Here is a 72089-nt window from a genome sequence, read left to right as displayed (position 1 = left end):
CTGCGCCTCATACATAGATTATGATAGACTTTCTTCTTTCTGTTGTGCAAAATCTGATTGGCTAAAGTTGTCTTGCCATGGGTGTGTGTGTGTGTGGTGTGTGTGTGTGTTTTAGAGGGGGCAAAGGTTTTCTGTTTCTCTCTGATGGAGAGATATTTATTTATTTGTTTATTTATTTGTTTACTTATTTGTTTTGAGACAGAGTCCCACTCTGTCACCCAGGCTGGAGTCCAGTGGTGCCATCTTGGCTTACTGCAATGTCCCAAGTTCAAGCGATTCTCCTGCCTCAACTTCCTGAGTAGCTGGGATTACAAGCACACACCACCACACCCGGCTATTTTTGTATTTTTAGTAGAGATAGGGTTTCACCATGTTGGCCAGTTTGGTCTCAAACTCCTGACCTCAAGTGATCTCCCAACTTGGCCTCCCAAAGTGCTGAGATTACAGGCATGAGTCACTGTACCTGGCTGGGACATGAATTTTTTTAAAATAACTTTCTGTATTTCTACTTCTTCATTGGAAAGTCATCTATAGTTATGTAAGTTTTCAAATACCACACCCAGCTAATTTTTGTGTTTTTAGTAGAGACATTTTAGGGTGAAATTTAGTTTCACCCCACGTTGGACAGGTTGGTCTCGAACTCCTGACCTCAGGTGACCCATCTGCTTCTGCCTCCAAAAGTGCTGGCATTTCAGAGGTGAGCCAGGGCGCCCAGCCAGAAATGGTTTTTCTATGTCTGAATAATTTTTAAAACTCAAAAGAACAGCAGTATTTTGTAATGCATGAAAACTGTGTGGCACTCAAGTTTCAATGTCCGTAAATAAAGTACAGTTGGCACGCAGACACTGGTTCCGTGTTGCCGCAGAATCCATGCGGTTTGCAAAGATAAACACCTTTACTGTCTGACCTTATGCAGAAAAGCCTATCTACTCCTACCTTAAGCATGTAGAATACTTAAACAACACTGTCTAGCACACGTTAGGATGGTGGAAATCGTAGCAATTATTTTACGCCTTCATTTCATTGGAGAAGATGTCCTAAATTTAACCATTTAACCTAATTACTCACTTTTTTTGAGAAACATCTTTTTTTTTATTAAGGTGAAATTCACAAATCATAGAAATAACCTGTTTTATTTCTTTTTCTTTTTTGACACTGAGTCTCTCTCTGTCACCCAGGCTGGAGTACAGTAGTATGATCTCACCTCACTGCAACCTCCACTTCCTGGGTTCTAGCAATTCTGATGCCTCAGCCTGCCAAGTAGTTGGGATTACAGGCACGCACCACCACACCTGGCTAATTTTTATACCTTTATTAGAGATGGGGTTTCACCATGTTGGCCAGGCTGGTCTCGAACTCCTGACCTCAGTGATTTACCTACCTCGGCCTCCCACAGTGCCTGGATTACAGGAGAAGTCACCATTTGAAAGTGAACAATTCAGGGCACTTCCTGCTGTCCGCGGCGTTGTGTGACCGCCGCTTCCTGCTGTCCACGGTGTTGTGTGACCGCCACTTCCGCCTAGATCCAAGACGTTTTCACTGCCCCCAAAGAAGCCCCCTTAGCAGTCGTTTCCTATATTGGCTTCCTGGGGCTCTGATAAGAACTTGCTTCAGGACAGGTGAGGTGGCTCACACCTGTAATCCCAGCACTGGGAGGCTGAAGTGGGTGGATCACCTGAGGTCAGGAGTTTGAGACCAGCCTGGCCACACGGTAAAACCCCATCTCTACTAAAAATACAAAAATTAGCTGGGCATGACGGTACATGCCTGTAATCCCAGCTTCTTGGGAGGCTGAGGCAGGAGAATCGCTTGAATCTGGGAGGCAGAGGTTGCAGTGAGCTGAGATCATGCCCCTGCACTGCAGCCTGGGCGACAGTAAGTCTGTGTCAAAAAAAAAAAAAAAAAAAAGGTGCTGGGCACGGTGGCTCACGCCTGTCATATCAGCACTTTGGGAGGCCAAGGCGTGTGGATCACCTGAGGTCGGGAGTTCAAGACCAGCCTGGCCAACATGGAGAAACATCATCTCTACTAAAAATACAAAATTAGCCTGGCGTGGTGGTGCGTGCCTGTACTCCCAGCTACTGGGGAGGCTGAGGCAGGAGAATCGCTTGAACCTGGGAGGCAGAAGTGGTGGTGAGCTGAGATTGTGCCACTGCACTCCAGCCTGGGCAACAGAGTGAGACCCGATCTCAACACAAAAAACAAAACAAAACAAAAAACCCAGTAATGGTGAAAACTACAATTACTTCTGCACCAACGTAATACATCCACAGTGATCTTATTTCTGAACAAAGTCACATTCTGAAGTACTAAAGGATAGAGCTTCAATACAGGAAGTCTGGGGGGACATAATGCAACCCATGATATACCCATTCCCACATCTCTCCAGCCCCTGGCAACCGGCGATGTGCTTTCTGTCTCTGCAGATTTGCCTGTTCCGGACATTTCCAAGAAATGGAATCCTATACAATGCATCCTTCTGTGTCTGGCTTCTTCCACTCGGCATCCAGTTTTTGAGGTCCATCCACTTTGCAGCGGGTGTCACAGCTTTTGTCCTCTTTAGGGTCAGGGGACTTTGAAAGAAGTATCTAAATGCATCAACTGCTTCGTGGACTCTGCACTCAGGGCTTAGGATTGGACATGCTAACTGCCTTAGAGCATTTCCTCCGTATGCACACGTGCACTCGCGCGTGCACACACACACACACACACACACACCCACACACCTGTGTGCACAGGAACTTAATCCACCCAAGTAACTTACCTTTATAAAAATGTTGCTGTCCAGGCACAGTGGATCACCACCTGTCATCCCAGCACTTTGGGAGGCTGAGGCAGGTGGATCACTTGAGGTCAAGAGTTGGAGACCAGCCTGGCCAACATGGTGAAACCCCCTCTTTACTAAAAATACAAAAATTAACCGGGCATGGTGGCACGCACCAGTTTATTCAGGTGGCTGAGGCATGCTTGAAGGAGAATCACTTGAACCTGGGAGGCAATTAACATAATTTAACCCACAAATCAATTTAACATAACAGGTTTATGAAAGGTTTGTTTCATGTGTCAGTGGGAGCACGTGGCTATGGACTCATTTTTTTTTTTTTTTTTTTTAAGCAAGGTCTCACTGTTGCCCAGGCTGGAGTGCAGTGGAGCAACTGTTGCTCACCGAAGCCTCCAACTCATGGGTTCAAGAGATCCTCCCACCTCAGCCTACTGAGTAGCTGGGACCACAGGATCCTATCTCAATGCTCCAGTATTTCATGGAGCAACCACGGGCCCCAGCTTACAGAACAAGAATCTGTTTACAGCTTCTTGTGACCCTAAAAGCACAGCGGCTTCAAACACCTCATCCTACCTGGGTCAGGCTGGCTCATCAGGCAGTGACTGAAGCCGCCAGCCCAGCCCTAAGCTCTTGAGCCCCCTGTCATGCCTTCCTCCCCCCTTCCCCCCAACCCCGCCCCCCGCCAGCTGTCAGAGGAGCCCTGGTCTTAAGATTCCAGAAGTCTGGCGTCCCTCTTGTGGACCCAGAGGGCCAAGAACCCAAGTAACCCATTTATGCCTGAGGTTGCAATTTTTTGAATTTTTGCAATCAGACCTTGGCAATGACCTTGAGCAGTAGGATATAAATAACTCCCACATGCTTAGAGTTCCAATAATGGAACACTAGGCATCAATAGGAGTTTCAGTCGTTTCTCTTCCTGTATCTTATACTTTCCACAGCTCATTTGGCTACGGAATAAACTGAGGTACAAACAGAACAAAGCTTGGACTCAGCTTTCTTTACACATTGCCTACTATCTATTGCAACTTGGTTTTGGAATACGGGCTATTCGTAAAAATGGAATGGATGGATGTCCGTGAGTGTTGATGCAAATTCATGCCCTACTCTGATGGCCAAGAAAGCACCAGATCTCTTTGTTAATTGCGCTGTTGCATTCCAATTGCAACAGCATTGAGGTCCATTCCATAGACAAGTGGAAATTGTTGGAAATCGTTCTCCAAGCCCTGCATAGACAAGTGATAGATTAGTGGAGACAATATGACTTCCAGGGCACAGAGTCTGTTAGGAGCCATCCCTCAGAGGCTGTGAGGTTGACGTTAGCTAATTTGCCTTTTCTCTATGTCACTGAGGAATAGGGCAAAGGTTGGCTGCTCAGTAGTCTGGATAATTCATCATAGCTGGTGTATTTTTCAGCTGGGGCTGCTGTCACCAAGTGCCACGGACTGGGTGGATGAAGCAACAGATGCTTATCTTTTCGCAGTTCTGGAGGCTGGAAGTCTGAGATCAAGGCACTTGCGGCTTTGATTCCTGGTGAGGGCTCTCTTGCCGGCTTGCGAATGGCCTCCTTTGCTGTGTCCTCACATGGTGGAGAAAGAGCTTTCGTGTCTCTTGTGTTTCTTTCTTTTTTTTTTTTTTTTTTTTTTTTTGAGACGGAGTTTCGCTCTTGTTACCCAGGCTGGAGTGCAATGGCGCGATCTCGGCTCACCGCAACCTCCGCCTCCTGGGTTCAGGCAATTCTCCTGCCTCAGCCTCCTGAGTAGTTGGGATTACAGGCACGTGCCACCATGCCCAGCTAATTTTTTTTGTATTTTTAGTAGAGACAGGGTTTCACCATGTTGGCCAGGATGGTCTCGATCTCTTGACCTCGTGATCCACCCACCTCCGCCTCCCAAAGTGCTGGGATTACAGGCTTGAGCCACCGCGCCCGGCCACGTGTTTCTTATAAGAACCCTAATCTCATCACGAGGACTCTACCCTCATGACCTTATCTGATGCTAATGACCTGCCAAGGGTTACATCTCCAAGTACCGTCCCACTGGGGTTTCGAGTTTCAGCAGATGAATTTGGGGAGATAGGGGTTGACGTCGTTCATGGAGTTGGCCCTGGGCTCTTCTTCCTAAGTGTCCTCATTACTCTCCACCTTCCTCTGCCCACGCACTTCGATCCTCCCAGCCTGCTCCCTTTACCCTATCCATCCTGTGTGATCACCGCCCTCTGCAGAAACCTCTTCTAAAACAAAGCTGAGTTCAGAACCTCTCAGGTACCCTAAGACCTCAGTGTGCCTCCGTCACATCCTATAATAACACACTGCAATTGTCTGCTTTCACTGTTTGTCTTTGTTTCTCTCCTATAAACCTATCTTTTTCTTCTTTGTTGCATACCTGACACCTAGCACGTGTGTGAGTCAGAAGAGACGTGCGTTGCTTGTGTCTTCATTGCCACACTATCCACGGTAGCAAAGACCTGAAATCAACCTACATGTCCATCCGTGGTGGAGTGGAGGAAGGAAATGTGGGACGTATGCAGCACGGAATTCTATGGAACCATAAAAAAGAATGAAGTCATATCTTTTGCAGCAATGTGGATGGAACTGGAGACCATTATCCTGTGTGAACTCATACGGCAGTGGAGGAGCAAATACAGCATGTTCTCACTTACAAGTGGGAGCTAAACGCTGGGCACTCACGGACATAAGGATGGTAACAGCAGACACGGGGAACTCCAAAAGGAGCGAGGAAGAAGAAAAGGAAGCATGGGTTGGAGGACGACTGTTGAGTACTATGCTCACTATCTGGGTGTCATATATCCATGTCGACAAGCCTACATATGTACCCTCATAGCTAAAATAAAACTTGAAATTGAGGCTGGGTGTGGTGACTCATGCCTGTAATCCTAGCACAAGAAAGGTGGATCACCTGAGGTCAGGGGTTCGAGACAAGCCTGGTCAGCATGGCAAAACGCTGTCTCTCCTAAAAATACCAAAAAAAAAAAAAAAAAAAAAAATGGCTGGGCACGGTGGCTCACACCTGTAATCCCAGCACTTTGGGAAGCCAAGGTGGGTGGATTGCTTGAGGTCAGGAGTTTGAAACCAGCCTGACCAATGTGATGAAATCCTGTGTCTACTAAAAGCACAGAAACCAGCTGGGCATGGTGGTGGGCACCTGTGGTCCCAGCTACTTGGGAGGCTGAGGCAGGAGAATTGGTTGAAAGGGATGGGGAGTGAAGGCTGCAGGAAAAAAAGGTGAAATTAACAACAAAAAAGAGAGGTATGCATCGGATCTTTGTTGAATGAATGTGTGAACTAATTAGATACTGCACACTCAGAAAGCAAAAACGTACAATTCACAAATCTAGGACTCTCAACCACATCCAACGAGGCTTAAATGATAGACACAAGAAGCCACGTGTCATCTGCTTTTCCTGAACAATGTCTCTGCTGAAATATTAGTTCTGCCAGCTACAAAGACCACTGAGGTCTGAGGATGCTGAGTGCCTCTTGGAAGTCACTGAATTTGTTAGGTATAAAAGCCAAGACTTCAGCTGAGCTCTGTGCACCAATGTGTGCGTTCATCTACACTGGGTATCTCTGTGCCATCACGTCCTGCAAGAGCAGGACTGCAGGCGGGCAGTGTCTTCCCTGGTTTCTGGGTTGGTGGCTTTGAACTCGCTGCAGCACCCACGCCCTCAGCGAGCAGAGTTGCCAAGCAGGTGTGCCAGCTTCCAGAAGCCCAAGATGCCCATTGGCGCTTGGTAACCACCCCAGTTTCCCCATCCTCGGTGCTGCTGCAGATTGGTTGGGGCGGTCGGGGTAGGCTGGTCCCAAGGCATGACTGAGCATGCACACGCTGGTCCCACAGGTTTTCAGCTGTGGAGTTTGGGAGCTGGGAGCTGGGAGCTCATTTGTTTCTGGCAGTTCAGTTCATATTTTCCACTTGAAGCCATCGCCTCCCTTCCTTCCAGGCTGAGAAACCAGAAGTCGACGGGAGGAGAGTGGAGAGGCTGGATCTCACAGCCCGCTTGGTCGGGGATTCCGCTGAGGATTTTGCATCCTGAATCGAAGCATGGAACCCTGGCGAGGACTCCACGGCCTCACGGTCCTGTGTTTCCTAATGCACGCCCGAGGTAAGAGGCTTCTGGCTTCGAGGGAGATCCCCACGTGGGATTAGAAAGGAGATTAAGAGAGATGGGTGGCTGAGAGGGGAGGGGGAAGACTGGCTGCTCCAATTTGGGATTTGGGAATTAGATCCACGAAGGCAGGTTGCTAGCTGATAGCACTTAGATATTCACCGTATTTTCTCAAACTGTGTGTCCCAAGCGTTTTAAAAAATGGCCTATTTAGTTCCATGAATTAAGCACAACTGGACGTGTGGGGAATGTAAATCATTTCCTTCTGATTGTAAAAATGAGTCCTGACCATTTCCATATGGCAAAAAGAGAGTTGAAATGACTTTACCCCATGGGACAGATTACTAGAGATTCCTTTGCCGGAAAGATTGCATTTGTTCAGATGTTTAAACCTTTTCATAAACACTGTCATTCCTTCTTGCAAATTAAAACCACCTGAAATGTTTACATCAAAAACTTCAACATGAACCTGCAGGCTGGCTGTCCCACACCCCAAGATCAGAGTTTTTAATGCCTTGTGAGAAACTCTAATGAACTCATAAAGTATAGGATTTGAATAACGACTGAGTACGTTTCTCTGGTCATTGTAATGTGGCGATTCCAGAGGATAGAACACTCAGGCGAATCTCAAGAGTGAGACACCATCATTCTCAGCAAACTGACACAAGAACAGAAAACCAAAAACCTCATGTTCTCACTCATAGGTGGGTGTGAACAATGAGAACACATGGGCACATCACACACCGGGGCCTGTCGGGGGTTGGGGAAATAGGGAAGGGCTAGTGGGGGGTGGGGAGATTGGGGAGGGGTAACAGGAGAAATACCTAATGTAGGTGGCGGGCAAATGGAGGCAGCAAACCACCAGGCAGGTGTGTACCTGTGTAACAATCCTGCAAGATCTGCACATGGACCCCAGAACTTAAAGTATAATAAAAAATGTTGTTTTTTTTTAAAAATTTACCTCTGGAAAAGAAAGAACAAGAGAGCCAATAAAAACTTTAGGGATTTGTTAAAAAAAAAAAAAAAAAAAAGAGAGAGAGAGAGAGAAAGAGAGAGAGAGAGAGAGAGGTATTTCTGTTAGGAATTAAAAGACATTCAGATGCTCCTGAGGCAGCACTTCCTGTTTATCCAAATCCGTTGAAGGATTTGGATGTCAGGAAGGTAGGAGTCTGTTGTTTATGGGCGGAGGCACTGCCGGGATCAATACATCCTCGTGTACATCGTCAGTGATCTGCATGAATAATTTTTTTATCATTCCTTGCTGTCTTGAGATCTCAGCTAGTAACTGGGCAACACAGCCATGCATTCATTAGTTTCTGTTTACAAGGAGACATTGAACAGTGAACCCAGCTTCCCAGAAAAGCACTTCCAAGAGCGTACTGTATTATCATTCACAGTAAGAGCCAAAGGTTAACCGTAGACCCTTGGGGAAGTCAACTTCTACAAAGTGTAGCATACATACAGCTCCCACCTTACGATGGCTCGACTGATAATGGTTCAATTTGAGATGTTTCGACTTTACAATAGTGCGAAACTGGTAGGCAGTCAGCAGAAACTGAAACTGTACTCTCAGTACCCATACAACTTTTTTTTGGTCAGACGGAATGTCACTCTGTTACCCAGGCTGGAGTGCAGTGGCACAATGTCAGTTCACTGCAACCTCGGCCTCCTGGGTTCAGGCGATTCTCCTGTCTCAGCCTCCCGAGGAGCTGGGATTACAGATACCGCCACCACACCCAGCTAATTTTTGTGTTTTTAGTAGAGACAGGGTTTCACCATGTTGGCCAGGCTGGTCGGGAACTCTTGACCTCAGGTAATCCACCCGCCTCAGCCTCCTAAAGTGCTCAGATTATAGATGTGAGCCACCACGCCCAGCCCATACAGCTATTCTCTTTTTCAGTTTCAGTATAAAATTCACTAAATTACATGAGAGATGCAACACCTCATTATAAAATAGAGTTTGTGCTAGATGATTTGTCCAACTCTTGGCTAATGGAAGTGTTCTGAGCACGTTCAAGGCAGGTGAGGCTAAGGTGTGGTGTTTGGAGGGCACTCGTATTAAATGCAGTTATGACGTAAGTTGTTTTCTTTTCTTCAATGTGTTTTAATTTTTTTGAGGGAGGGTCTCCACGCATCACGCAGACTGGAGTGTGGTGGCTCCATCGTAGCTGACTGCAGCCTTCACCCCAGGGGTTCAAACAAACCTCCCACCTCAGCCTCCAGAGTAGCTGGTACTATAGGCGTTTGCCACCACGTCTGACCAGATTTTTAAAATTTTTTGTAGAGACAGGATCTCACTAGCCTGACCAGATTTTAAAATTTTTTTTGTAGAGACAGGATCTCACTATCTTGTCCAGGCTGGTTTTGAACTTCTGAGCTCAAGCGATTCTCCTGCCTTTGCCTCCTCAAATCTTGAGATTACAAATATCAGCCACCACACCCTATCCTGTGCTGAATTCTTTGAATGACAGCAGCATTTCTCACACATGATGCGTGTTTATTAACTTAGTTGATTGTCCCTCAGCGCCCGATGACGGGAGTGCCGTGCTTGATGTCACTTTACAGATGGTGTATTAGTGAGCGTCCTCTAGAGGGACAGAACTAATGGAATCCATATATATACAGAGAGAGGGGGTTTTATTAAGTATTACCTCACGTGATCACAAGGTCCCACGATAGGCCGTCTGCAGGCTGAGGAGCAAGGAGAGCCAGGCCAGGTTCCAAACTGGTTAAGAACTTGGAGTCTGATGTTCAAGGGCTCATCCAGCACAGGAGAAAGATGTAGGCCAAGAGACTAGGCCAGTCTCTCTTTTGACATTTTCCTGCCTGCTTATATTGTAGCCACGCTGACAACTGATTAGATGTTGCCCACCCAGATTGCGCGTGGGTCCGCCCCTTCCAGTCCGCCATCCTAAACGTTAATCTCCTTTGGCACACACAGGATCAAGACTTCGCATCCTTCATTCCAATCCAGTTGACATTCAATATTAACCATCACAGATGGGTAAACTGAGGCACTGAGGATTTGGACGGGGGCAGCTGGCAGCCGAATCCGAGCTGTCTTGCATGTCTCTCTGGGAAGACCCCCGTGAGCATCCTATCCTGCTCTATCCCAAGCCTCGTCTTCTGAAAATCCGAATCATTCCTTCTCCAAGAGTTACAGGAAAGGGGTCCAGATCCAGACCACAAGGCAGGGTTCCTGGAACTTGCCCAAGAAAGAATTCAGGGTGAATTGTAAAGTGAGAACAACTTTGTTAGGAAAGTGAAGGAATAGATGGCTACTCCACAGCCAGAGCGGCCCCCAGGGCTGCTGGTGGACTGTTTCTATGGCTATTCATGATATGCCAAGCAAGGCATGCATGATTCATGCAGAATTCCTGACGTTGCCATGGTGTTTGCCACTGCCACGGCGTTGATGGGACTGTAACCGCGAGGACAACCAGAGGTCACTCGTCACTCTTGCTTTCGGTGGGTTTGGGGCAGCTTCTTCGCTACAACCTGTTTTATCAGCAAAGTCTTTAGGACCCGTGTCTTGTGCAGACCGTCAATCTCATCCTTCACCATCTGGGAATGCAGCCCGGTAGGTCTCAGCCTTATATGACTCAGCCCCTATTCAAGGTGGAGTCGCTCTGGTTCCAGTGCCTCTGACACAAGGAACGCCCCATAGGGAGGTTGCAGGAGGGACAGGATAGGAAGTGAGGTCTGGATCAGGGCACTTCTGTGTAAATGAGATGATGTGCACGCAGCAGCTGGGTGTGCTCTAGGTAATGAATTACATGCATAGATGACCCTGTTACATCTCCAGCCATCGCCAGCTAGAGACGGGGCACATTTGCAAGACTCCAGAAACATTCTGCAAGGCTGGTGGGAGGATTGCTACGAAGCACTTAAGGAAACAGAGTATTGAGAGTATTGATCAGGGTAAATAGTTAATGCGTGTGGGGCTTAATACCTAGATAATGAGTTGGCAGGTGCAGCTAACCGCCATGGCACGTGTCTACCTATGTAACAAGCCTTCACAGCCTGCACGTGTGTCCCGGAACTTAGTATAAAACAAAGAAAACAGAGTATTGTTAGTGGTTAATATACTGCAAAAAAATTATGATTACTAAATTAGCAATACAAAACAAGGTAATGACAATATGGCATATTTCTAATAAATAGAGGTTGACATTCTGGCAGCCCACATTTCCGTTGCCTTTAATTGGTATCTGCTGTCAAATCCAGAGGGGTATGAAGGAAAGTGACACACAGTCTGGTCTTCTAACAGCTGAGAAAACCAGAAGTCGAAATCCCAAAGGGCAGTGTATGAAATGTTATTCATTGAGGAGACAAAAAGAAAATTGTAGGGTTTGATAGAACAAATAGGTACTAGCGTTTGACGGATTCATAGGGTGACTTTCGTTTACAATAATCTATTGTATATTTCAAAACTGAACAATGAGAGTGGTTCTAATACGGAGAAAAGGCAAACGTTTAAGGTGGATGGATATCCCAGCTATGCTGATTTGATCTTTAGGAATTATATAAATGTATTAAACTATTACATGTACCCTGAAGCTATGTACATCTGTTACTCATCAATTAAAAAATAAATTAAAAGAAAGGGATATATGTCCAAGACAGCATCTTCCAAGTCTATTGTACATTATGATCAGATGTGAAGCCGGGGAGTTCCTTGATTCCCCTCACAGGATGTGTGGCACGAATTGGTTCATCTGTTCAACCACTGCCCACTGAAACCTCTTACGGGAGGCAGAGCTTTCAGGTGGGCAGATGCATCAGCTGGGCGAGTATTTTGAAATAGAACCAAGAAGATACATTTATATCTAACTCAGAGAGTATTTTTGAAATAGAACCAGTAAGATACATTTATATCTAACTCTGTATATACCTATATCTCTATTGGTCTTTCATCTGTCTCAGAAATCTACCTATCTGTTTATCATCTATCCATCTATCTCGTCATCTATCTGTCTGTTATCCATCTATTTATTCATCTATCTTTATCTCCAATACCTATCTTCAATATCTATCTCTGAGGCAGACAGATCGCTTGGGCCTAGGAGTTCGAGGCTGCGGTGAGCTGATTACATCACTACACTGCAGCCTCAGAGCAGAGCTAGACCTTGCCAGAAGGAGGAGGAGGAGAAGGAAGAGGAGGAGGAGAAGGAGAGAGAATTGCTTGAACCCAGGAGGTGGAGGTTGCAACGAGCTGAGATTGCACCATTGCACTCCAGCCTGGGCAATTGAGCGAGACTCTGCCTAAAGAAAAAACAAAATTCAGGGAGAGTATTGTTGAGGGCGTGGGCCAGGCACATGAAGTCGCTGAGATGAAACTGCCCAGATACCCATACCCTGGCTGTGTCCACTGAGCTAGGCCGTCGATGGCATGCCCACTTCGGCTGACTGCGTCCGGTGGGCACGTTTAAGTCTGTCGTGAGCGGAATCGGACCCTCCTTATTTTTACAAATGGAAGCCCGTAGGACCTCCGATCGTGACTGTGTTTGCAGACAGGGTCTTTAAAGAGGCGACTTAGGTAAAATGAGGTCACCAGGTGGGGCCCTGATCCAGCTGCACTATGGACCTTATGAAAAAACAACATGAGGACAGACATGCAGACAGGGACGCCCTCGTGGGGACTCAGGGAGAAGACGGCATCCACAAACCAAGGACAGAGGCCTCAGGAGGAGCCAGCTGGCCCACACCTTGATGTCGCCCTTCCAGCCTCCAGGCTTGTGGGAGAATCAGTGTCTGCTGTTTAAGCTGCCTGGCCTGTGGGACTTTGCTGCGGCACCCCAGCGGACACACACATTCCTATTCCAGTGAATGAGTTATCTCTGTTAAGGGCTGAGCTGTGCACCTCCGAAATTTACATATTGAAGGCCTAATCCCCAGGAGCTCGGAACGTGACTGTGTTTAGAGAGAGGGTCTCTAGACGGGCGAGAAGGGTACAATGAGGTCTTTAGAAAAAGAGGTGAAGACACAGACACACACTGAGGGACGACCCTGTAAAGACGCAGGGAGGAGACGGCGGCTCCAAGCCCAGGAGAGAGACCCCAGGAGAGAGACCCCAGGAGGAGCCAGCCCCGCCCACAGCTGCATCTCAGACCTCCTGCCTCCAGGGCCGTGGGAGAATCGAGGCAGCCAGTCTGTGGGATTTTATCGTAGCAACTCTGGGAAGCCATTGCCAAGTCTCTGTCCTGCAAAGTGAGATGTCTGGATCCGCAGCCTCAACATCCCCCGGGAGCTGATGAGAAGCACTGTGTCCTCGGCCTAGCCAGACCTGCTGAAGCGTAGTCCCTGTGTCACCCAGGTCCTGAGGGACCACGTGCACACGCCAGTCGGGGGAGACGGGATTGTCTGTGTAGACTCCCCTTGGCCCCTTGGAGCACTGGGCCTTCCTTCTGGGTGCGGGGGTGGGACCCTTTCTGGGATGGGCGTCTTAGGACACCCAAACCAGGCAGGTCAGGGAACTTCCCTATGGCCAGTCTTGATACAGACAGGATGGAGGGAAAGTTAGAGTCCTGTTTTTGGGTTTTGTGGCTGGCTTTGGGGGAAAGGCATTCTTGTTTCTAGAACCCGCCCGGGGGAAGAGAGATTCTAGTTCCTACAGTGGCTCAGGGAAGAATGGGACTCAGACACAGGAGGGCTGGAAAAGTTCTGAGAGAAACTTCTGTTTCTGAGGCCGCTGCTGAGGTCTGCAGTTGGGGTATGGTTTCCTGAGTCCAAACAACTCGTAGGTCTGAATCCAGGTAAAGAACGCGGCCGGTGGGGGGAAGGCCAGTGAGAAGCATCTTCGAATCCGGCAGGGGTGGAATTTGAACCCAGGAGGGGTTTGGTGCCTGCAGGCTACAGAAGAAGCCCTCCAAGCCGACATCTCGTGGTTTTGCTCTGGAGGGTCCCAAGGGCAGCTTTACCGGGGGCTTCCCTGTCCCGCGCGGCCTTCTCACCCACCTACAGGAGCCATTTAATCGACATCTCCAGGACGCCAGCCACCGAGGCCCAACGTCATAGACCCAGAACACGAGGATTTGATGGAAAGCCGCTGAGTTCACTCAAGGAAATCAGTGCAGCAAATCGGAAACACATCTCCTGTTCCTGCCCCGTCTTATGTTCCCAGTGGAAAATGAACCCCAGAAAAGCAAAAGCATCACGTGCGCCTCCTGACCTTGGAGCCAGACACCCCGAAGTCGGCGTGGTCCACCTGGATAGACCCGTGGTCAGTCCATGAGGAGCCCAGCCGTGCCTTTGCTGTAACTTGCCTGGAGAGGAGAGAGGACAGGGGGCCCTGCCAGTGAGATAGATTTCCTGCCTGGCGGGCAGCACTGGGGACTGTGTCTCAGTGCGCAGGCCGCCCGAAGCTGCCAGAGCCCGCCTGATTTATGTCACGAGGTCTGGGTGTGACCGACAGCGGCCTCGTGTGTGTGAGTCACACATGCAGCAACTTCTGGCCGCAGTGCAAGCCCTGAAACCTAGCAGAGCCCCAAACCACCCTCCTCCACTTCCTCTCTGTGACATCTCAAAGCTGAAGGAGCCTGCTCTGCCACCCGGCCCCCTGCTGCAGGGTGAGCAGAGCTGCCACCTGCCTGGTTTATGCAACCGTATTTCAGAGAGGAGCCGTTGGGACGGGAGAGAGATGACACCAAGGCACCTTTGGTGATTTAGGGAAATAGGAGGGAGCGGCCGGGCGCACAGACTGGAGGAGATTGTAAAGTGGTTGCTTAGCGGATGCCTGGAATTGCTGGGTTGGGCTGAGATACGACACAGTGAAAGATACTGGTCAACAGTGAACGGGGACTGGAGTCTAAATTCTCAGGGTGTGTCCATAGCCGAGATGCTGAACTCTGGGGTCCTAGACAGGTGTCTCCACTGGAACTGCTAACAGCCTTGGAGGGGAAATATCTCACAGATCCGAGAGGCTGACGTGGCTCGTGTCCTGCAGCCCAGTCTCAGCAGCTTGGACAGTGATGACCAAGACAGCTGGAGGAGGCCGGGCACGGTGGCTCACGCCTGTCATCCCAGCACTTTGGAAGGCAAAGGCAGGCAGATCACTTGGGGTCAGGAGTTCGAGACCAGCCTGGCCAACATGGTGAAACCCCGTCTCTACTAAAAATACAAAAGTTTGCTGGGCATGATGGTGCGTACAGTTGTAATGCCAGCTACTCAGGGGACTGAGGCAAGAGAATTGTTTGAACCCAGGAGGTGGAGGTTGCAGTGGGCCGAGATTGTGCCATTGCACTCTAGCCTGGGTGACAGAGCGAGACTCCATCTAAAAAAACAAACATACAAAAAGGAGAGAGCTGGAGGGAGCAAAGAAGAGCCGGGTTGTTCTTAAAGGTGAGCCTGCAGCGATCACTGGCAGCAGAGAACGTCATCTGAGAGGGATGTGTGGGCTCCCCAAGTTGAAAGGAAATGGCTGTGTGGGACCAGGGACAGCTGCTGTGTGCACTCCTGCCTGGGGATACACCCTCTGCTCCAGAGAGGCCCTCATTTCTTCCACAAGGAGCCGCAAAGCCTGTCCTGGTGGCATCTGTCTGGAGCCACGCCACAGGCTGTACAAATCTACGTTGTAGCCCTTGAACCTTCCTCCATAGCAAGCAACACCCAGGCAGACAGATTCCTGGGAGGGAGACAGACAGCAGAAGTGGGGGAGACCCAGCACCGATGGCTTGCCTGCTTCCCCCAGGCTTAGCCTCCTCCAGGGCTTAGTGTTTGAGCAAGAGGTTGTTCCCCCTGGACAGTTCTGCAAATTCTGACTGTGCTCCTGCCTTGCCCCAAACCTCCCAGAAGCCCAGCTTCTTCCTTTGGGAAATGTGCGTGCTGGTGATAGCAACATCCTCGGTGGGGTGCGGTGGGGGGGCGCAGATGCCTGGCATCACTGCAACAGAGCTCAGTGCATAGGAAGCGCTGATTCAGTGCCCTCCCACCCGCATCCTCTACCTCCTGATGAGTTCTCGGGACACAGTCGTTAGGTTAACTGCTTTTGGATCAGGTGGGAGCCTCAGCCTGTGCACACAGGTTGCTTCCCGACTCTGTATTTGTCAGTGTAGGCTGGCTGCTGTAACAAACAGCCCCCAAAGAATGAAAAGTTTATCTCTCGTTTGTGTTGCAGCCAGGTGAGGTGGCAAAGGTGTCCTCTGCTCCATACAGTCTCTCAAGGATCCAGGATCCTCATATTGTTCTGCTTCACCTTTTTCTAGGGCAGCCCCTCTCAACCTAGATTCTCTCTTTGTGTGTGTGTGAGAGAGAATGGGCGTGTGTGTGTTTATGTATGGGGGAAATGCCAGTCCTAAGCTGTGAGTGGAAGGATCCGGGAGAGAAGTCTATGTGTTCGGAGAGAGGCTTCCTTCAAAGTTCCCTGGCCATGAGCAGGAATAAAATAATGGCATGGGTTGCAATGTGGATGCAACTCAAAAGCCTCATGCTCAGTGAAAGAAGCCAGGCGCAAAATACCACATACTGTAGGATTCTATTTATATGAAATTTGCAGAACTGGCAATTCATGGAACAGGCAATCCAACAGAAGGTGGATTAGTGGTTGTCAGGGGCTGGGGAGGCAGCAGGGGAAGTGACTGCTGAATGGGGACAGGGATCTTCCTTTGGGTGAGAAGTATGTTCTGGGAGTAGATAGAGGTGGTGGTTGCATCTCCCGCGTAGCTCATGGTTAGTTGTAGTGCTCTGGCAACCCTGGGCTTGCAGGGGGCAGGAAGCGGCATGAGGTGGGGAACGAGGAAGATTCTGGCCTTTCCATCGTGGTGTGACTTATGTCCTGTTTGCTTTCAATAGGTCAAAGAGACTTTGACTTGGCAGATGCCCTTGATGACCCTGGTAAGTGCCAGTATTTCAAGGGAGTCTTCTCTTTTCAGTTTGGGTCTAACAGCATCAGCCGCATAGTTACTTTGCAGTTGGGTTGGGCCGGTGTTTGGAATTTCTTGGTGTTGAGATCTCTTTTCTTCACAGGAGATTGCAGATGCCTTGAGACAAACTTTTACACACTCTCTAAAAGTCTCAGACGCATTTCTTGGTAGGTCTGTGCTTCTGAAGCCTGTAGTTTAGAAGTATGCTAGTATTTTATTATTTATTTTATTGAGATGGGAGTCTTGCTCTGTTGCTCAGGCTGGAGTGCTGTGGTACAATCATAGCTTACCACACAGCCTTGACTTCCTGGCTCAAACAATCCTCCCACCTCAGCCTCCCAAGTAGCTGGAACTACAGGCGTGTGCTCCCATGCCCAGCTAAGTTTTTAAACTTTTTTGTAGAGATGGAATCTCACTATGTTGCCCAGGCTGGCCTCAAATTCCTGGGCTCAAGCAATCCTTCCACCTTGGTCTCTCAAAATGCTGGGATTACAGAGACACACCAGCATGCCCGGCTCAGTTACTGCTTTTCTTACACTTAAGTTCATATCTGTCATTGTCCCACACCCTGATCTGAATTTACGGCCCCCAGTCTAGCCTCCCAGAGCATACTTCTTCCCCATTCTCCTATCAGCTTCTCTGCTCACCTTCACTTACAGAGCTGCCACATCCACACGATACATGTTTGCTGAATGAATAAAGTCGTGAATGAAAGAAAGTGAGAAAAGCCATCATTCTAGAAGCTGCAAGGCTTTCTTCATCTTTTCTTTTGCCTCCGTCCCCGCCCTGCCTACTGTGCGGCTCTGTGGTGGCCCTAGAGACGCGGCTCACTCACTTGTCTTGGACGCTCTCAGCTACCGTGGCCATCCTGTGGGCATCCTCACAGCCCCAAGGGCAGATTGTTTTTGAATGGATTTTAAGGGTATTTCCTTGCTTTTTCCCCGGAATATACTGTGGAATTTGTGTCCATATCATTTAGTTTGTATTGTTTTATTTTTCATCAGGGTGTTAATGGCCTTTTTTAAATTTTTGAGATGGAGTCTCACACTGTCACCCAGGCTGGAGTGCAGTGGCGCCATCTTCTTTCACTGCAGCAACCTCCATCTCCCAGGGTCCAGTGATTCTCCTGCATCAGCCTCCCAAGTGGCTGGGACTACAGGCGCCTGACACCATACCCGGCTAATTTTTACTATATTTACTATATTGGCCAGGCTCATCTTGAACTCCTGACAGTGTGATCCGCCCATTTCGGCCTCCCAAACTGCTGGGATTACAGGCGTGAGCCACAGTGCCCAGCCCTTTCTTTGTGCTTCTGATGAATCTTCAATGCATATTGCATTTATTTTCTCTTTGTCCACAGAACCCACCAAGAAGCCAAACTCAGGTGAGTGACTCTTCGGCTGGGAGAAACTGAGGCAACGTCCTTGAACTGATGCTTATGGATGGATGCTTGAGAATGTTTTACAGAATTGTGGGGTGTGTTAAGGAGATGCAAGAACTGTACCAGATAATAGACATGAGAAGCAAAATGTGGTGATTAAGGAAATGCAAATCACAACCACACTGAAGCAGCACTGGGATGGCTAAAATCGAAAATCGAAAATAACAAGTGTCGGCAAGGATGTGAGGAAACTGGAATGCTTGTACATTGCTGGTGGGAGTCTAAAATGGTACAGCCACTGTGAACAAATACTTTCGTGGGTCCTTAAAACGTTCAATACAGAATTATTTTATGAATAAGCAATTCCACTCCTAGGTGTATACTCAAAATAACTGAAAACAGGTGTTCCAAGAAGAACTTGAACACAAATGTTCACAGCAGCACTATTCATTACAGCTAAAAGGTAGAAATAACTCACATGTTCATCAGCGGAAGGAATGGATAAACAAGATGCGGTCCACCCACACAAGGGAGTATTATTTAGCCTTGAAGAGGAATGAAGCACTGATAATTGCGACAAAGTGGTTCAACCTCAGAAACATTTTGCAAAGGGAAAGAAACCAGACACATGTAAGATCACATAGTGCATATTTTTATGAATATGAAATTTCAAGAATAGGCGAATCCCTAGGACCGGAAGTAGTGTTGTGACTGCCAGTAGCTGGAGGGGAAAGGGAGAGTGACTGCTTGATCAACTCCAGGTCTCCTTCCAGGGGAATGAAAGTGTTCTGGAAGTACACAGAGGTGATGGTTGCACAACGTTGTAAGTGTTCTAAATGCCCCTGGAGTGTTCACTTTTAGATGGTTAATTTATGTGTACATTTCACCTCATTTTATTTATTTATTTTTCAATTAAAAAGGGAACTTTTGTGTAATCCCAGCACTTTGGGAGGCCGAGGCGGGTGGATCACGAGGTCAAGAGATCGAGACCATCCTGACCAACATGGTGAAACCCCGTCTCTACTAAAAATACAAAAAATAAATTAGCTGGGCATGGTGGCGCGTGCCTGTCATCCCAGCTACTCAGGAGGCTGAGGCAGGAGAATTGCCTGAACCCAGGAGGCGGAGGTTGCGGTGAGCCGAGATCGCGCCATTGCACTCCAGCCTGGGTAACAAGAGCGAAACTTCATCTCAAAAAAAAAGAGGTAACTTTTGGTCCAGGGCAGTGGCTTATGCCTGTAATCCTAGCACTTGGGGACGCCAAGGTGGCAGATTACCTGAGGTCAGAAATTCAAGATCAACCTGGCCAACATGGCAAAACTCCATCTCTAATTAAATATACAAAAATTAGCCAGGCATGATGGCATGCGCCTGTGGTCTCAGCTACTCAGGAGACTGAGGCTGGAGAATCACTTGAACACAGGAGGTAGAGGTTGCAGTGAACCAAGATCATGCCACTGCACTCCAGCCTGAGTGACAGAGCGAGATCCTGTCTCAAAAGAAAAAAAAAAAAATGAAAGCCGTAGCTCAGAGACAGAGAAACTGAGCAATGCATAGGTTCAGAAGGGCTGGAAACAGAGTGACTAAATTGTGTCTTGGCATTTGAGAGAGCTTGCAGCCATAAAGCAATGAAAGAAGAAACCAAATTCTACGTAGGCAGGACTGAGCCAATTGACTCTTCTTGTGGCTGATATGTGATCAGCTGTCAACCTCATGCAATCCTTTGGCCCAGGCTGGAGTGCAGTGGTGCGATCTTGTCTCACCACAGCCTTCTCCTCCTGGGTTCAAGCAATTCTTGTGCCTCAGCTGGGACTACAGGCACGTGCCATCACGCCTGCCTAATTTTTGTATTTTTAGTAAAGATGGGGTTTCAACAAGTTGGCCAGGCTGGTCTCAAACTCCTGACCTCAGGTGACCTGCCTGCCTCGGCCTCCCAAAGTGCTGGGATTACAGGTGTGAGCCACCGCGTCTGGCCTCATGCAATACTTAAAAATAAACTGTAGGTGGATTAGAAACCTGAATGTAAAAGAAAACAGTTTTTTTTTTTTTTTTTTTTTTTTTTTGAAAAATAGAGGGAAATGTCTTAGAATCTCAGGGTTAGGAGGTTTTTGTTAGATAAGATTAAAAAAAAAAAAAAGCGTAGCCTCGCCGGTAATCCCAGCTACTCAGGAGGCTGAGGCATGAGAATCTCTTGAGCTCGGGAGGTGGAGTTTGCAGTGAGTGGAGATCGCGCCATTGGATCTACAGATGCGGAAATTCTGGTTAGAGAGCACAAATTGTGCATCCATAGCTCCTCTCCCAAAACAGAAGGATGACAGAAAATAAAAATAAAAAAAGAAAAGAAAAGAAAGAAAAGAAAAGAAAATGGAGGAGCGCGACTATGCGGCAACTGAGAGGGATGTGATCATTCCATTTGCTGCAAAGAAAAATTCAGAGAAGACGGAATCACACAGTTGACCAAAATGAATGAAACAAGCCCACTGTGGTGGGCAGCGGCGGTGCCCTGGGAGCCGAGAGACGGGGGGCGGTGCTGGTTTCAGACAAGATAGTTGCGCAGGAACTGGAAAGGGAAAAGGAGAATGGGTTGTGGGGACCCGGGGAGCTGCACTTCTGCCTGCGGAATCAGCCAGTGCCAACGAGTGAACGGTGGTGGGGGGGCAGGTGTAGGGTCCAGCCCGACGGGGCTCTGTGAGCCCCTCCCTGCTGGTTCGAAGATGAGAAATTGTAGAAATAAAAGGCACAAGACATGGGGATTGAGAAAACAGAGTTTGGGCCCAGGGGTCCACAGCTACCCAGATCGCGGAGACCAGCAGAGGCCCCAAATCCCGGGATGCCCTGCCTTTTATTGAGTTGCAAATCTGGGCACAGGGAAGGTACGACAATAGGGAGGGTGTGGTCTTGGTGGTCGGTGACTGGGGACAGGGTAAAATAGGGTGTGGGGTACAGGTGGGGGCTCAGGAATTTACGGCACCCCCAGTGAGGTAAGGAGCATAATGCATCAGCACCCTTTCCATATTTACCAAGAAAGAACTAAAACATGAAGATTTATGTCACTATTACTGATCATCTTTTCTAAGAAAAAGAGGAACCAGGGGCAGAAGCAGAACTTGAAAGTAGCCATGGAACGTGACCGCCGAAGCGCAGCACCGCACAGAGACAGCAAAGTCCCCGGGTGTCCGCGGGCCTCCCTGACAGCCGTCGGGCTTGCCACGAGAGCTTGGAGAAGCGGAGTTTTCTCCTGACTCCCCTGAGGAAGGCGACGTCGTGGCCATCTCGGACATCTCCTTCCCTCGCTGGCTGGACAGCAGGTGCTTTCACAGCGCGGACACTGTCCCACAGCGGAGGCGCCCTTCAGCAGCCCTTATGCGGGCGTGACAGACGACTTACTGCACCTTGCCTTAGGGTCATTCATTTCATGATGTCACCGCAGGTTCACACTTCCGACCTGAGAGGCATTAGTAAAAGAATTAAGATCACCTATAAATAACTCAGATCACATATGAAAAACTAACAACTACTAACTACTGTTCTAGTTCTAGTTACTTTCTTCTTCATTATTTATAGGGAAATAGGCGGAGGCCTTCTGCTCCCGCCTCTGCACTTCCAGGGTCTTTTCCCTACAGGCAGGGGGTTAGGAGCCTGCCCATGGTGATGGCGAAGCCCGGGGCGGGGGCCTGGTTGGTGGAGCAAGAGCAGCCGTCGGGAGAGAAGGAAAAGGCCCAAGCCTCCTTCAGGCTTGCTTCAGGACTCGGGGCAGGAGAGGAGATGCTGCTGGAGGATTCTGAGCAGGGGACGGCCTGGGTGGCAGCGGGGCAGAAGGAGAGCTGGACGGGGACGTGGTGACAGGCGACGCCGGCTCATCCAGGAAGGACGGCCAGGAGGGAGCGGAGGGAAAGGGGCATGCCGAGGTCCAGAGGCAGGAGCACCGGGAACATCCAGGGAAGGAGGGACGGGCAGGGGATTGGGAGACGGGGCACCCCGAGAGAGGGGTCCGGGCAGCAGGCAGACACCGCAGCCGGAGCTGCACCCCAGCTCACTGTCAGCCCTGGGAGGGCTTTGAGCAGAAGCAGGACAAGCGCCCACACCATGAGGCCACCCTGCCGCCGTCCTGGGCCCTGCACATGCCTCCTGCAGGCTGGGTGGCCGCCCACAAGGTCATTTAACGCCTGGTGCCTGTGGGCATCCTGCCAAGAGTTCGTTGGCATCGGAACGCTCTCCTGCCAAACCTGCCCCAGTGCCCCCAGCGCGGACCTGCTGTGAAGGGGAGCTCTGGAGAGCACGCGTGAGCAATGCCGTGTGCTCTGCCCACAGGTTACTTCAATGATGGGGACCGCAATGACGGACACTACCCGCCCAGGCCCAGGCCACCTGCAGGTAGGTGCTGAGCCTCTCCAGGCGGGACACGTGCATTTGCTCAGAGAGGGTGGTGAGGAGAGGGACGCCCAGTCCAGGGGCAAAGCTGGTCACGGGTGGACGATAGGCTGGTGCAGGGGCTGACGGAGAAGGCCCCGGGGCTGCATCAGTGGCGTCGCGGTCTGGGCTTCCGTCTGCCTCTCCAGGCTGGCGGACGGGCTGGAAACACAATGGACAGATTCAACTGGAGGCTCCACGGAAACACGGGTGGGCATTTCTGTTTAGACTCCGCATGCGGAAACGCGGCTGGCTGTGCCTCGACACGGCTCCACGCACGTGCGTGCTTAGCCACCTCCGTCTGCGTGTACACGAATGTCCACACATCTGTGTTTGTGTCTCTATATGCTTTTAAATATACATAAACACATTTACATATGCATGTATATGGCTTTTCCATGTGTGTACATACATGCTTTCGTATATATACACTACGTAGATACCTGTGTTTTCATATATGTATATTCCTGACCTTATATATATGCTTATATATATCTTTCCATATGTACATGTCTTATATGTGTTTATTTATCTTTATGATTATACGCACATATATGCTTTTTATATATTTATGTATCTATATGTATTTTAATATATCTTTATTTTTTAATATGTTTATGTGTGTTTTAAAATACATATGCATTTTATGTACATTTTTATATTTTATGTGTGTTATATAAATATGTCTTTACATATATAATTAAACATATGCCTTTATGTATATCATTATATGTGTACATATATACCTTTATTTATATATGCTTTTATATATGTATGTGTATATCTTTATATGTTAGTATGTCTTTATATATGTACACATATACCTTTATGTGCATATACTTTCACATGTTATATATATATACACATAACTTTATATATACCTGTGTATATATCTTTATGTAGGTATATGTCTTTCTGTATGTATATAAATATCTTTATATATCTATATACAACTTTTATATATGTATAAATATCATATAAGTATATATTTTATATGATATGTGTGCATATGCATACTTTATTTTCTTTATTTTCTTTTCCTGATATGAAGTCTTGCTCTGTTGCCCAGGCTGGAGTGCAGTGGCCCAATCTCGGCTCACTGCAACCTCCGCCTCCCTGGTTCAAGTGATTCTCCTGCCTCAGCCTTCTGAGTAGCTGGGATTACGGGCGCCTGCCACCACGCCTGGCTAATTTTTGTATTTTTAGTAGAGATGGAGTTTCACCATGTTGGCCAGGCTGGTCTCAAACACCTGACATTGTGATCCACCCGCCTTGGCGTCCCAAAGTGCTGGGATTACAGGCGTGAGCCACTGCGCCCAGTCCCCTATTGTCTTAAAAGTCACAAGACAGGCATGGATTCTGTCTGCTGCAGCTGTTATGGGGTGAATTATGTCTCCTGGCAAATTCATACGATGCAGTCCTGACCCCAGGTTTCCTCAGAATGTGGCTGTCTTTGGAGATGGGACCTTCGCGGAGGAGATTAAGATAAAATGAGGTCACTAGGGTGGGTGGTGATCCAAAAGGACTGCTGTCCTAGTAAGAGCGGGTGAGGACACAGACACACACAGAGGAAGGACCCCGTGAGGACACAGGGAGAAGCCGGCGTCTCCAAGCCCAGGAGAGAGGCCTCAGGAATAAGCCCCGGAATGAATGCAGTCGGAGGTTCTGTGAGTGTGACTGGAGGAGGGGAAGCTCACAGAGGAAGTCATTTTGGGGGCAGGACGGGCTGACCTCACAGTGAGGGGCCAAGAGACGTCCTGAACCAAGCCACGGACGCGGCTCCTGAGCTCCGGGCACTGTCTTCTGCCCTGGAAACCCACTCCTCTGTCCGGCCTCCAGGCTTCCATAATCCCCACAGCTGTTTCATTTTAGAGGCCTCGAAAGACAGTCTAGACCGGGCATCGTGGCTCACACCTGTAATCCCAGCACTTTCTGAGGCCGATGCGGGCGGATCACCTGAAGTCAGGAGTTCAAGACCAGCCTGACCAACACGGTAAAACCCTGTCTCTACCTGAAACTACAAAAATTACACAGGCATGGTGCTGTGCACCTGTAACCCCAGCTACTCTGGAGGTTAAGGTAGGAGAATCGCCTGAACCTGGGAGGAGGAGGTGGCAGGCAGCTGAGATTGCACCATTGCCCTCCAGCCTGGGCAACAGAGCAAGACTCTGTCTCAGAAAAAAAAGGAAAAAGTAGAATCCAGGCAGAACATGGTGGTCCACGCCTGCAGTCCCAGCTATACTCAGGAGGCTGAGGCAAGAGAATTACTTGAGCCCAGGAGGTGGAGGCTGCAGCGAGCTATGATTGCACCAGTGCACTGCAGCCTGAGCAGACAGTAAGAACCAGTCTCTAGAGAAAGACAAAGGCATAGAGAAAGAAACTATTCGGAGAAGTGACAAACCAGTCATTCTCGGTCCAGATTTCCAGTGTTCTGATGTCTGTGCTGCACAAGGACTTTGAGAACAACATGGATGGCTTTTCTGTGAATTTACGTAATTTCATCTTGACCCAAGGTGGGTGAGCACTTGCCAGGTACTGGGAGTGCCAGGTACAGGAGTATAAAATGGGTACAGAAAATAAAATTTCTAGCCCAGCAACAAAAACGTCCTGGAGATACAGACTCACGTTGTGCAAAGAGCTTGCATCAATTAGTTCATTTTGGCTGCTTCAATAGGGTCAAGGGACATTTAAGCTGGGACAGGAGGGATGAGCTAATGCTTTTCGAGGTGACAAGTGGGGTCTTCAAATCTTTAGGGAGTGTGTAAAGTGATGGACAGGGAACAGGAAGGAGGTCATGGCAGAAAGAATGTCATCTGCAACAGTCCTGGGGCAGTGCTGGACAAGGTGGCTCACTCCTGTAATCCCAGCACTTTGGGAGGCCGAGGCAGGTGGATCAGCTGAGGTAAGGAGTTTGAGATCAGCTTGACCAACATAATGAAACCTATTTCTACTAAAAATAGAAAAATTAGCTGGGCATGGTGGTAGACGCCTGTAATCACAGCTACTCGGGAGGCTGAGGTAGGAGAATGGCTTGAATTCAGGAGGCAGAAGTTGCGGTGAGCCGAGATCTTGCCACTGCATTGCAGCCTGGGCGAAAGAGCAAGACTCCATCTTAAAAATAAAAATAAAAAAGAGAACAGTCTCTGGGAGACAAAGCTCATAGTAAACTTCACAAACGTGCAAAAGTCATTGCAAAAGTTTTAAGAAATTTAAATGAAGCCGGGCTCAGTGTGGCTCATCCCTAGGCTTTTAGCCCTTTCGGATGACAGGACAGGAAGATTGCTTGAGGCCAGGGATTTGAGACCAGCCTGGGCAACATAGCAAGATCCTGTCTCCACAAAAATTAACAAAATTAGCTAAACATGGTGCTGTGCACCTGTAGTCTGAGCTGCATGGGCGGCTGAGGTGGGAGGATCGTCTGAGTCCAGGAGGTCGAGGCTGCGGGGAGCTATGATCGCCTCACTGCACTCCAGCCTGGACCACAGAGCACGACCCTGTCTCAAACCAAGAACCAAACAAGTTCAAATGAAAGGGTGTGAACCAGCAAGATGGACATATGACATACTAGCAAAGGGTCAGATGCTGTCATCCTCATATTGGTGACTGACTTTTATAACAGTGGTGGCATTTGTAATAGCCCTCAACGGGGAAACGTCAACAGAAGACTTTCTGCCCTGTTAATCTCAGAGATCCGCAGATCCCTTGCTGGAAGCACCAGTGGGGTAAGCTGAGAGCACACAGTGAGAGCGTTTTTTAATTGTAAGCCCTGAAATAGCGTTGTGAATGTCGTCTATATGATTAATAAGCTCTGTAAAAGGGATGGGCAGTGACATCTTTTCTGTTTTGGCATTCTTATTTATAGGTGGGGTAGCTATCTGAAATATGTCATTAGGTTTCTAAAACCATCCTGCTGTTTTCCAACAGTTATCTACCCAACGCTGAAGCCACGCCCTCAGCCCCAGCCTGGTAATTCTGGCAACAGTGGAGGTAATGAGTATTATTTATTTATTTATTTATTTTAGTATTTTATTTTCTTATTAACTTTGGAGACAGGGTCTCGCCCTTTTGCCCCCGCTGGCGTGAAGTGATGTGATCGCAGCCTCGGTCTCCTGGATTCAAGTGATCTTCCTCCCTCAGCCTTTCAAGTAGCTGGGACTACAGATACATACCACCATACACACCTCTTTTTAATTTTTTTTTTTTTCAGAGACAGGATCTCGCTATGTTGTCCAGGCTAGTCTTGAACTCCTGGCCTCAAACAATACTCTCCCTCAGCCTCCCAAAATGCCGCGATTACAAGCTATTGTGGCCCAGCCTGGTAATAAGTATTAAGACAATTTTATAAGAGTTTTGGGCCAGGCACCGTGGCTCAAGCGTGTAATCCCAGCACTTTGGGAAGACAAGGCAGGCAGATCACTTGAGGTCAGGAATTCGACAGCAGCCTGGAAAACACGGTGAAACTGAAATACAAAACGTAGCCAGGGAAGATGGTGTACACCTGTACTTGACAGGCTGAGACAGGCGAAGCTCTTGAACCTGGTAGGTGGAATTCTGTCAGAGCTGCAGTGAGCTGAGATCATGCCATTGCACTCCAGCCCGGGCAACAGAGTGAGACTCCATCTCAAAAATAAATTAAAATGAAAATTAAAAAGCTGTTTTGGTAACATCCCTGTTTTTATTATTGTTTTGAGACAGGGACTTACTGGGTTGCCCAGGCTAAAACGCAGTGGCGGGATCACAGCTCACTGCAGCCTCCACCTCCTGGGCTCAAGCAATCCTCCCACCTCAGCCTCCTGAGTAGCTGGGACTACAGGCAAACACCACCCCACCTGGCTAATTTTTCCTTTGTGGTTATTGTTGTTTGTTTGTGTGTTTAGGGACAGGGTCTCGCTATGTTGCCCAGGCTGGTCACCAACTCCTGGCCTTAAGGGATCCTCCTGCTTTGACCTCGCAAAGTGCTGGGGTTACCAACATGAGCCACTGTGCACAGCCCTAGGAAACAGCCTTTTAAGCCAAGTGCAATGCCTCTTGCACTGCCCAGAACATTTGTGCATACTACCAGGACTTCAGCTTCACAGGCCCGTGCCACTGCACGATCCCATTAGAGGAACTCGCTCGCCCGTAGGCAGTCCCAAAGGCTGGAGAGTCCTCGCTGAGGGAGCGTTCCTGCTAAAACAAAGCACAAGCACCCTGCCTTTTGCATTTTATACATTTTCTTTTCTTTTTCTTTCTCTCTCTTTGTTTCTTTTTCTTTCTTTCTTTCTTTTTCTTTCTCTCTCTCTCTCTCTCTTTCTTTCTTTTTTGAACAGAGTTTCTGTGCTACTCAGGCTGAAATGTGGTGTGATCATAGCTCACTGCAGCCTCCAGTTCCTGGGTTCAAGTGATTCCCCCACCTGAGCCTACTACAGACAGGTCTGCAGGGGAAAGCCACCACACTCCGCTCATTGTTTTGTAGAGACGCGGGATCTTACCGTTTTGTCCTGGCTGGTCTCCAACCCTGGCACCAAGCAATCCTCCGGACTCCACCGCCCAACAAGCTGCGCCTACAGGCGTGAGCCACGCAGCTGCCTGGCCTTTCATGTGTTTCAGAAACCCACTCAGCATTTTCCTACCCCAGAGTGACGGTGGTGCACATGAGCATGGATTTCTCATAGACGCGCAGAGACCTGATTACTTCTCTAGGCGCCGATCTTGAAGAGGGGAGGCAGAGTTCAAGGCTTAATTAGGGGTCCAGGACGCATATGAGGAAGGTCTCCTTGGCTCTCATTTGAGCCTGAAGTAGCTGAGTCCATGGCAGAGGCCGTCAGAGGGCGGAGGCCCAGGTGAATGCCGCAGTGGGACATTTGTGAGGGCCGCAAAGGACGTTGTAGGAAATGAGGGTTGCCGGCGGCCTTGGGTGTTGAGACAGCTCTCAGGCGGAGTCTCAGGGCTCTGGGATCTTCTCCGTCTTGCTCGTACCTCTTTGTTTTTTGGGGAGGAAGCAGATAGGTCTCGTGTCGGGGCAGCAAGGAGCAGGAAGAAATGGATGAAACCAAGTCTACTGGGGTGGGCAGCGGCGGTGCCCTGGATGCCAAGAGAGACAGAGGGATGGTGCAGGTTCCAGACAAAATAGCGAGCAGGAACTTGAAAGGGAAAAGGGGAGTATGTTGTGGGGACCTGCAGAGCTGGAATTCTGCCTGGGGAATCGGCCAGTGCCAGCGCCGGGGGTAGGGGTGGGCAGGGCGTTAGGAGCCTGCCCATGGTGATGGCGAAGCCCGGGGCGGGGGCCTGGTTGGTGGAGCAAGAGCAGCCGTCGGGAGAGAAGGAAAAGGCCCAAGCCTCCTTCAGGCTTGCTTCAGGACTCGGGGCAGCAGAGGAGATGCTGCTGGAGGATTCTGAGCAGGGGACGGCCTGGGTGGCAGCGGGGCAGAAGGAGAGCTGGACGGGGACGTGGTGACAGGCGACGCCGGCTCATCCAGGAAGGACGGCCAGGAGGGAGCGGAGGGAAAGGGGCATGCCGAGGTCCAGAGGCAGGAGCACCGGGAACATCCAGGGAAGGAGGGACGGGCAGGGGATTGGGAGACGGGGCACCCCGAGAGAGGGGTCCGGGCAGCAGGCAGACACCGCAGCCGGAGCTGCACCCCAGCTCACTGTCAGCCCTGGGAGGGCTTTGAGCAGAAGCAGGACAAGCGCCCACACCATGAGGCCACCCTGCCGCCGTCCTGGGCCCTGCACATGCCTCCTGCAGGCTGGGTGGCCGCCCACAAGGTCATTTAACGCCTGGTGCCTGTGGGCATCCTGCCAAGAGTTCGTTGGCATCGGAACGCTCTCCTGCCAAACCTGCCCCAGTGCCCCCAGCGCGGACCTGCTGTGAAGGGGAGCTCTGGAGAGCACGCGTGAGCAATGCCGTGTGCTCTGCCCACAGGTTACTTCAATGATGGGGACCGCAATGACGGACACTACCCGCCCAGGCCCAGGCCACCTGCAGGTAGGTGCTGAGCCTCTCCAGGTGGGACACGTGCATTTGCTCAGAGAGGGTGGTGAGGAGAGGGACGCCCAGTCCAGGGGCAAAGCTGGTCACGGGTGGACGATAGGCTGGTGCAGGGGCTGACGGAGAAGGCCCCGGGGCTGCATCAGTGGCGTCGCGGTCTGGGCTTCCGTCTGCCTCTCCAGGCTGGCGGACGGGCTGGAAACACAATGGACAGATTCAACTGGAGGCTCCACGGAAACACGGGTGGGCATTTCTGTTTAGACTCCGCATGCGGAAACGCGGCTGGCTGTGCCTCGACACGGCTCCACGCACGTGCGTGCTTAGCCACCTCCGTCTGCGTGTACACGAATGTCCACACATCTGTGTTTGTGTCTCTATATGCTTTTAAATATACATAAACCCATTTACCTACGCATGTATATGGCTTTTTTATGTTTTTATATATGTATATTTCTGACTTTATATACATGCTTATATATCTTTATACAGGTACATGTTTTATATTTGTGTATGTCTGTGTATTTATATACCAATATAGGCTTTTGTATATAATTATGTATCTATATGTATATCTTTTAATATATCTTTATATATTTTTAATATATCTTTATGTGTATCTTTGAATACATATACATTTTTATATTTTATGTGTATGTTATATAAATACACATCTTTACATATATAATTACATATATCCCTTTACTTATACATATCTTTATATATGTACATATATACCTTTATGTATATATGCTTTTATATGTGTATGTGTATATTTATATATTCACTTTTATATATGCACATGTATGTATCTTTATATGTGTGTATTTCTTTATGTGCACTTACGCCTTTTTGTGTATATACCTTTATTTACATTATACATATATATACACACAACTTTATATATACGTGTGTATGTATCTTTATGTAGGTATATAAATGTCTTTATATATGTATACAAATATCTTTATATATCTATATACAACTTTTCTATAGGTATAAACACGTATGTATATATTTTATTTGTGTGTATATGCATATTTTATTTTATTTCTTTTTTTTTTTTTTGACCTGAAGTCTTGCTCTGTCGCCCAGGCTGGAATACAGTGGCACAGTCTCTACTCACTTCAACCTCTGCCTCTCAGGTTCAAATGATTCTCTTGTCTCAGCCTCCCGAGTAGCTGAGATGACAGACACCCGCCACCATGCCTGGCTAATTTTTGTATTTTTAGTAGAGATAGGGTTTCACCACATTGGCCAGGCTGGTCTCGAACTTGTGGCCTCAAGTGATCCACCCACTTTGGCCTCCCAAAGTGCTGGGATTACAGGTATGAGCCACCACACCTGGTCTATATGTATATCTTTTCATATATCTTTATGTATATCTTTATATATGTATCTATTTCATATACATTTTTATATTATATGTGTACATTATATAAATACATATTTTATATATATATAAGTATATACCTTTATTTATATATATCTGTATATATGTACATATATACCTTTATGTATATGTGCTTTTATACATGTATGTGTATGTCTATTTATACACTTCTATATATACAAACGTATGTGTCTTTATGTGTATCAATATCTTTATATACAGATATATTTATATATCTGTATATAACTTTTATGTGTAAATATCTTATATAAGTATATATTTTATGTGTATATATGCATTCTTTATACATGCATACATTTGTTAATATCTTGTCATATATGTATGTGTATATAGCTTACATGTTTCTATATTATTACATACACATATATACCTTCATATATGTATGTACACTTTTTTATATATGTGTATATATGTCCCTTTGTATATGTGTATATATACTTTTAGGTATATGTGTGTGTGTGTGTGTGTGTGTGTATATATACACCTTTATATGTGTACATATATCTTTATGCACACAGACATAAGAAAAACCTTCTGTAATTGGAGGTGAATGTCTACCAAGAATCTTTCATGTGGAAATGCAAGCATGGACAATAGGAGGGAGAGATGCATGCACCACTGGGCTGAAGAGTGTGACGTTTGAGGCTTTAGTTTCAAGCACGTGAGGTTTCCGGTGTGTTTAGTTCTGCAGCTTTATTTTAGAAGACATAAGGGACTCTTCCTAGATATTTTGCAAAGCTGGACACCCTGATTGCATCCAGTCATCTGTTCTGCCACGTTTACTTGCAGCAAATAAGGAGTATTGTCTTGGAATTTATTACATTAACAATCAGGAATAAACTAAAAATAACTAGTTCTTTTTGAAAAGAGAAACTAAGATATTTATGATTGAGGCCATCTTCTGGAAGGTCCTTCTAATCCTGCCTCGGTGGGGCTCTTCTCATACCGCTTTCTCCGCAGAAAGAGGGTGAGCCTGCAGGAATTTAGAGTTCCCAGGGTAAATGTTTGTTCTGTGATGGCAAAGTGTGTTTTCTAGCTAGAGCTCAGTGTTGGCTTGAGTTTTCCCACAGGGACGAGGAAGCTTTGGTGGGGCCTCCCTTGACTCTCCCCGCTGCTGATCACTCTTTGGAGCTCTCTTGGGAATGACAGAGTCACACGACTTGTCATTCCCAATGAGCTGGACAGACCAACCCCTGCAGGACATTCCATGCTTGGACACCTAAACATCCTTCAACTCTACCTTCTCTGTCTAACAGGAGGCGGTGGCAGTGGCTATTCTGGTTATGACAACTCCAGCAACACACACGGTACCCCCACATCTGGGCATGCGGTGGTGGGCAGAGGGCGGGAGGGGTCGTCTTTCTGGGATCACGGTTGCATTTTGCCTTGGGCCTTCTACCTGGAGTCTTTGGTGAGTGGCGTGCTCTGAGCTGGTGCCTGGTCTTCTGAGAACCTATCTGTGCTGGGCTGTCTGGTTTCTGTTCCCCAGGAGGGTGGGTGCAGCCACACACACACACACACACACACACACACACATACACACACACCTCTGTTTAGGTAAATGTAAACAGAGCAAAGAACTATACAACAGATTAGCGAGAGAGAGCATCCAACAAACGGAACATTCTTTAGGGGGGCAGCTCACTTATGTCAAACAGAATAGAAAACACTTTCAATGGCTGGGAGTGGTGGGTCTGCTTACTTCAACCTCCGCCTCCAGGCTTCCAGCAATTCTGCTGGCTCAGCCTCCCGAGTAGCTGGGATCACAGGCATGTGCCACCATACTCGGCTAATTTTTATCTCTTTAGTGGAGACGGGGATTTCATCGTGTTGGCCAGGCTGGTCTCGAACTCCTGCCTTCAGGTGGTTGTCCTTGAAGAGGTCCTTTACATTCCTTGCTGGTTGTATTCCTAGGTATTTTATTCTCTTTGTAGCAATAGTGAATGGCAGTTCATTCTTGATTTGGCTCTCTTTAAGTCTGTTATTGGTGTATAGGAATGCTTGTGATTTTTGCATATTGATTTTGTATCCTGAGACTTTGCTGAAGTTGCTTATCAGTTTCAGGAGATTTGGACCTGAGACAATGGGTTCTTCTAGATACACAATCATGTCATCTGCAGATAAAGGCAATTTGACTTACTCATTTCCTATTTGAATACCCTTTATTTTTTTTTTTCTTCCCTAATTGCTCTGGCTAGAACTTCCAGTACTCTGTTGAATAGGAGTGGTGAGAGAGGGCATCCTTGTCCAGTGCCAGATTTCAAAGGGAATGCTTTCAGTTTTTGCCTATTCAGTATGATATTTGCTGTTGGTTTTTCATACATAGCTTTTATTATTTTGAGATACGTTCCATCAATACCTAGTTTATTGGGGGTTTTTAGCATAAAGCGCTGTTGAATTTTGTCAAAGGCTTTCTCTGCATCAATTGAGGTAATCATGTGGTTTCTGTCTTTGGTTCTGTTTATGTGGTGAATTACGTTTATAGACTTCTATATGCTGAACCAGCCTTGCATCCCCAGGATGAATCCTACTAGATCATGGTTGATAAGCTTTTGGATGTGCTATTGCAATAGGTTTGCCAGTATTTTATTGAATACTTTTGTATCTATGGTCATCATGGATATTGGCCTGAAGTTTTCTTTTCTTGCTGAGTCTCTGCTGGGTTTTGGCATCAGGATGATGCTGATCTCATCATCATAAGATCATCAAAAATGATGATCTCATCTCATCAAAAATGATTTGGGAAGGATTCCCTCTTTTTGGATTGCTTGAAATAGTTTCAGAAGGAATGGTACCAGCTCCTCCTTGTGTGTTTGGTAGAATTCAGCTGTGAACTCATCTGGACCTGGGCTTTTTTGGGGTGGTAGGATCTTAATTGCTGCCTCAACTTCAGACCTTGTTATTGGTCTATTCAGGGTTTCAGCTTCTTCCTGGTTTAGGCTTGAGAGGATGCAAGCATCCAGGAATTTATCCATTTCTTCCAGGTTTACTAGTTTATGTGCATAGAGTTGTTTGTAATAATCTCTGATGATGGTTTGAATTTCTGTGGAATCTGTGGTGATATTTCCTTTATCATTTTTTATTACATCTATTTGATTATTCTGTCTTTTCCTTTTTATTAATCTGGCTAGTGGTCTGTCTATTTTGTTGATCTTTTCAAAAAACCAGCTCGTGGATTTATATTTTTTGAAGGGATTTTTGTCTCTCTATCTCCTTCAGTTCTGCTCTGATCTTAGTTATTTCTTGTCTTCTGCTAGGTTTTGAGTTTTTTTGATCTTGCTCCTCTAGCTCTTCCAATTTTGAAGATAGGGTGTCGATTTTAGATCTTTCCGTGCTTCTCATGTGGGCACTTATTGCTATGTATTTTCCGCTAGACAATGCTTTAAGTGTGTCCCAGAGATTCTTGTATGTTGTGTCTTCATTTTGGTTGGTTTTGAAGAACATCTTTATTTCTACCTTCATTTTATTGTTTAACCAGTCAACATTTAATAGCCAGTTGTTCAGTTTCCATGAAGCTGTGCAGTTCTGAGTTAGTTTCTGTATTCTGAGTTCTAACTTGATTGCACTGTGGTCTGAGAGATGGTTTGTTATGATTTCCATTCTTTTGCATTTGCTGAGGAGTGATTTACTTCCAATTATGTGATCAGTTTTAGAGTAGGTGTGATGTGGTGCTGAGAAAAATGTATAGTCTGTAGATTTGGGGTGGAGAGTTCTGTAAATGTATATTAGGTTTGCTTGGTCCAGGTCTGAGTTCAAGTCCTGGATATATTTGTTAGCTTTCTGTCTTGTTGATCTGTCTAATATTGACAATGGTGTGTTAAAGTCTCCCACGATTATTGTGTGGGAGTCTAAGTCTCTTTGTAAGTCATTAAGAACTTGCCTTATGTATCTGGGTGCGCCTGTATTGGGTGCATATTTATTTAGGATCATTAGCTCTTCTTGTTGCATTGATCCTTTTACCATTAGGTAATGTCCTTCTTTGTCTCTTTTGATCTTTGTTGTTTTAAAGTCTATTTTATCAGAGATGAGAATTATCAGAGATGAGAATTACTACTCCTGCTTTTTTTTTTTTTCTCACCATTTGCTTGGTAAGTCTTCCTCCATCCATTTATTTTGAGCCTTTGTGTATCCTTGCATGTGAGATGGGGATGGGTATCCATGATACAGCACACCGATGGGTTTTGGCTTTTTATCCAGTTTGCCAGACTGTCTTCTGATTGGGGCATTTAGCCCATTTACATTTAGGGTTAATATTGTTATGTGTGAATTTCATCTTGACATTTTGATGCTAGCTGGCCAATTTGCCCATTAGTTGATGCAGTTTCTTTATTGTATTGATGCTCTTTACCATATGTTACGTTTTTGGAGTGGCTGGCACTGGTTGTCCCTTTCTATTTTTAGTGCCTCATTCAGGAGCTCTTGTAAAGCAGGCCTGGTGATGATGAAATCTTTGAGTACTTCCTTGTTCGTAAAGAATTTTATTTTTCCTTCACTTATGAAGCTTAGTTTGGCTGGATATAAAATTCTAGGTTGAAAGTTCTTTTCTTTAAGGATGTTGAATACTGGACCCACTCTGTTTCTGTTGTACGGTTTCTGTTGAAAGATCTGTTGTGAGTCTGATGGGCTTCCCTTTGTGGGTAACCTGACCTTTCTCTCTGGCTGTTCTTAGCATTTTCTCCTTCATTTCAACCCTGGCGAATCTGACGATTATGTGCCTTGGGGTTGCTCTTCTTGAGGAATATCTTTGTGGTGTTCTGTATTTCCTGGACTTGAATATTGCCCTGCCTTGCTAGGTTGGGAAAGTTTTCCTGGATAATATCCTGAAGGGTATTTTCCAGCTTGAATTCATTCTCTCTGTCACATTCAGGTACATCTATCAAACGTAGATTAGGTATTTTCACATAGTACCCTATTTATTGGATACTTTGTTCATTCCTTTTTACCCTTTTTTCTCTAATCTTGCCTTCTCATTCCACTTCATTGAGTTGATCTTCGACCTCTGATTCCTTTCTTCTCCTTGGTCGATTCGGCTGTCGAAACTTGTGTATGCTTCATGAAATTCTTGAGTTGTGTTTTTCAGCTCCATCAATTCACTTATATTTCTCTCTAAGTTGTTTATTCTCATTAGCATTTTATCAAATCTTTTTTCAAGTTTCTTAGTTTCTTTGCATTGAGTTAGAACATGTTCTTTTAGCTCACAGAAGTTTCTTATTACCCACCTTCTGAAGCCTGATTCTGACAATTCATCACACTCATTCTCCATCCAGCCTTGTTCCCTTGCTGGTGAGGAGTTGTGATCCCTTGCAGGAGGAGAGGTGTTCTGGTTTCAGGTGTTTTCATCTTTTTTGGACTGGTTTTTCCCCATCTTTGTGGGTTTATTCACCTGTCATCTTTGTAGTTGTTGACTTTCAGATTGGGTCTTTGAGTGGACATCCAGTTTGTTGATGATGAAGTTATTTCTTTCTGTTTCTTAGTTTTCCTTCTAATAGTCTGGCTCCTCTGCTGCAGGACTGCTGAGGTCCACTCCAGCCCCTACTTACATGGGGATTACCTGCAGCCACTGCAGAACAGTAGGGGATGCTGCCAGTTTCTTCTTCTGCTATCTTTGTCCCAGAAGGATACCTGCCAGATGTCAGTCTGAGCTCTCCTTTATGAGGTGACTTTTTGGACATACAGGGGTCAGGGAGCTGCTTGAGGAGACAGTCTGTCCTTCATAGTAGCTCAAGTGCTGAGCTGTGAGCTCTGTTGTTCATTCAGAACTGCTGGGCAGGTTTGTTTAAGTCTGCTGCAGCAGAACTCATAAATCACTTTTTAATTTTTTCCCATGTGCTCTGTCCCTGGGAGTTAGGGCTTTATTTATCAGTTTCTGTTGTGCTGCTGCCTCTTTTCAGGGCTTCTGTGCCCTGGGAGGAGGCAGCCTAGTCACTGCCTGCAGAGGCTTTGCTGAGCTGCTGTGGGCTCTGCCCAGCTTCTGGGTGAACTTCTCTGCAGTCCTTTTTATACAAGTATAGTTAGAACTGCCTCTGCAATGGCGGCCCACCTCTGTAATGACGGACTCTCTCTGTAATGACGGGATGCCTAGGCAATAGTGGGCTACCTCAGCAATGGCAAACTACCTCCGTAGTGGTGGAGTGCCTCAGTAATGGCGGACACCCCTCCCCAACAGTGCTGGACCATCCCAGGTTCAGCTGTGCTTGCTGTGCAACTCTCAATAAAGAATATTTCTAATTGCTTTTTTTAATGGGGGCAGGACCAGCCAGGCCTGATCACCTGGCCCCCTGCCTCAGACCACTTTATTTTATTTTACTTATTTTTTTTTAGTTGAACGGTCGCCTGTGTCTCCTATTTGTTCCAGTCGCCTGTTGAAAAGGCACCAGGATCTGTGTGATTTCCCGTGCAGAAACCCACTGTGCTGGCTGAAACATCTGCACTGACATTTGTGGTGTTTTTCTGCCTGGGAATCTCTTGGTCTGGCTCCCTGTTTCAGTCACCTTTTTTATCAGTTGAATGGGTGACTCTCCCAGGAGCTCCAATGACCAGCTAAAATGGCACCCAGACCCATGTATTTTGTATGGAGAACTGCCATGCTGGGGCACTGGCAAAATAGCCAGACCAGCAAAAACAGCCATGCCAGCCAAACAGCTGCACAGGCCAAAACAGCTGCACCGGCAAAAACAGCTGCGCTGGCGACCCCTCGGCTTCTCCACCTGGGAATCTCCTGGTCTGTGGGCAATAAAAATCTGTCTAGAAATGCGGCATCCACTCACCCTCCATGCTTTCACTGGGAGCTGCAATCCTGAGCTGCTCCTAATTGGCCATCTTGGATCCATCCTGTAAGCTGCTCTTTAACAAAAAATATATAGGGTTAAAAAGAGTCTATAAAAATGTCATTTTATGATCATTAAATTTGGATAAATATGTCTACAAGATTTTATTAAAACTTAGTTCAACATTAATAGCACTAATCTAAAGGTGAAACTTATTTACAGGAAGCACTGTCAAATATGAAATGGTGCATGGCTTTATTTGGTCTAAGAACTAATAAAAAAAAAAATAAGCACTAAAGAGAATTCAGAAGGAAAATGGATATTGCCAGACCAGAGAGAAATGTTAGCCAAACCCCTTATGAGGGGAATCTGCTTCCAACTGTATCTAGGGACCTATTGGGGGTCCCAAGACAGGTGTGATACAATTCTCAGAGTTTATGGGTGCATAGGAATTTATACTCTGGCCAAATGGGTTACAGACAGTAGCTTAGTATATAAGAGAACTAATAAACTATAAAAATGTACCCCTCAGGGGAAGAAGTCCAGGCTTAAGGCCATTACAAAGTATTCAGATTAATTACACAAAGACACCTCTAATTGATTGTCTAAAGTGGTTATTCATTCAGATAGTAGGACTCATTTTACTGCACATGCCATTAGGAAATTAGCGTAGGTACTGGATATAACATGGAAATATCGTACTCCCTGGCACCCACCTTCATTAGGGAAAGTAGGAAGGCCTATTGCCCTGTTAAGAGTCCAAACTGATCCGTGAAAAGACATTCTGCTACTGATCTCGCTACATCTGAAACAAACAAACAAAAAAATCCGTTTCTCAAAAATTATATACTTGGTTTATCTTTCACTTTCCCTTCCCTCAGAACTAAAGGTCTTTTAGCATAGATGCCGCCCCTGGAGTTTCCAGTACATCAGCAACAGCCTGAGGACCACATTCTTGGCAAAAGTTAGAGAGAAGGAAAAGCTCAAATCACGCTAGAAGGGACCTTACCTGGTGTTTCTAACTACTGAGACCTCAGTCCAAACAGTAGAAAAATGATGGATTCATCACACCCAAGTCCAGAGTTATAGGCCATATTCCCAGGGGAAAACCATACCAAACGAAAGCTAAGATAAATTTAACTCTATTTCATCTATTCTATTACTCCATCTTTCCTCACTCTATTGCATAGCTATTAATGTAACAAAGTCAATTTTTCCTCAAGCTGTTACATTTGGTTCTTGCCTTGTTATACCCTGTGGGGACTTGCCAAGTCAGAAGCTCTTCACTTCAGAAAAATGTCTCTGTCCTTCCTGGCTGTCCTCAGACTTGACATTAGTGAATTTGGACCGTTTAGTCTGGAAGGATTTTGATGAAGACTACAGTGTCAACTACAAGTCTTGTCCCCTCAATACAGAGTTTTATGCTGTAGTTAGTCCAACATCATGTGGACCACTAAAGAGCAAGGAGGGACTGGCCCAGCTAGTACTTGCAGTTTGTTAAAACCATATATTCATTTTACTAGGGGTTACCCTCAGCAATGTCCAACAGATTACCATCTCTGCTCCTCAGAGTTCTTCCCTTTCATTAAGTCATTTATATGCTATAGAAGTAAAGTCTCAGGCAAAGACCGCATAGAATCCTTTAAAATGTGACACGGGGAACTAGAGGACTTCACAATTCCAAACGAGGTGACTGGTTTGTTTTGGTGGGACTGATAGGGCCCTGAAAATAGCCCAGGGAAGGAGCTGCACAGCAAGAGCCACCCAGGGGGCAAGTCAAGACAGGGCAGGGCGGGTCCCCACCTGAAACATGCAGCTGTCTTGGAGACTGAGTAGACTTCACCACCTTGGTGCTCTGATTCAGATCCTGTGCTTACTTCATCCCTCCTGCAACCCACAGTCCATGAGAGCCCTGCCATACTGTGGGGCACCATGGGTTGTCAATGCAAATCTGAGCAGTGGCTACTGCTGGGTGCAGTAAGTTGTTGCTTGGACCTGGGAACAGGTTTGGACTAACACCAGTGGGACAGAGTGTCCCACAAAAAGAGGCAGAGCTGAAAGCAGGGAAACAGGCCATATGACCTGGCAAACCTCACCTCCACAAAACTCAAACTGAAGCCCATGCACTAGAGAGCTTGGCAGCAAATACACTAGCTTGACCCCAACCAGGAAGATTGAGCTCTGGAGAGACGCCATTGGGAAACTGAATCCAATAGCACATCAAAAGCTTATCTACCACAATCAAGATGCTTCATCCCAGGGATGCAAGGCTGGCTCAGCATATGCAACTCTATAAACATAATCTACCACAAAAACAGAAGCATAGACAAAAACCACATGAATAAATTGTTCCTTGCTCAATTAAACTTCTTTAAATATAATCCAGGCAAAGTTTTCTTTTATCAGGTGGTATGACACAGGGATCCAAAGTGGAGCTTCTAGCAAACCCCAAGAGCACTGAGTGGGTATGCAAGGTACCTGCAAGATCTACTTGTGTCTCCTGATATCTCAGAGTGGCTGGGGATTGTAAGTAAGCTTCTTCTCAGATTTAGAGTGCCGTGATTTGTATTTTGAGCTCTTCACGTTTTTTTCAGAAAATTTCTGACCCAAACTGTGTTTAGAAGTCATGACAGAAACTGAGCTGGGGGCAGGAATCAATTTGATCCAGGAATTCCTGGTTTGAATGCAGTAAGAGGCCTTTTACATCTGACTGGCTCAAAAAGAAACTGGGAGTAAACAGTAATATTATAGCAGTTATAAAATTCAGCTTTTAATTTTACAGGGATTTCTGTGTTCTACTCCTTTAATTTTTCTTGCATATGTAGGCAGAAAATATACATGTGTATATTAGTTAACTTAAGAGAACCTGAGAGTAAAGGTAATATTTTAGGCAAAAATTTGATCCTTAATTTCCAGAAAATTGAGTTCTCTGGCTTATACATTAGGCACAGAAGGCATCAGTCTTACATAAATGGTGAAATCTTACTAAGGATAACTTAGACTGGAACATTCCAAAAAAACACCAATGCACAAAGGAAATTTTTTAAAAAAGGTTTTCTTTTGTGTTGTAATTTGGCCCCCAGGGCAATGGTGCAATATGTCAGGTCACTAGTGCTACTCACAGAAAGGGAACCAAAAGCCTGGAAGCTGGCAAAAAGAGAAGAATTTTTTACTAGTCAGATTTCTGGCTTCTCTCTTTCTGTGCAAATGAGTCAGCTGAATAGTAGAAAATACTGTTTATATCCTTTCTAAAGTTTTAATTAATGCAAAAAAAATTCTGAGGCTAGTCATAAGCTGTAGTGAATCTCATGTATTTTGTGCTATGAATTCATTTTTCGGTGTAGAAGTGTACAGGATAAAACATGGACATAGGCCCCAATAATCCCACTGTTCAAGACTGCCCCACAGGCTGTTTAGTAACAAACTTTTCTGCATGTACCTGAAACAAAAAACTGAATGAGGTTTCTATCTTGTTTTACTCCTTTGGGAGCTCAACCTTCTAACCCTGTGACAGTGCTTTCTGTTGGTCTCTGCCTTTCGGGCACAGAAATTGTAGGGTTCATGCCTTAATTAGCTCTAAAAATTATCTTGAGTAGTTGAAAGCCTTGGCAAGCTCTAAATTAATTGCTCTCAACTCTTTCTAAGAAGGGCAATGGAGACTCCTTTGTGCTCTAGCACAGTAGCTAACGTTTTGTATTTTCACAGTGGTAATTCAGGTTTGATTCCGGCTTAGGGAACAAGTTCTTTCTGGTTTCGTATCTGTGTGAACTTGTCTTTTCTCTTCTCATCTATGTGCTGTTTTAAATGTTTCTTTCTGGCTGGGCATGGTGGCTCACACCTGTAATCCAAGCATTTTGGAGGCCAAGGTGGGCAGATCATCTGAGGTTGGGAGTTCAAGACCAGCCTGAGCAACATGGTGAAACCCGGTCATTATTTATAAATAAATAAAGAAGCGTTTCTTTCTCTGAGCACCTGGGACATTACCCTGGGTAAAGGTCAAAAGCCAGAGATAGTCTTCATTTGGCCAGCTAAAGTTGGGTAATAAGAAATTTAAAAAGAACTTTAACAAAGACTGGTATGGTGAAAATTAAACAGTTATTCAACCTCTAACGGAAATCTTTAGGTGACTCTAGAAAAGCAAGTTGAAATAACAACAAGGGGCAGGGAGGTCACTTGTCTTTCCTCTTCAAATATATTTCTACAGGCTTGGTGTGGAGGTTCATGCCTATAATCCCAACACTTTGGGAGGTTGAGGCAGGCAAATTATTATATGTCAGAAGTTTGAGATTAGCCTGTTCAAAATGCTGAAATGCCACTCTACCAAAAATACAAAAATTAGCTGGTCATGGTGATGCATGCCTATAATCCCAGCTACTTATGAAACTGAGGAAGGAGAATTACATGAATCCAGGAGAAGGTTTCAGTGAGCCAAGATCACACTGTAGCACTCCAGGCTGGGCAGCAGAGTGAAACTTTGTCTCAAAATAAATAAATAAGTTATTTCTGCAAGCTGGAGGAAAAAGCATGTTAGAAAAATTGGTTTTTGTTATGAAAAATAGGGGTTGCCTTCAGAATGCTGGAATTATGATGAGGGCTTCACATGAGTACCCACTGCTATGCTCCACTGAGAACAAATTTAATAGCTTTTTTTTTTTTTCAACTTGTTGATGTGATTGATAACAGCTAAATAACAGGACCTAACAAGAAAATAATTTGATTAATATCTAATCTCTAAACAACATCTAAGATATAACATTTGCAACCAACTTTTTGAATAATTTCTTTTGAATATTTTAATTAGTGTATCAAGTAGACTAGGAATAAATATGTCTCATGCTATGATAAATATGGGCCAAAAGTTAATAAATTTCAAGTAGGTTTTTTTCTTAGTGTTTTGTTTGTTTTAATGAAATGGAGGTTTATCCTGGTTTAAGAAGACAAAGGAACTTGACACAGTTTTGAAGACTTTTAACTAAAGAATTTTAATGAAAGAGAATTAAAGTCAAGTCAATACGTTAGCCTGCAACAAGAATACTAAGCATTTTTATTCTTATTCTGCCATATAATTCAGCAGGGAGAATTCCTAAACTCTGAAAATTAATTCAGGGCTGGGTATGGTAGCTCACACCTGTAATCCCACCACTATGTGAGGCCTAGGTGGGAGAATCACTTGGATCCAGGGGTTCAAACTAGCAAGGCCAACATGGTAAAACCCTATCTCTAGTAAAAAACAAAAATTTGCTGGACATGGTGGTGTGCACCTGTAGTCCCAACTAGTTTGAAGGCTGAGGCATGAGAATCACTGAACCCAAGAGGAGGTTGCAGGGAGCTGAGATCGCACCACAGGGTGACAGAGAAAGAAAGAAAAGGAGAGGAAAGGAAAGGGAAAGAAAGGAAAGGGTAAAAAAAGAAAGAAAGAGAGAAATAGAAGGAGAAATAGAAAATGAATTCATTGTTTACTTTGGTTTTGAGCTGACTCAGTATTCAGTATTTGAAAATGCTTAATTGTGGCAAATGTTAGGTTAAACTGGGTTTACCTATTTGACTTTATCGAAAGAAGTTTTCTTGTATCTCAGTAATAAGTAGGTGATTAAAGTTTGAAGCCAAGTACTGAGGCTAAACTCTTACCTAGAAGTGTGGCAGGCCAGGTTATCACTAACACAGGACTTCATGACATCTGTTTCAACACTGACTGAGTGGTGACATTAAATATTAAAAGCTGATAGAGCCAGTGCCCTTTTACAAAGGCTGGGATTAGCAAAAGCCAATCAAGAGTTTTCCTGGACCTTGAAGTGTTTCCTAACAGGACCTGTTTAGGATTAAACAAGTTTTATTGGGATTCTAAAGTAGCTCCTCAGATGTCCACAAAAAAATTTATTGGGGGTCTGAAGGAACTCCCCAAACCTCTGTCATTTAGCAAGAGACAAGATAAGGGTAACCAACCCACCACCTGGACCCATATAGATTAAGCAAATTTATTGACACCCCAGAGGAAGGTCTTCAGGACTCAGATCTTAGTTATAGATAAAAAGAAGTTAATAATTTGTGTCTTTAGATAAATGTACACTTAATATAGACATACAATCCAGAAGGTATACAAGCTCTGGAAAATTTTGTCATTTTGAGTGGGTCTGCTGATATTCTCTACACGCCTTCTCCCTCTGACTACTTACAGAAATAAAAACTCTCTTCCTCCACGGTTCATCTGCATCTCATTGGGCCACAAAAAAAAAAAAATAGCAGCCTGACCTTCACTTTGGTCAGGGAAGACAAAGGGACTTGGGACACTCTTGACATTTCAAAGAGAAGGCTGCACACCATCAAGAAAAATCTGTTGGGATGCCATCCTGCCAAGAGGCTTAGTTCTTAAGTTGATGCATATACACCTCAAAGACAACGGGGAAAAATATTAGGTATCTAAAGGCAGTGCTCTAATGAAAAGTAAGGGGAACGGTCACTTTCTTACTTGCAACAAGGAACACTCAAATTACATACTTTTAGACCTACAAAAATTTTCTGGACAAATATGAAAAAACACCTTTATACTCTAACAAGCAGCAATCTAGAACTTCTTTGATGCTGTTTTCACTAAGCATATTTGTAGTTCTGTTAATTTCCCTACTCTAACCTATCAACTTTATGTGATCTCAGTCTAAATACCAGCAGAACTTTCTGGTCATTTGAAAACAGCATAGAGGTTTTAAGGAACATCAGTAATATTCAAATTTAACAAAAAAAAAAACTGATTATAACTTAGAAATTCTGAGGAGGAAGAGTAATGAGGGGAAACTGTTCCAGCAGAAAATCAAGTGTATTTTTATAACCACTTTAATTATTTTAGCTGCATACCTTCATTCTATGGCTGAAATTGTAGACACTAACAATTCCAAATTTTGTTAAGCACGTATAGCAATGAAAAGCTCAGACATTGCTGTGGCAGTATGAAATAGTACAAAAACCCTGGAAAATTCTAGGTAAAGTACACATAAAATTAACCATACAGCTACTCCATGAGCTGAAAATGTCACTCCTTGGTGTTGGCTGAGGTACACTGAAAACAGATGTCCACTTAGAGACTTGAGCTCAACTGTTGATAGCAGCTTTATTAATAAAAGCCTCAAGCTGAAAATAACCGAGTGTTCACCAAGAGTGTACATAAACTGCAGTAAATTGATGTAAACTTCAAGTTGAATGAAAGAAGCTAGGCACACTTCAGAATATAGGTCTGTTGATATAAAGTTAAATTGATCTCTCAATTGCATGATAGAAATCATACAATTGACAGAGGAACTGCAAAGAGGGAAAGGAAACTTTAAGGGTTGAAGGAATGATTTTTATTCTTTACACTATTACATAATCTAACATGAAATAAAATATTAATTAAATTTCTTGAAACACTAGCACTCTGTTGAATTAACTACGCTTTGATTTGTTTCTACACTCTGTAGAAAAACATCTGTGTGGAACAGATTTGGAACAAATATGGAAATACACATATTTTACATCAGTAAAATCATGACATTGCACATTTTTGGAGAAAGCATTACCTAATTCAATGCTGAATGAAATATATACCTATTTAATCAGTCATGGGTATCTAAATTACTCTTTCACTAAGATGTTTTATAGATGGAGCAATTACTTTCAGGTTAATGACAGCAAATATTTAGTTAGCTCTTCATTAATGCTGATATCTGTTCTAAGTATTTCTTAAATACACTCATTTAATGCTTGTGTGCCTTAATTTATGTAGCCTTCACATCTCTTCTTGACGTAGTTTATATTAGTAAATAGTGTTTTAACTAACAAAATCACTACATAATTGATAAACCTGAGACTCAGACAGGTAAATTATTCCAGCTCAGGCTTTGTAAGTGGCACTCAGGAGTTTACCTTCCTTCTGGTGCCCACGTTCTTAGTTCAGTCCCAATCTCCTTGTTGGTGCATTTTAAGTGTTGCCATTTTAAAATACAGCAGACATCCATTGGGAACCAAAGCTTACTTGATAATTATAGTTAGAATTTTATTTGAACATCACAAAATTTTAAAAATGCTTTATTTCAGTAATTCCTAAATAAACATACATGAAGCATCAATTCCTCTCCTGGGAGGGTACATCACAGGAGAGGAATTGATGCTTCATGTATGTTTATTTAGGAATTACTGAAATGAAGTAACGAACATTTACAATTCTTATAAATGTTCTCCGCAGGACATGTATAAGACTATTCAAAGAACAGCACTCTTTGTAATAACTGAAACCAGAAAGTGTCTATTCATTTGTCCAACAATAATAGAATTAAATATACACAGCAATTTTTTTTTGTTAAAAATGCTTATTTGGGCAGCACATATACTAAAATTAGAAAGACACAGAGAAGATTAACATTGCCCCATGCCAGGAGGGTATCCAAATATGAAGCCTTTCATGTTTTTGAAAGGCTTAATCTGAGCTTTATGTGAAATGAGAACTGTATATTGTGGAATGGTGGAATGGTGGCTACTCCAGAGTGGGGTCAGGTGGAGAGATGAATATTGCTTTTCAAAAATTGTAATATTTTATCTCAATAGAAGCAATTAGTTCAGACTTATTGTAGAGCATGGAGAATATAGTTAATAAGTATGTATTGTATGCTTGGAAACTGCTAAGAGTACAATTTAAATGTTCCCAATGACAAAAGAAAGGAAAATATGTGAGGAAGTAGATCCGTGAGCTTGATTTAGTCATTTGACAATGTATACATACATGAAGACATACTTTTTTCATAATCTGAAAACCACCAAAATTATATTAAACAAAAGAAACTAGGCATAATATTTCATATTTGTATGTATTCACATTATTAAAAAATAATTACTCAGTGATTCTTGTTAAAACTTTGTAAGGAAGACTATTCAGGACCATCACCACAGGAATGAGTCTTGCAGTTGGAAGAGACATTGCTCAGCTCCAAATACAGCTGGGCAGTTGGGGATTTATACCCACGTAGCAGGGAGTAGGATTAGTAGGTGAAAATCACTTTGAGAAGAAATCACAGGTAAGGAGCATTCTGCTGAAGGCAGCCCAGGCTGATCAGACATCACATAAAAGGTGGTGAAGAATGAGGAACCCCATCAGATATTGAGGGTTGTCAAGTGTTGAGGGTGATCAGATATGGGTTTAAGGTCTTGCTAACCTGGCTTAGCAGGGTTCTTTGCCAAAACCGTGTTCAGAAACCTGACTAACGTTTGTCAAACAGAGACTCTGTGTTAGGAGTTTAAGAAAAGAAAAATTAGTGTATGATCATGAAAGTCAAGGTGTGTGTTATTTTTGAGAGAGTGAAAAGAGTGGTTTTAAATATTTCAAGGTAGTTTTGATTCAGTGTCTAAAAGGTAATGCGCAATATACAGTTCTCATTTCACATAAAGCTCAGATTAATATTTTCTCTGGAATAAAGTAATTTATGAACAGCTTTTTTTTTTAAACATTGAACTTTGAGAAACTTGATATCCATCTGTAATACATACTCTTTTGGTGTTTGAATTTTGTTATTTGAGGTAGTGGGTCTGAAACGTTTTGAAATACTGGAAAGATGAGTTTGATACAAAATACCAATTTTAACTTTCAATTTATTTGTATTATAGAAAAATTTCCTTGTAATTTTCACTTTAAACTGTAGTTTAGAGTTCTTTGTAAACTTCTAGTTTTCTGCTTTAGCTTAATGGAAATTTTATAAACTGTTGGCATGACGTTTTCATTTAAATCTCGTCAAATTAAACCCTGTGTTTCCATGTCCACAATCTGGGTAGTCGGTATTCTGAACATTGCATTTGTATTTTTCAGTTCATAGGATTAAAAGCTAACAGGCCATGGAAACAAGTAGATTGCCATTTAGAAGAATGGGAAAACAGTGAGTGTCATAGAGATAGAAAAATGACAAGGAGTTAAAGATTTTTTTTTTTTTAACCCAAGAGGTGTTATAACTAGTTGAAAGGAAACGTCAACAATTTTGATTTATGTGGACTGAAGGAAGTGAATTGCAAGTGGAGGTAAACTTGTGAAGGGTAGACAAAAAAAAAAAAAAAAAAAATCAAAGAAAGAAGTTTAAGCCTGGTTGCATATCCATTGCTTAAGTTTAAGGTAGCTTATATATCCGTTACCTGCTGTTGACAGTGACTTGCTAAGTAGGTGAAAGAGCAAGGAACTGAAGGTCTAGAATGAACTTTAAACGTTGGGTAGTTTTCCATCGAAGTGTGATTTTGTTTTTGTTTTGTTTTGTTTTGTTTTTGTTTTTTGGTATGATTTTGAAGTGTGTTTCTCATTAGATTATTTAAAATAAAGAGCAGTGTCCCTTAGTGTCAAGTTAGTATTCTGTTAAACAGCCACAAATGTAAGTGGAATCACTCTGGATATGCTATTTCTTTGCATGTTAATCATGTTGATACAACCTGTCTTGAAATTAAGTTTAAAATGAAATAGCAGTAAAATTGAGGTGAATAATGCTTTTATTAGCCAGAGAAAAGAAAACAGCATTGACACCAAAGGTAAGAAATTGAGGGATATAAGTTAACGGTATAAAGGACAGTCTGCGTAGATATTTGTAGTCAATGTTACCCGATTGCCCTGCAGGTTTGTCCAGTGGCTGTAGCAGTCCCGCTGCTGCGGTGAGCTGGCTGGGCTGACTGGCAGTGAGTGACCTAGCTGATGCTCCATTATTGATTGGGTGGATTTTGTACAGTTATCTCTGTATGAGAAGGTATACAACCCGTCCTCTACTTGCATTTCGCTACGGAGTTCTGAAGAGGGATCGGCGGGAAGCAAACTGTCATTGTTCTGCAGTATGTTGGCCTTCCGACGAGGTCGATACTTATAATTCGGGTATTTCTCTCTGTGCATGGCCTGTAGTTTCTGTGCCTCCTGGAAGAATGGCCGTTTTTCGGCTTCGGTAAGCAATTTCCACTGGTATCCCAGCCGCTTGCTGATCTCTGAGTTCCGCATTTGAGGATGTTCTACAGCCATCTTGCGCCTTTGATCACGAGACCACACAATGAAAGCGTTCATCGGTCGCTTCACTCTGTTCCGGACGCTGCCTTTACTGTTTTCTCCTGTTTCGCCCTCATACTTTAAGCTGGAGTTCTCAGTCCAAATAACGGAAGAGCTTTTCCCGGAAGCAGTGATATTGTGTTGCGCAGCTGGACTGTATTCACCACAGTTAAATACTCTCAACATTTCCGAAGCATAAGACTGCATTGTCAGAAACAAGTAGGTACTACAAAATGCAAAGATGACACAGTGGGAAACTCATTTTACTATCCCAAATTTACTTCTACCAAATTCGTTGTTACCTTAACTTTTGTAATGCAACTTATGTTTCTCCGCCCTCAACACCCTTCTCAACCCCGCCCAACCAGCCTACCTCCAACTGCTCTAACAATGTATTCATTCTTAAGCAAAACATGGTAATTCAGTAACACTGACTGCTTGCCCTGCTGATCCTCCACCCTGAAAAATGCAATATTGATTCAATCACTAAAGAATTACAGAACACAAACAGCTATAAGTTTATCATTATCAATACATGCGCATGTTATCTTTAAGAAACAGACTTTACTGAAACCTTGATTGTGTTAACCACGGACACACACATACATAACTACATATTAAATTTGCAATAATCGCTATTGCTGCTTCTTCACTTCTATTTAAACACTAATTGAAAATTCTACACACATTTTTCCCAGGCATTTAATCATGAATGTTATGCTGTTATCGATGGTAACAATTAAGTATCAGAATATTAACATATACTTACAACGATTTTATATCCAACTTCTAGGATAGCTAACATTTGACTTTTTAAAAATAAGCGGTTTAATTTAGACAAACACACGTGACCTAGAAACTCAAAACACTTTTTAGTGACCTGTTAAGATACATTTAAAAAGGGAGACAGTTTTCTCTGCACACTGTACAGTGGGTTACTTTTAAGGCATTATCTTCACTTTCAAACAACTAGCAATATAAAAAACAATGTTTTAGAAGTCTAAATTAAATTTCCATTCACAACTAATAGATTAGAGCCATCAGTTTATCATCTTTTACTTTAGTTCAACCTCCCTCAAAATTTAAAGGTCACATTTTACTAAACTAAACAATTGATTAAGTCTCCTCAATAAATCTTAAAGTCTGATGATAAATGACAACATTTATTTCATGAAATGAAAGACAAAGAAATAAATGAAATAAAAAAGAATAAAATGAAAAAAATAAATAAAATTTATTTCTTTGAATAAAATAGTCTTAATGTCATATTTGCAAAATGGGACTAACAACTATCGGTTGCATAGGACACAGAGCCTATTAATAAATAAAGTCTCACCAAGGCTCAATAAGAATGATGACAAAATTCCTAAGATAATAAAATAAAAATCCTGTAAAATATGAAAAGAGTTTATGTAACCAAATTGTGATTGGTTTGTCCAGATATGGACAATTATTATTAATGTTTGTTAATAAATGTTATGATAAATTAAAATCAGGAAAAATTTTAAAAATTAATTCTATTCATCAAAAGATAAATATGAAATCTGTAATTTGTATCTTAGTCATCTTACATTTAGTATTTATTTATTTTTTATTTATTTATTTTTTTTTTTTTTGAGACGGAGTTTCGCTCTTGTTGCCCAGGCTGGAGTGCAATGGCGCGATCTCGGCTCACCGCAACCTCCGCCTCCTGGGCTCAGGCAATTCTCCTGCCTCAGCCTCCTAAGTAGCTGGGATTACAGGCACGCGCCACCATGCCCAGCTGTTTTTTGTATTTTTAGTAGAGACGGGGTTTCACCATGTTGATCAGGATGGTCTCGATCTCTTGACCTCGTGATCCACCCGCCTCGGCCTCCCAAAGTGCTGGGATTACAGGCTTGAGCCACCGCGCCCGGCCACATTTAGTATTTAAATACAAAGTTTACTATTCCTTTTGGAATATATAGTTGGAAATATAGTTGTTTGACTCAAAACATGTATATTAATAGCAAATAAAATGCTTAACTTGCAGTCATAGACACAAACAGATTTTCTACAACTGGAAATTGCTTTAAAAATGTGAAAAAAAATACCCTTTCAAAACCTGACATGAAAATAGCAAAAACTGATATATGGCACAACATGGGTGAACCTTAAAAACATTATACTATGTGAAAAAATCACATACAAGAGCCACATACTGAATAATTCCATGAATATGAAATACGCAGGAAAGCCAAATGAATAGAGGCCAGAAGCAGATTAATGGTTGCTAAGGACTACATGAAATATGTTGTCGGGAGACACTGCTGATGGTTGCACATTTTTTATTTTTATTTTTATTTTTTTTATTTTTTTTTATTTTTTGAGACGGAGTTTCGCTCTTGTTACCCAGGCTGGAGTGCAATGGCGCGATTTCGGCTCACCGCAACCTGGTCTCAGGCAATTCTCCTGCCTCAGCCTCCTAAGCAGCTGGGATTACAGGCACGCGCCACCATGCCCAGGTAGTTTTATTGTATTTTTAGTAGAGACGGGGTTTCACCATGTTGACCAGGATGGTCTCGATCTTTCGACCTCGTGATCGACCCGCCTCGGCCTCCCAAAGTGCTGGGATTACAGGCTTGAGCCACCGCGCCCGGCGATTGCACATTTTCTTTTGGGCAATGATGGAACATGCTCTGGAACCAGAGAAAGGTGAATGTGTAGTCACCAAAGAGGCATAGAAATGAAGTCCAAATAAGGAGTTTGTTTGAAAAACAGATTCCAGAAATCATCTGACATTGCGTTCTGACCATGTACTTTGACAGACAATTAAAAAAAAAAAAATAAGAGAAAGTTAATACTCATTAGGTCACTTACAACCTGTTATCTTAATAGGTAGTCAAGGGTTATTTTAACAGTTCATTAGTATCTACAAAAAAAGTCCTAGAATCAGTGGTTTAGAAAAGAGTCAGTTCTCGGCATGAAGTCTTTATAAGTGGCAGCAATTTTTGTCTGCAGAATCTGTAAGCACATTCTGCAGTCAGGCAGTTGCAAGATGGCTTTTAAAAATAAAATGTGGTTGCTATGGTTAGCTTTTGTTGCCTTCATTCTGTGGTACTACTAAATACCATGGAATAGGGATAAAGTGGTGAATTTTATGAAAGAGATTTTTTATATGCATATTTATATATACATAACATGTACATAAGTCAAACCATATGTATGTTTTTAAAAGGCAAAAAACGACCTCTCAGATGCATGTATTACAGGATGGCATGTCTGGGGAGACTCACTTAGGGGTGGCAGTCAACAAAATTTACATAAAGAGGCACAATTTCAGTACTTTGTTGTCTACAGCTTCTAGGATAGTGTGTGACATATTTTAGATTCTCAATAAACTTCTCTGATATTTTAATTAATGAAATGGATAAACATACCTCCAGGTACAGAGAAAGAAAGTCAACTACAAAAATAAAGGAAAAAAGTATCTGTTTTTCTGTAGAGTAACAATCCTTGAATGCAAAAATAAGGGTGCAGAGAGGTGCAGAACATTTCATTTACATCTATAATATGATATCAACACATTTTAACCTTTCAACCAGGACTAATATTTCACTCACTGTGTCCAGAGGACTATATTAACAGTTCTTCCAATACTGTGCCCTTTATATCAGAGGCTAATCATATGCTTCCCTGAGCACCTGAGTGATCCCAGTTTCTGGAACACTATTCCCTTCTTTCAAATTCAGTAAATAAAAAGTTAAAGCACTATATTGTTTTATATGACTACAACATTTAAGATTCACTGATGATTATTTCTCAACAATTGTTAAATATTTTTACATTAGTCAGGCACAGGCAATCTTAAGTGGTAGAAAGTTAGGCTGGTCCTATCAATGCTAAATCCAAATGGGCTTAACGAAGACCAAAAGTTGCCAAACTAAGGGATCTATTTTATCTTTCAGTGTGGTAAGAAAAATTCTCAAAAGACATTATAATGATTCAAGTAATTTCACACAGATCCGGCTTCCTTATTACATCTGTATAAAAAACAATAAAAACTAAGGAATAGTAACTTAGATTGGTCCAATGCAATTACTTGCATTTGAGGTACATTAAGGTATTTTATTCTCATTATTATTTAACTACAAATCATACCCCTTATTTAATTTCTATGGTGTGCAAAAACACAGTTTAACACTGCATACAGAATAAAACCCACAAAATTTTACAGTGATTTATATATTTTTTCTCCTTACAAGACATGCTTTGGTGTTTCTTCAAATTCAGGGATGAATGCAACAAAAATGTTGTGAATATTACTCCACTCATTCTCCCTAATTTTATCTCAAGACATTCCCATCAAAGTATAAATATATGTAGTCATAAACCAACACCCACAAATTGTATACTAGACATAGTTTACTATTCTAAGTCCACTTATATGTTCATCTCTCCTGCAGCTTTGCTATGGGCTGTTTTTTGAAGTCTAATGGTTAGCAGGTCACCAAAGACATAAACAACAAAAGGAAAAGTAAATATACTGCACAAAAGCAAAATTTAAAATTTTTGTGAAAGGACACTGACAAGTGAAAAGATGTAATACAGTAATACAAAACTTAGGATTTTTAAACTTGCAATTAATTCGTTTGGGACTTTGGAGTCAAATTGCCTTTCAAGAAGTTGGGTTTGTTTTCTTTGCTTGTTTGCTTTTCTTTTTAATCATGGTAAATTCATGGGCCATATTTTCAACATTTAATTCTCAAAGAGAATAGCTTTCTGATGTGTGAAGTAGAAAATAATGCTCACTTTAATTGCTAGGTTCTACTATTTCAAGACTTAATCAGAAAAATCATCTAGCAATGGATGAATTTAAACATGATCAATTTTATTGGCATCTTTTTTCCCAAGGAAAATCCAATTATTTGAGGGTGGAAGGATAAAGTAGGGTGCGGTGGGAAGCAAAAGGATCCCTACCTGAGCAGAAGAACCTTACAAATGCATATCTACTATATGTGAATTCAACTATAAGTAAATGAAATAGTTTTCAACTTTAAAATAATGCTGCCTGTTTTTTTTCCCTCTAACCTCACCTGAATTTTTTTATTATTTTGATTTTTTCAAAATGAAGGAAATTGCCTCAAAAACAAGGTTTTAATCTTGGGAAAAAATTTATCATAGATAGAAGCATTTTTTTCAAACCAGTTGTAACTAATGATCTTAAAGTCACACTGTGGCTAGCCAGGCTTGAGCTAACCAAACAGAAAATTCCTATCTGCTATTTTCCTTTCTTTCTTGAAACAAACTTCACTCTTTTCATTTTCCTTCTGATGAACATGTGTGAGCTCCTCTTTTTAGTTCTTCTAATCAGCTTAGATGTTATAAATTGTTTCTCTCCATAAAATGGAATCACTTTTGATCTTTTCCAGGGTCTTCCTTTAGTTCCTTTTTATTCAAGGCTAACTACACTCCTCTTTGTCTAGTGAGCCAGCAGCTGTCAGCTGCTGGCTCACTAGACAAAGAGGAGTGTAGTTAGCCTTGAACAAAAACTTTTTAAAGTGAGGTATCTTTAAAAACTATTTGTCCATTAGACAAAGTGGATAGTTTTTAAAGATACCTCACTTTAAAAACTGTTTAAAGATACCTCACTCCGTTGCATTAAGATCAGAGACTGCTTTCTTTTTGTTAATGTTTTGAAAAATGTTGTTTAGCGTCCAAAGCCTTCATCAACTCATAGGGTTCTTGATTTTATTCTGAAAAATAAAGATTGTTCCTTTAGTGATATATAGTTGACAGATATTATCCTTTAACTGTCATACAGTTCACAAATACTTTCTTAATTTTGAACTTAAAATTGTATTTATCTTTTTTATCTTTAACCTAATTTTGGACTTAAAGTTGCATTTAAGCTTTTTATCTTTATTATTGTTTTAATCTTCAAAGCAATAATGTAACAATAATCATTATAATTTGTGTCTCTGATTTGGCCTTGTTAAAATAATGATTGCTTTAGTATCTTACTGATAAAAAATGCTGCTTGTTTTTAAAATAGCCTTTATGCAGAAACCTGCAGCGAGTATTCAATAACCACAATAGGAAAAGTCTGAGGAATTTGGGGCTTTTCAGATAATTGTATTGCCTAGCTACAACTAAAAAACATTAAAAGTTGATAGAAAACATCATAACTAGGGTCATTTATGGTGAGTAATTTCCTTTAATGCTTCATTTAAATGTTTTTACCCTAAAATAAAAGTAAGAATGTGGAGAAGTCTAAAGCCATGGTATTAATATACATGTCCCAATGCAAATTTGATCATAAAACTCTTGGTTATTTTTGGTTGTGTGTATATTGATGTAACAACTAGACATTTTAGAGATATTTCTAGACTCAATGTTAGACAAACACATTCACATTTAAAACTAAAGTCATCCTTGTTTCCACACTCTATTCCTCTGATTTAGCTCTTCCATTGTCACGTACTGATCTATTCTGAGGTGGTCCCTACACCTTTAAAAAGGAGGGATTGAGTGCCAGGCATTGTATTCAAAAATTTATTTTCCAGTTACATGGAAACACCACAATGGCAATGTAAATGATAACAAGAATTATTTACAGCTTTTGCCACTGTAAGACCCTAAAACTAAACCAAGTTATCTGGCTTTCACGTCTCGCAGAGTTATTATTATGTTGCCAGAATTATCTGGAATATATATACAGCATTCAATTTTAATCATAGCACAGGTTCTCTACCATGCAGCAATTAAGGTATCCAATGCTGTGCAATTTTGCAAGCAATTTTTCAAAGCAGTGTATACATTAGGGACATTAGTGTATACATTTTAGAGTTCATTCATTAAGAGCATGGTGAGTATTCTTAGTGAGAGCTTCTACATGCCATTAATAGATAGTGTCTTCAGCTCCTACAGAAGCTGTTAAATGATCATTCCAGTGAAAAACAGCTCATCTAGTTATTAAGCACATGTAGGAGATTAGCGGGTTTGCCAAGTAAACTTGTCCATCATCCTTGCACCCATGGAGAACCTAAAGTGCAATATTCTAGCCATCCTTGTGGCATCCAAGGATAGAGATTAGATTCATTTATATAACCAAACCATTCAGTACCATTTGGAGCACACCAATTTAAGCCAGGTCATCAGGACCAGTCTGTAGCAAACTAGTTCATGGCCCGCAGGATTGTAATATGTTGACTATGCTCCTGGAGTAAAGGTAGGTGTTAAGTCATTGGTGTGTGATTCCATTGTTCCCAACATAGGGGCACCAACTGACTTAACTGTCCTGCAGTTTTTTATTGCTATCTATGGGTAAAGGGTAACCATACATGACATGCTGAGTAGCTGCAAGTCCTTGATGGCCATTGTTTGGTTTGCCCTTTCACATGGAAGTCCTGCAGCAATCCTGTGCCAGTAGCTACACTTGAACCAAAATTACATCTATCACTGTGACCAACACATACCCACAGTTAAGAAAAATCTGTACTTATTGCCTATCATGGAAAAAAGGGAACATTACCTGGTATTGCTTTTACTCTGTGTTAAGAGTAAACAACTTAAAACCAGAACTTACAGATAATTTGAAAATTTTTTTTGAGGTTAGTCTTCTGATGCAGCAGGATGGGGAAGAAAAGGGCCCAAGAGTGACTTTGTTAGGATTAGGTAAAGATTACAAAACAACAGCCCAGGTTGATGAAAACAGCAGGGAAAGCAGTTTTAGTCAAGGGATTCACCTTCAAAAAATCAGAAGGTACAAACTACATCAGTTGATAATTTGCCTTGAAGAAGTGGCAGGTCTTTTTGGAATTTCTTGTCATAAACAGCTAACCATTTGCCTCAGCACGAGCCTCCTGGAAAAATTAATCTAGTAATACAAATAGTAGAATAGCACAAATTCACTTTAATGTGGACAGTAAAGTGGGATTTTAGTTTGCAATGTCCAGGCTAAGTATGTGGGAGATGGTTTTGTTTCCCACATGAAACTTGATGAGGATCAAGTATTTTGCTCTACGTTCCCTCTCATTTGTTCATGAATTTATTTTGTACGTCACTTTTTCTTAGTGCTTGGAACAATGATAATTTAACATGTCCACCCAAAACAATTGACCTTGTTATTGCAGCTATGAGAACATTCTAGGTGAATGCCTATGGGCAAATTACTTCCATTTTTGCACTTACTATTTTAAAATATTGATTGACCTTAGAATTCACTAATCCTGCAAGGCATGATACTTCAGCATATATAAGTAAACATTCTGACCATTGTTGGTTTTAGATTAAGTGCACACAAACACAAAGTATCCACATCGACAAAATATAGTCTCAGAGACAAGTCATGTGAAAGAGAAGCATGAGGGCTTATATAATGGGAGTTGAGGAGTTGGGGAGGAATTCTCTGATTAAAATAACTTACGAATTATAAATTATAACATGATGTTATAAGTTGAAATAACATACATAAAAATAAATCTGACATGTTTGAAAGAACTTATGAATATAGAGATTTTGATGGTAGCAGAAGAGTATTACAGTACACAGTTGTTACCATGCAATATTGTTGAATAGAAGTGGAAGAGCAGGCACAAAATACTGTCTTTGAAATTCTGCTTTTGAAAGTAAGGCAATGAGTATAAACTTCTATCAGCAACCCAACAATTCTTTAGCAGGGGTCCTTTGGAAGCCTGTGTATATCCTACTCTGCCAGAGACAGAAGCCCTAGATTTTGGAAATATAAGCTAAAACAATGGGCAGGAACTTTTGCAAGAGTATGTTATTTTCCTGAAGACTTCCAATGGGACAGGATCTGAAGATGGAAGATAGTGATATTGATGATCCTGGTCCTGTGTATGCTTAGGGTAATGTGTGTGAGTGTGTCTTAGTTTATAATAACAGAAATAACTGAAAAAGTTAGAAAAAAATTAAAATAAAAAACTACAAAAAGGTTTATAGGATAATTGTATGAAGAAAGAAAATATTCTTCGACAGCTGAATAACGTTTATGTTTTAAACTAAGTATTATGAGTGAAAAGTTAAAAAAATAAAATTTCCAAAAAAGAGTTACAGTGAGCTAAAATTAATTTGTTATTGATTAACAATTAAATTTACTCACCAGGCCCGAGGGTCACACCTGTAATCCCAGCACTTTGGGAGACTGAGGCAGGCAGATGACTGGAGGTCAGGAGTTGAAGACCAACCTAACCAACATGGTGAAACCCCATGTCTACTAAAAATACAAAAATTAACCAAGCATGCTGGCTAATGCCTGTAATTCCAGCTACTTGGGAGGGTGAGGCAAGAAAATCACTTTAAGAAGGCAGAGGTTGCACTGAGCCAAAATGACGCCATTGCACTCCAGCCTGGGCAACAGAGTGATACTCTGTCTCAAAATAAATGAAGAAATGAGGAAATAAATAAGTATACATTTACTGTAGCCTAAGTGTTTATGAAACATGCAATAGAATACAATACAGTCCTGGGCCTTCACCTTCACTCACTACTCACTCACTGGTTCACTGAGAGCAACTGCCAGCTCTAATCATGGTAAATATCCTATCTGCCTAGGTATACTATGTTTAAAAAATGTTTTAGACTATATATTTTACTGTATATTTTCCATGTTTACACAAAAATATTCACTAATAAGTGACAATTGCCAAGAGGATTTCATGCAGTAAATTGCTCTATATGTTCATAACCTATAAGTAAGAGACTCTACTCTATAGCCTAGGTGTGTAATAGGCTACATCCCCTAGGTTTCTGTAAGTACACTTCATCATGTGCTTACAACAAAGATATCACCTAATGATTCATTTCTCAGAAGGTATCCCCAACATTAAGTAATTTATGCAGGACCATAGGTTAAATCTGACTTATATGAAGTAGGCTGCGTGATTAGCAGTTTGATTCCAGAATTGTCTTTTATTTTTGTTAAAATACACACACACACACATACACATACACACACACACACACACACACACACACACATATTAGATAAAAACCTTGTATCTCACTGGGCACAGTGGATCACACCTGTTAACCCAGCACTCTGGGAGGCCAGGATGGGTGGATCACCTGAGGTCAGGAGTTCAGGACCACCCTGAACAACATGGCAAAACCTCATTTCTACTAAAAATACAAAAATTAGCTGGGCACAGGTGTGTATGACTGTGATCCCAGCTACTCAGGAGGCTGAGGCAGGAAAATTGCTTGAACCTGGGAGGTGGCGTTTGTAGTGGGCCAGGATTGTGCCACTGTACTCCAGTCTGGGCAACAGAGCAATACTCCATCTCAAAAAGAAAAAAATAAAACTAAATACCTGTCTCTGTCTATATTTTGTCTGGGTTCATCTTTTCTTATTTGAGATGCTTATGAATTTATTGTATAATTTTGTTTTGCTCTGTTGACATAAATAAAATGTGGAGATGAATCTCTGAAATAAAAACATTTTATTTGGGAAGTAAGACTTGCAATTTGGTGCTTACATACAGACCATGTGGTCTTCAATATGTCTGAAGAACAAACACAAGGTTTAAGGTTTTATAAAGGAAAAACAGAGATGGTATATATAGTTGCTTGAGAATGTTCATTGGCACTACTCATGTTTTGGGGAGCTGGCAAGCTAGCTGATGGTGGTGAACAAAACTAATCTTAGATTTGCCACAGGTTGTTTCAGTAACCAGGCTAGCTGAGAGTTGCATTCTTGGAGCAATGTTTTTTTGTTGGTGGTGGTATTGTTTTGAGACAGTCTTACTCTGTCACACAGGCTGAAGTGCAGTGGCACAATCTGGGCTCACTGCAACCTCTGCCACCTCAAGCGATTCTCCTTCCTCAGCCTCCCAAGTAGCTAGGATTACAGGTGCTTATTACCATACCTGGCTAATTTTTGTATTTTTAGTAGGGATGGTGTTTTGCCATGTTGACCAGTTTGGTCTTGAAATCCTGTTCTCAAGTGATCCCCTGACTTCACCTTCCAAAGTGCTGGGATTACAGGTTTCAGCCACCAAACGCAGCCTGGAACAATGTTATATAACCTGACTCTTTCTTCACCCAGTATGACCCCACAAACCCCAGCCTTTCAACTTTGTTTCAGTTGGCTTTCACAAGAGTGACCCAAATCGTATAATCAAGTTTTACATTTTTCCATTTTGATAAGACAAAATGGAAGTTAGGGTTAATTGTCCCTCAGCATCTGGATTTTGATTTTTCCATTTTGATCAACCATTTGGAAGTTAGGGTTAATTGTCCCTCAGCATCTGGATTGACCTGTTCTGATTGCTTCTGTGTCATGTTGAGAGGAGAGTTACGGAGGTCACATTAGAGTCCCAAAAGGAAACATTTTCTCCAGTAAATTTGTCTGGAATCCAGCATAAAGCTCTGTGTTATTCATACATAGGCATCAGCAACCATCTCAAAGTATTGCACTAACTTTATCTTTTTTTTCTTTGAGATGGAGTTTTGATCTTGTTGCCCAGGCTGGAGTGCAATAGCGCAATCTCAAATCACCACAACCTCCACCTCCCAGGTTCGAGCAATTTTCCTGCCTCAGCCTCCCAAGTAGCTGGGATTACACGCATAAGCCACTACACCTGGCTAATTTTCTACATTTAGTAGAAACAGGGTTGCACCATGCTGGTCAGGCTGGTCTCAAACTCCCTACCTCAGGTGATCTGCCCACCTCAGCTATCCAAAGTGCTGGGATTAGAGGCATGAGCCTCTATACCTGGCAACTTTATCTTTTTAGGAGAGTTGGCTTTACAAAGATTAGACAGCAATAAAAACAAAGTTTAAAAAATATAATATAGGCCGGGCACGGTGGCTCAAGCCTGTAATCCCAGCACTTTGGGAGGCCGAGGCGGGTGGATCATGAGGTCGACAGATCGAGACCATCCTGGTCAACATGGTGAAACCCCGTCTCTACTAAAAATACAAAAAATTAGCTGGGCATGGTGGCACATGCCTGTAATCCTAGCTACTCAGGAGGCTGAGGTAGGAGAACTGCCCGAAGCCAGGAGGCGGAGGTTGTGGTGAGCCGAGATCACACCATTGCACTCCAGCCTGGGTACCAAGAGCGAAACTCCGTCTCAAAAAAAAAAAATATATATATATATATATAATATATATAAATATATATATTTATATATTATATATATAAATATATATATTTATAAATATATATAAATATATAGAGAGAGTCAGTTATTCTTTTTTTAAAAAATTGCTTTTTACTTTAAGTTCTGTGATACGTGAGCAGAAGCCACAGGTTTGTTACATAGGTATATGTGTGTCATGGTGGTTTGCTGCACCTATCTACCCATCACCTACTTTTTAAGCCCTGGATATATTTAGGTATTTATCCCGATGCGCTCCCTTCATCTCTCCTCACCACCACAGACCCCAGTGTGGGTTGTTTTCCTCCGTGTATCCATGTGTTCTCATTGTTCAACTCCCACTTATGATTGAGAACTTATGGTGTTTGGTTTTCTGTTCCTGTGTTAGATTGCCGAGGATGATAGCTTCCAGCTTCATCTACGTTCCTGCAAAGGACAGGAGCTCATTCTTCATTCTGGCTGCATAGTATTAATCCGTGTTATAGATATGCCACATTTTCTTTATCCAGTCTATCATTGATAGGCATTTGGGTTGATTCCATGTCTTTGCTGTTGTGAAAAGTGCTGTGATAAACATATGTGCATGTATATTTGTATTAGAATGTATATATTATATTAGAATTCCTTTGGGTGTGTACCCAGTAATGGGATTGCTGAGTCAAATGGTATTTTTGGTTTTAGATTTTTTTTTTTTTTTTTTTGAGACGGAGTTTCGCTCTGGTTACCCAGGCTGGAGTGCAATGGAGCGATCTCGGCTCACCGCAACCTCCGCCTCCTGGGTTCAGGGAATACTCCTGCCTCAGCCTCCTGAGTAGCTGCGATTACAGGCACGCACCACCACGCCCAGCTAATGTTTTGTATTTTTAGTAGAGGCGGGGTTTCACCATGTTGACCAGGATGGTCTCGATCTCTTGACCTAGTGATCCACTAGCCTCGGCCTCCCAAAGTGCTGGGATTATAGGCTTGAGCCACCGCGCCCGGTCGGTTTTAGATTCTTGAGGAATTACCAAGTTGTATTCTACAATAGTTAAACTAATTTACATTTCCACCAATAATGTAAAAGCATTTCTATTTCTCCACAGCCTCATTAGCATCACCAGCATATGGCTGCCAGTTGTTTCTTGACTTTTTAATAATTGCCATTCTGACTGGTGTGAGATGATATCTGTTTGTAGTTTTGATTTGCATTTCTCGAATGATCAGTAATGTTGAACTTTTTTTCATGTTTGTTGACTACATAAATGCCTCTTTTGAAAAGTGTCTGTTCATATCCTTTGCTCACTTTTTGATGGGGTTGTTTTTTTTTTCTTGTAAATCTGTTTTAATTCATTGTAAATTCTGGATAGTAGATCTGTGTCAGATGGGTAGATTGCAAAAATTTTCTTCCATTCTGTAGGCCACCTATTCAATCTAGTAATAGTTTATTTTGTTTTGCAGAAGCCCCTTACTTTAATTTGATCCCATTTGTCAATTTTAGCTTTTGTTGAAATTTCTTTTGGTGATTTCATCATAAAAACTTTGCCCACACTCATGTCCTGAGTGATATTGCCTAGGTTTTCTTCTAGGGTTTTTATGGTTTTGGGTTTGACATTTAAGTCTTCAATCTATCTTCAGTTAATTTTTGTATAAGATATAAGGAAGAGGCTTAGTTTCAGTTTTCTGCATATAGGTAGCCAGTTTTCCCAGTACTGTTTATTAAATAGGGAATCCTTTCCCTATTGCTTGTTTTTTTGTCAGCTTTGCAAATATCATATGCTTGTAGATGTGTGGTGGTATTTCTGTGGTCTCTGTTCTGTTCTATTGATCTACATATCTGTTTTGGTAGCGGTACCATACTCTTTTGGTTAGTATAGCCCTGCAGTATAGTTTGAAATCAGGTAACGTGATGCCTCTACCTTTGTTCTTTTGCTTAGGATTGTCTTGGCTATATGCACTCTTTTCTGGTTACACATGAATTTTAAAATAGTTTTTTCTAATCCTGTGAAGAATGTCAGTGGTAGTTTGATGGGAATAGCATTGAATGTATAAATTCCTTTGGGCAGTACAGCCATTTTCACTGCATTGGTTCTCCCTATATACGAGGATAGAATGATTTTTCATTTGCTTGTGTCCTTATTTCCTTGAGTATTAGTTTGTAGTTCTCCTTAAAGGATCCTTCATGTCTTTTGTTAGCTGTGTTCCTAGGTATTTTATTCTCTTTGTAGTAATTGTGAATGGGAGGGAACTCAGGATTTGGCTCTCTGTTTGTCTATTATTGGTGTACAGAAATCCAAATGAATTTTGCACATTGATTTTGTATTCTGAGACTTTGCAGAAGTTGCTAATCAGCTTAAGGAATTCTTTGGCTGAGAAAATGAGGTTTTCTAAATACAGGATCATGTCACCTGCAAACAGAGACAATTAGACTTCCTCCTTCCTTTTTGAATACACTTTATTTCTTTCACTTGCCTGAGTGCCCTGGCCAGAACTTCCAATACTGTGTTGATTAGAAGTGGTGAGAGAGGATATCCTTCTCTTGTGCCAGTTTTCAAAACAATGCTTCCAGCTTTCGGCTTTCGTCCATGCAGTATGATATTGGCTGTGGATTTGTCATAAGTAGTTCTTATTATTTTGAGATATATTCCACCAATATCTAATTAATTGACAGTTTTTAACATGAAAAAATGTTGAAATTGATTGAAGGCTTTTTCTGCATCTATTGAGATAATCATGTTTTTTGCCACTGGTTCTGTTTATGTGTTGAAATATGTTTATTGATTTGTGTATGTTGAACCAGCTTGCATCTCAGAAATGAAGCTGACTTGATCATGGTGAGTAAATTTTTTGATGTGTCACTGGATTTGGTTTGCTAGTATTTTATTGACGATTTTTGCATCAAAATTCATCAGGGATATTGGCCTGAAGTTTTGTTTGTTTGTTGTGTCTCTGCCACATTTTGGTATCAGAATGATGCTGGCCTCATAAAATGAGCTAGGAAGGAGTTCATTCTTCTCAATTGCTTGGAATAGTTTCTGAAGGAATGGTACCAGCTCCTCTTTGTACCTCTGGTAGAATTCAGCTTTGAATCCATCTAGTCCTTTACGTTTTTTTGTTTGGTAGGCTGTTTATTACTGCTTCACTTTCAGAACTTGTTGTTCTATTCAGAAATTTTACTTTTTCCTGGTTTAGACTTCGGAGGATATATGTGTCCAAACATTTATTCATTTATCTAGATTTTCTAGTTTTGTTTATTTGTTTTGTTGTGTTGTGTTTTTGTTTTTGCCTAGAGACGTTTTCAGGGTCAGTAGTGATCTCCCCATTATTATTCTTTATTGTGTTTATTTATTTATTCTTTCTTTTCATTTTTATTAGTCTACCTAGTGTTTTGGGTTTTGTTTGTTTGTTTTTTGTTTGTGTTCCAGAAAACCAGATTCACTGATTTTTTGAAGGGTTTTTCATGTCACTATCACCTTCAGTTTCACTCTGATCTTAGTTATTTCCCAGATAGAATGTTTTAATTTCAGAGAATTAAAAATATTATACTCTCTCTATTTCTCTATATTTTATCTGACCTTGACATACTTTGTGTCAGAAATGGGATTACAGAGCTGATTCAGTTTTGAAAAAATTGCAGGCCCATACAACTACAATGTGAGGAACCCATACTGGGGCCATGTGAACTCCCCATGGGTTCAAGATGGCAAGGGGCAGAACTATGTTATTTCTAGTTAAATAATTATAAGTTTGTTTTACTTGTTGTACACTGAAGTTCATACACTAAACTAAACTATATCAAATATTGGTGTAGTAAAATAGAATCAAGCAGCAATATGAGGCCTAAGGTAAAGACCATTTGAGAGTGCTATAAAACAGTGGAACACTACAGGGTGGTTGCAGAGCAGGAAATACTATTTTGGTGCCAAAATACCTTCTCAATATGCAGGCTGCATGAAGGTCTTGTAAAGAGAGCTTATGCTGTGCTATAGCTGGCCTAGAGATGGAACCTAAGCAACACCATTTTATATAAGACAAAGCTGTTTTTCCAAAAATAGGTTGTAACTGCTGCCCCATTCTCCTTGCAATAACTGCTGACCTTGGCTTCTGTAATAAAAACAGCTAGCTTGCTGTAAAGTTGCTTGCCCTGCATGCCCTCATCCTCTTGGTCCTAAAACCAGGATGTGGTTTTTCAGTTCAAAATCCCTGCTCCCCCTGAGCTCAGGGCCATGGGTTGGAGAGATGTGAGTCCTCCGTGGCCTCCAGCAACAAAGACCCTGCCATATGACATCACTGTATATTTAAAAGACCCCATTGTCTTAGCCCAAAATCTCCTGAAACTGATAAGCAACTTCAGCAAAGTCTCAGGATTCAAAATAAATGTGCAAAAATCACAAGCATTCCTATACACCAATTACAGACTCAAAGAGAGCCAAATCAAGAATGAACTGCCATTTACAATTGCTACAAAGAAAATAAAATACCTAGGAATATAGCTAACAAGGAACGTAAAGGACTTCTTCAAGGAGAACTACAAGCCACTGCTCAATGAAATAAGAGAGGACACAAACAGATGGAGAAACATTCCATGATCATGGTGAGGAAGAGTCAATATCGTGAAAATGGCCATAGTGCCCAAAGTAATTTACAGATTCAATGCTATCCCCATCAAGCTACCAATGACCTTCACAGAACTGGAAAAAACAACCTTAAACTTCCTGTGGAACCAAAAGAGAGCCTGATTGGCCAAGTCATTTCTAAGCAAAAAGAGCAAAGTGGGAGGCATCACTACCAAACTTCAAACCATACTACAAGGCTACAGTTATCAAAACAGCATGGTACTGGAACCAAAACAGAGATATAGACCAATGGAATGGAACAGAGGACTTGAAGGCAATACAACATATCTACAACCAGCCAATCTTTGACAAACCTGACAAAAACAAGCAATGGGGAAAGCATTCCCTGTTTAATAAATGGTATTGGGAAAACTGGCTAGCCATGTGCAGAAAGCAGAAACTGAACCCTTTCCTGACACCTGACACTAAAATTAACTCCAGATGGATTAAAGACTTAAAAATAAGACCTGGATTAAAGACTTAAACATAAGACCTAACACCATAAAAACACTAGAAGAAAATCTAGGCAAAACCATTCAGGACATAGGTGTAGGCAAGGACTTCATGATTCCTTAAGGACCTAGAAATAGAAATTCCATTTGACCCAGCAATCCCATGACTGGGCATATATCCAAAGGATTATAAATAGTTCTGCTATAAGGACACATGAATACGAATGTTCTGCAGCACAGTTTACAATAGCAAAGACCTAGAACCAACCCAAATGCCCATCGATGATAGACTGGACAGAGAAAATGTGTCACATATACACCATGGACTATTATGCAGCCATCAAAAACGAAGAGTACATGTCCTTTGTAGCAACATGGATGAACCCTAGAAACCATCATTCCCAGCAAACTGAGACAAGAGCAGAAAATCAAACACCACATGTTCTCACTCATAGGCAGGTGTTGAACAATGAGAATACATGGACTCAGAGGGGAGCATCACACAGTGGGGTTTGTTGGAGGGAAATGGGGAAGGGACAGTGGGGAGTGGGGAGTTGGGGAGAGATAGCATGGGGAGCATTGCCAGATATAGGTGAAGGGGAGGAAGGCAGCAAATCACACTGCCATGTGTGTATTTGTGCAACAATCTTGCATGTTCTTCACATGTACCCCAAAACCTAAAATGCAATAAAAAGAAAATAAAATAATGACCCTGCAATTTGGCATACTTCTGTCTTGGTGTTAATTTTTTATACTCGATCTGATATTACGTTTTGGAGGCCCCAGCAAGATATTATTTATATTCCTCCATCACCTGGACAAAAGCCCTTCTAACCCACCCAGGCAGCTGCTCCCACTTCAGGGATCTCTGTGGGAGGCACCCCTTGATGATGTTCCCGGGCCCCAGAGTTTTGGCCCCCTGATGGACAAGCGACCACTCAGCCGACATTTGCCCCAAATTTCTTCAAAGTTCTCGAAATCTCCAGAGGTAAGTCTGTTTTGGGTCTGAAATCTGGGGACTGGTTCATCTGTGTCTGTCACCTGAGTCAGGGGACTGGATGCAGTCATTGCAACTCTGACCAGGCAAGACTTCCCGAGATGTCTCCAGAGGCTCTGGTATTTCTGTCACCTCTGATTGTGCAGAGGCTCTGGTATTCGTTTTTGATTGCTTTCCGTAACCTCTGTGTGAGTGAGAGGGCGAGTATGTATATATGTAGTCCCATGGCCAGTAAGCTATAGGCCTTGTGTGGGCCTTCACCCGCAGTTCCACAGGAGTGTCATAAGGCATAACAGTGATTCATCTCAGAACTGAAAATTCTGAGGTGACTAGCCCTGGGGTTTATACAGGTACACCTTAGCCAAGATGTCCTGAAATATCCCTCTGGGGATGTGGCTGGGCAGGCATCAGATTGTTTTCTCATCTGGGGGACACCCATCCTTTGTCTGTCAATCCTGTATGTGGTTCTGTCTTTACTGTAAATTTACCAGTTTTGTTAAACTCCTGTTGGCTGATATACAGTGGTTTAAATCTGTTGCTCTTGAGGTGGATAATGTTCTCCATTGGCTAAGTGACCATTGACTTCAAGGAATTCTGATTAAGTTTACACTCCTGGAAATAACTCTGTTCTCTTTTCTTTTCTTCTTCTTATTCTATATTTGAGGACTCATTCTTCTTCTTTTTCATGTCCGGGAAAAAAATTCTGCCATCAACAACTTGAGTGTAGTTTTTTTCTGTTTTAGGGAATTAAACCTTAAATAAGAAACTACCAACCCTCTTCGCTCATTTAGGCGGAAAAGGAAGTAATTGTCTCTTCTGTCAAGAAAAATTCAGTGTTATTATGGGCGTTGCCCAAACACTCACCACAGGTCAGCATATTGGCACCATCCCGACCGTTGGGAAGTAGGCTGCCACAGTTTAATAGAGACTGATTGGCAAAACCTTTACAAGACTTAGTCCTAGCCCTTCTGGGGCTTCTTAGGAAAATCCTATCCTTACCCTTGGCCCTTTCTACCTGTTTCCTTGGCCTGTACCAGAGACATACCTGTTAATTAGATTATACTTTCCCTACAATATCTAGCTGTAGCGGCACTCTTAAAACTGGTGTTGGGGAAAGCAGAACATAAGTATAATGTCTGCCAAAATTGGAAATACCACAAAAGGCACACGAGCCCAGCAACCATAAAGAAAAAGTAGAGGAGAGAGGAGACAGGAGACAGGAGAGAGAAGACAGAGAGAAGAGGGGACACAGAGAGGAGAGAAGAAACAGAGAGGACACAGAGAAGAGAGGAGACCAAGAGGAGAGAGAAGAAAGGAGACAGAGAGGAGAGAGGAGACAGAGAAGAGAGAGAAGAGGGAGACATAGAGAGAAGAGGGAGACAGAGAGGAGGAGACAGAGAGGAATTTAATGCTTTTCAGTGTCCCTGTGTCAAGGTGACCAAAAGCCCAGCGGCTGTGAGCTAAGTTTTAAACTGACATGAAAAAGCATTTTTTTTCTTTCTTTGCCAGCTGCCAGCCCCACTCAGCTTTCAGGAAGGCCACACCACCTCAGGGTGCAGTGTTTGTATCCAAAATACAACTTAAGAAAGTGTTCTGCCCACCTTTACTACAAGTGGCCTGTTAGTGCAGTAGTTAATGTACAGAGCCTGCAACTGCAAGGTTGCTCGTTCAAATCCTCAGTGGAGCCAGTCTAACAAAAATAGAAAAGCATCTTGAGAAGGCCGGGCGCGATGGCTCAAGCCTGTTATCCCAGCACTTTGGGAGGCCGAGGTGGGCGGATCACGAGGTCAAGAGATCGAGACCATCCTGGTTGACATGGTGAAACCCCGTCTCTACTAAAAATACAAAAAATCAGCTGGGCATGGTGGCATGTGCCTATAATCCCAGCTACTCAGGAGCCTGTGGCAGGAGAATTGCCTGAACCCAGGAGGCAGAGGTTGCAGTGAGCCGAGATCGCACCATTGCACTCCAGCCTGGGTAACAAGAGTGAAACTCCGTCTCAAAAAGAAAAGAAAAGAAAAGAAAAGCATCTTGAGAAAATTCAGAAGCTGAAGGCTGCAGGACTTTATGTTTAGTATAATTTGTCTTGCTTAGAATTGGCTCTCTCTACAGCAGAACTTTTCCATCTGAATTGGCTTAAAAACAAACAAACAAAAAAAAACATAGTTAAAACTGGTTCCAGGCCCCCAAGAAAAACAAAATGGGGTCATTTGGCTCCTGGCCCTGCACCCCCCTCCAATGCATGATGTCCAGTTTCAAAGTGGGGTATTCGGAACAATATGGGGAGAAATTAACACTGGGAAAACTTCGCACATTGTTTGAACTAGAGTGGCTGTTGTTTGGAGTGGGGTAGCCTGACACTGGGACCTAGGACCCAAAAATCACCCACACTTTATGGAAAATGGTCACAGAAACTCCTGCACACCCTGACCAGTTTGCATACATTGACCAATGGTTGGATTCAGTCCAACAACCCCCTTCATGGCTGAAATGCTGCATAAAACAGGCCGGACTTCAGGTTATGTTAGCTGCCCCTCCCCCCCATAAAAAGGTCCCTACAGCACCGGCCATTCTCCCTGCCTCAGCAGAGGATCAAGAGTTACCTCCACCTTACTTTAGACCCTCTGGAAAGGGGTCCCAGCTCCCCTCTCCAGACAGCACTGGTAGCCAGCCATTGTCCCTACTACATATGTACAATGGGGCCCCACACCTACCTGGGGTTCTTCCCCTCTGAGAGGTGTACCCAATGGAAGACAGTAGCCGGGGTCATCCATTCTTTGTCCACATCCAGTTTTCCTCAAGTGACTTGTACAACTGGAAGGCTCAGTACCCTCTGTTCTCTAAAAAGCCTCAGGCACTCACAGAACTCCTGGAGTGTGTTTTGCAGACTCACCGCCCCACTTGGGATGACTGTCAGCAGTTACTTCTCATTCTGTTTACCACCAAAAAGAAAAGCAGAATTAGACAAGAGGCCCGTAAGGCCATTATAGGTCCAGTGGAAGGTATGATAAAGGAGAACAGAACTGGATTAAAGATATTTTTTTCCTCTACCTGACCTCAATGGGACCCCAACACCTTGGGGTCACCAGGCTCTGAACACTTTTCACCAGTATCTTTTAGCAGGGTGAAGGGGGCAGCTAGGAGGCCCACACCTGGACCCATCTTGATATGTGGGTAACACCCACCATGGGCACCAAGGAAGAACTGTCCAGACCCCAGGCACAACCAGTGCCTGAAAAATATCTTAGTTTATAGTGATATTACTCAGCTGTTTCCTTTATATAGTCCTGCATGTAGTCAGAGTTATACTGACACATTTAGTGCTAATTCATAAAGTCCTACTATATAACCATATAGTAGCTTATAGTAGGAGGAATGTCTAGTGCAGTCACAGAGCAGAAGCAGTACATGGGATAACAGCCAGACCATGATGAGAATCAAAGCCCCAGGTGGCGACGTCCCTGCCTGAAAGGGCATACGCTGTATGGCAGGCTTGGAGCAAGAGCCTCTCCTCCTGATAAAGGAGTTGTAGCACCTCGCATCCAGTTCCTGTGGAAAGTAGGCCTCAGGCCTGAGATCCTGGAAGTAACTGAGGGAGAAGAACTCCTCTGGTGTGACCAGACACAGGGGATTTACACCCTGTCAGTCTTATCTCGCTTCTCTTCTAGCTCAAAGAATCCTCGTATAAATATCTTTAAAGAAAAAAAAGCACAAGTCTGTCAGCTCCCACTACATTAAGCTCACAATATCCTTCTATTAAAAATCCATTGAAATCTCCAGTCTCCTACTGCACACAGCCCACCTAACTGCCTGGGTAACATAATATGGTGGCCCCATCACTTCTAACTTTGCCAGCCTCAATTCTGTTCACCTAGGATGGTGGATTCTGCCAGACACAAGAATTGTGGGTCCCCGAGGCTCTAGGACGGGCTCTAGTTAAGGACACACACCAGGCCATAGACTTAGGACAGACAAAACTAAGTGAGCTGCTGAGGGCCAGATACCACATTCCACATCTACATGAATTTGTCAGGGAAAATACAGCTCAATGTAATGTATGTGCCAGGGTAAATCCAGGAGGCAGTAGGTCTAGTCAGGCAGGGATAAGACTTAGGGGTAGTACCCCGGGAGAACACTGGGAGGTAGACTTTACTGAAATAAAGCCCCCAGTGTGTGACTATAAATTCCTCCTTGTGTTTGTAGATACCTTCTCTGGATGGGTTGAGGCATTCCCTACTACATCTGAAACCACACTGGTAGTAGCAAAAAAAGTTATTACAGGACCTGGTTCCTCGGTTCAGCTTGCCCCGACTCTGGGATTGGATAATGACCCTGCATTTATAGTACAAGTTTCTCAGGGCCTGGCCAAGGCCCTGGACATATCTTGGAAACTACACTGTGCCTATTGCCCCCAGAGTTCAGGGAAGATTAAAAGGATAAACCAGACCATTAAAAAAACCCTAACAAAGTTAATCCTAGAGACCAGTGAAAACTGGATCAGCCTGCTCCCTTTTTATCTCCTCTGTGTCAGATGCACCCCCCACCACCACCAAAAAGGCTTCGCTCCCTTTAAATTATGTTTGGAAGGCACCCTCCCTTACTCCTCAGACCTGCAAATACCATACATGCTGAGATCCATAACCATACCCTCCTTAAGTCCTTATAGGCATTCCAGTCTGTTCAATCCCAAGTGCATCAGCTCATCAGAGACACTCGTCTCACTCCAGCAGAACTCACTGCCCAAACAACGCTCCCCTTCCGGCCAGGAAACGCTGCCTTTGTTAAAAGATTCACCACCTCTGGTCTCATCCCTCATTGGAAGGAACCCTACACAGTCATCCTGACCACCCCCACCACACTCAAAGTGGACGGACTAACAGCCTGGATTCACCACATCCGTATCAAGACCTCCCCGCTGGAAGAACAATGAAGCATGGACCCCTCTTCCCCAATTCACTAAAAATAAGACTTGTGCTCTCTTCGCCGTCACCACCCTTACTTTTCTAATCTGTCCTGTCAATTCAGATAAATGACCCCCTTTAGACCCCACATACTATGAGTGGAACCTCACCGTGGGCTCCACTGGACAATATGTTAGTTCCTTAACAGGACGAAAAGCACCATTGTCAACTCAACCTTTATGTACTTTATGTACCAACCTATAACTTTCTCCGTAAGCTTTTGCGTCCTCCTAGGAAAAAACCTGGATATCGAACCAGTTGAGTGAGGAATTATC

The 72089-nt window shown here is 43.1% G+C and overlaps 2 protein-coding genes and 1 non-coding gene across 3 annotated transcripts; 2 read left to right on the top strand and 1 right to left on the bottom strand.

The window, feature by feature from the left end:
- The first annotated feature begins 6589 nt into the window (after nucleotides 1–6589).
- XG (Xg glycoprotein (Xg blood group)) lies at nucleotides 6590–31926 on the top strand. Its single transcript, XM_074392415.1, has 8 exons — nucleotides 6590–6904; nucleotides 16697–16738; nucleotides 18128–18151; nucleotides 22460–22522; nucleotides 26483–26545; nucleotides 29463–29525; nucleotides 29711–29868; nucleotides 31900–31926. The coding sequence occupies exons 1-8, from the start codon at nucleotides 6844–6846 to the stop codon at nucleotides 31924–31926; spliced, it is 501 nt and encodes a 166-aa protein (XP_074248516.1). The 5' UTR covers nucleotides 6590–6843.
- A 14112-nt stretch (nucleotides 31927–46038) lies between these two features.
- LOC141583096 (U6 spliceosomal RNA) lies at nucleotides 46039–46142 on the top strand. Its single transcript, XR_012515848.1, has one exon. It is a non-coding gene; the product is annotated as a U6 spliceosomal RNA (small nuclear RNA).
- Nucleotides 46143–48252: 2110 nt separating this feature from the next.
- SRY (sex determining region Y) lies at nucleotides 48253–48936 on the bottom strand. The gene has a single exon (XM_074392423.1). The coding sequence runs from the start codon at nucleotides 48934–48936 to the stop codon at nucleotides 48253–48255; it is 684 nt and encodes a 227-aa protein (XP_074248524.1).
- Between the last annotated feature and the right edge of the window lie 23153 nt (nucleotides 48937–72089).

This window comes from Saimiri boliviensis, chromosome Y, assembly GCF_048565385.1.
Source record: "Saimiri boliviensis isolate mSaiBol1 chromosome Y, mSaiBol1.pri, whole genome shotgun sequence".
NCBI classification, from domain to species: domain Eukaryota; kingdom Metazoa; phylum Chordata; class Mammalia; order Primates; family Cebidae; genus Saimiri; species Saimiri boliviensis.
Note: the sequence above shows the minus strand (reverse complement) of the source record. Positions and strands in the feature narration are given on the sequence as shown.

What these genes read in the sequence shown, in the direction of transcription:
- SRY (XM_074392423.1), bottom strand. Translation starts at nt 48,936, where the DNA reads ATGCAGTCTTATGCTTCGGAAATGTTGAGAGTATTTAACTGTGGTGAA.
- XG (XM_074392415.1), top strand. Translation starts at nt 6,844, where the DNA reads ATGGAACCCTGGCGAGGACTCCACGGCCTCACGGTCCTGTGTTTCCTA. An exon ending in CAGGCCCAGGCCACCTGCAG is followed by an intron (nt 22,523 to 26,482) that starts GTAGGTGCTGAG and finishes GTTTTCCAACAG; the next exon opens with TTATCTACCCAACGCTGAAG. An exon ending in TAATTCTGGCAACAGTGGAG is followed by an intron (nt 26,546 to 29,462) that starts GTAATGAGTATT and finishes CTCTGCCCACAG; the next exon opens with GTTACTTCAATGATGGGGAC.